The sequence below is a fragment of the Manis javanica genome, chromosome X, assembly GCF_040802235.1.
Source record: "Manis javanica isolate MJ-LG chromosome X, MJ_LKY, whole genome shotgun sequence".
Classification (NCBI taxonomy): domain Eukaryota; kingdom Metazoa; phylum Chordata; class Mammalia; order Pholidota; family Manidae; genus Manis; species Manis javanica.
This window is the reverse complement of record NC_133174.1, coordinates 98,883,836-98,954,960: the sequence shown is the minus strand read 5'-3', so window position 1 is coordinate 98,954,960 and position 71,125 is coordinate 98,883,836. Positions and strand designations below refer to the sequence as shown.

The following is a 71,125-nucleotide window of genomic DNA, read 5'->3' as shown; positions in this document are numbered from 1 at the left end:
AGAGTTGGAGAGACTGCAAATGAGGTGCTGAGATCCTCAATAAGTGAGATACCTGACGGACAGTAGATCACAGTGGGAAGGATTGAAAGAGGGGACCTGTACCACCATCTGGCCCCATGGGTAAGAGAACAGAGAACCTCTACCACTGAATCTTTAGAGAAGTTGCTCAGTAGATGTTAAGTATCTGACCCAAAGTAGTGGTTCAATTAACGTAAAGAAGTGACTCACTCTTTTTAAGCCAACATGATCATAAAACTGCATTCGAAGATCACAGGAAGGAACACTCCTAATGTACTCAGCGTTGGTCAAACCAGTATGTCTGTTTCTAGATGCCTTATTTTGAAGTGAACATTTACAAACTATAGTGCTTCTACATAAGGGTCAAGAAACCACAAAGGACAGATTAGGAATTGGGCATGTATAGTCTAGCAAAAAGGTGGTTGAAGGAGGATATGACATTTGAAGGTTTATTTCTGCTCCATATGGTAAAACTAAAATTAATGCCTGGACGTTACAAAGAGAAGATGGCAAGTCTTTTCAACACAGTTTTTCATTTATTCAATGATGAAATGTGAAATTACCTAGTGTATCCAAGTGGAGGCAGAATGAACACCTATCTGCAAAGGGAGTTAGAAAGGCCACAGTTAGAGAAGATGGAAAAGCAATTGAGTTGTGGGCCACAGATTGTCAAGTTGATTTGTAGACACTGTGAAAGACTATTTCCTACTTCAAAAAGTTGAGCTTGGCTAGAATAGAAGGCCCTCCCTGACTCTTGCCATTGGGGAAGAATGAGTCAGAGAATCTAAAAATAGAAGAAAAACTTGAAAAATGGCTCAAAATGATCACAATAAAAATCCTAAGGGAAGGGAGGAGAGAAGGTGGCAAAATAAAGCAAATAACCTTCTAGGAAACAAATTTTACTGGCTTTCTGGAACTGGTGGGAGGACTCTGCACAGAATTTTCTCTCAGTGGCTGCCTTAAACTAATGCTTGGTATTATTTCAATTATGCAGAAGAAATGAAAATTTGGACTCTAAAAAGCCAGACTGTTTCTTGCTCCACATCAAAAGCACTAGTAGCTCTGAGAAAGGAAATTAGGAAGAGCTGAGACAGCAGTGTTCATGTCTTACCTTTATGAGACTGCATCTAGTGGGAGAGATTGCTGAGAGCTGCTGTCGGGACCTGGAACCCCATGGCCAGAGATCTAGGTTGTGCCAAGAGAAACTAATGCCTGATAGAGGCTGCATAGAGCTCAGAGTGGTAGAAGATGCTCATATGTCTTTAACACCTGTATTTGAAAAAATAGTTGAGCATAAGCTGAAACAGATGGGCAGGGCCAAAAGAGACACGGCCTGGGACAGTCCACAGGAGAAAAGAGAATAATTAGTGACTGTTTAATGTAGAAGCTGATCCTGACTAAATTAGGAATGGGTTATTAGTGGTGTTTACATTTTTTTGTTTGTTTATAATTTGCACTATGTGGCCTTGCTATTCAAAATGTTTCCCATGGACCAAGAGAAGCAGCATCACCTGGGAGCTTGTTAGCAATGCATGATCTCAGGCCCATCCCCAGACCTGCTGAATAATAATCTGCATTTCAATAAGCTTCTGATGTTTCATATACACAGCACAGTTTGGAAAGCACTACTGTACCTGGTTCCTTATTTTTTTTTATTTTGGTATCATTAATGTACAATTACATGAGCAACATTATGGTTACTATACTCTTTCCATTATCAAGTCCCCACCACATACCCCATTTTAGTCACTGTCCATCAGCGTAGTAAGATGCTACAGAATGACTACTTGTCTTCTCTGTATTGTACTGCCTTCCCCATACCTCCTGACACATTATGTGTGCTAATTCTAATGCCCCTTTCCCCCCTTGTCCCTCCCTTCCCACCCATCCTCCCCAATCCCTTTCCCTTTGTTAACTGTTAGTCCATTCTTGGGTTCTGTGAATCTGCGGCTGTTTTGTTCCTTCAGTTTTTTCTTTTGTACCTGGTTTCTTAGCTGAACTTTCACCTAGCAAAATTCTCTCCCTTACTCTTTCCTTTCTCCCACCCTCTGCTTCTCTTGATTTCTCTGATCTTTGCTTCCTTATGAGCTAACAAACAACACTAATCATGCCTGATATCCTTAGGAGTAATTTTCATGATATATCCAGATAAGGAAAAGAAAAGGGTGGCTGGGTACATATTGTAAAGCACAGGTTTGGGGAATAGGAGCCACTGACTTGGTTTCTAAATGCTCTGTGTGAATAACCTTTGTCAAGCTCGTTGAGACCTCTCTGAGCCTCAGTGTCCTCATCTATAAAATAAAGGTCATTATGTTATTGACTCTGCGGTGCTGCTCTGAGGATGGAATGAGGAGCAGGTATGTGAAATGCCTAGCACAGTACCTGACTCACAATAGGTGCCCACTATATGGTAGTTATTATTATTGAAAGCTATCAGTTTTAAAGTGAAATTGGAAGTGATAAAGAACTAGTGTTATGACCCTCTGCAGTTTTCCAAAGTCTGTGAAGGTCCCTTAGACAGCATCCATGAAAGCCCCATTTACCTCATCCAGTTCAGCTTCGTTGGCTTCAGCTTCGTTGGCTCCAGCTCCAGCTCGCAGTCAAGCTAGAGTATTTCTTACTCCACTGCAGTGTCTTCCTGTTTTTGCTGAATTACCAAGACTTCCTACTTTTTCCTTGCAAATGTCCTGTACTTGTAGTACATTAAAGCTTTAAAAGAACATATTTTCTGGGCTGGCCTGGATATGTAACTACCATTTGTAACAATTTTTTTTCTCCTATGGAAAAACACATGTCACCTTCCAAATGACTCCACAATGAACTTGGAAATCTCAGTCCATATACAAGTTGGAGGCTGCCTGTATGTCAACATATGGAGTGATGACAAAGAGTTAGATAAACTGAGTCCAGTATCCCAGAGGTGGCTACAAGGTAAATGAGAATGTTCCAAGGAGTGGGAAGTAGGGCAAATAGATCAATCTGAGTGTTCAGTATCAAGATTTAAGAAGATAATACAGGAAGGGAGATACATTTTGGAAGGATATTAAAAAACAGCAACAACAACAACACAAACCATTTTTCTACTCTATTAAGTCAGGGACCCCTAATCAGTAGCTTGGGATCTACAAACAATATCGAGGCCTTACAAGCTATCTTTGCAAGATGATTACCCTCCTGCCCTGCTCTCTGCAGTCTGCTTGGATTCTTAAATCAGAGGAAGACAGAAAGCAGCCACCCCATCCCCCAATCCTCCTTACCCTGTGCCCTGCCAGCCAGCCCCCAGATTCAGTCAGCTTCCCTCTGCACTTACCCTCCTTCTTTCCAAAGGAGATCAAAGCTTCAGGAAAGCAGAACACAGCTTTTCATTACAAAAAAGAAGAGGATTCCTGAATTGGATAAAATGAGATAATTAGTGAGAACAGGGTTCCCAGGATGAAGAAGGGTGGAAAGCTAGAAACCAAGACCATGGAAAAAGCAAAGGACCTTTGTGCCTCTCACTGAAGCCTTTAGCACAGAGTAATTCTTATTATCCAAAGTAACTCTTATATCCAGAGTAATTCTGGGTTAATAGGACAGTGAGCTAGCCATGTCTGATACCCACAATTAAAAAAAAGCCCATTAAAAATATATATGAAACTTTGCAAAAACATTTAAAGTTGCACTATGGTAAGGACTCTGGGGAAAAAGTGACCACTGAGTGCTAGTGGGGAAGGAGTTTCTGCTGGCTCTTGAGGGATGTGGGGTTGTGCTGAGAAGCATGCTTGTGCCCTACATACACTCTACCCTCTGATCCAAAACAATGAAACTGCCCAAGAAAGATGAGCAAAGGTTTTGATTCACTTCTACCACCTGTCTTCAGCTTAGCAATTTAGAATCTGCACTGATCACAAAACCAGAGACTACCCCTTAGTACACAGAAAATATTTTTTGAGGCAACCAGGATTCTGCTCCATGTCTTCCATAGTCAACTGCTCTATTTTTCTATATGATTTTTCAGTCTACAACTTGAGCACCCCACATGGCTGGAGATGGTGGTAGTGATGGTTGGGCCAGTGGTTATTATAAGGAAAGGCTCTGAACACAAGCATGCTTGGAGATATCATATATGAAACAACGTAACAGGACAAACCACAGAGTCAGACCACCCAGAAGAACAAAAACAGAAGATCTCATCTCAGTCCAGAAGAACCTAAAAATAATAAAAGCAGTACCAACGACACTATTAACAACCACAATTTACTGTGCACTTACTATGTGCCAGGCACTATCTTAAGTGCTGTATATGCATTATCTCATTTATGGCTCATAGCAAACACAAGTTGTCATTCAAGTTTGTTTGAAAAGGTCAGGAAATAATGATACACACCATGAATTGAGCTCTTACTATGTGCTATGCACTAAGCATTTTATAACCACTATCTCATTTAGGCGAATGCCCAAAAGGCACTAGAAAATGGGTTCAGCCTTTCCAACCCATTCTTCAAAGCTCAGTTGAGGCATTACTTCTTCCAACAAGCCTTCTTTAACCCTTCCAGTTTTGGTTAGGTATGCCCACTCTGTGTTCCTTCCTTCACTGTAGATATTAGGATACAATAGTATATAATCTCCATGAAACAATTCTATGATGAGAAAGGCTGAGATAAAGTTTGCTCTTGGCTAGAAGAATTTTGAGGCTTCTTTATATCATCCTGTACCAGCAATTTTCTAAAATAATATTGTATTACTTTTATAATAAAAATATTTAAGATAAGTAAAACATACCAATTTTTTGATAAATGATGAAACTAGAAAGTTCCTCTCCTTCACTCCTCCCCCCACCAACACCTAATCACACCCACTCCTTAGAGATAACCACTGTGGACAGTTTAGGAGGAATCCTTCCACAGGGGGATGTATTTTAATTTAAGCAAGAGAAAAAAGTATCAATTCAGAACAGAGTAAATCCCCATTGTAACAGAAGGATGGAAAACTAAACTATTGTAAAATAAATCAGTATTTTGAAAAGATCTAGAAAAACTAGAGATTAATGAGTACCAATGGTTTATACTACTACTACTTTAAAAAATCATTATAATGGTAAACATATATTGAGCTCTATGGAGACAAGTAAAGTGGCCCTCGATTGAGACTAAGAAACCTGACTCAGGTGGTCATTCACACATGCTTCTATACAAATCTGTCTCATTCATACACAACCATATTCAAACACCCCCCTACATCCACATGCAGAATATCTACATATAAAGAAAGCTCTATATAAAAATATGCTCACAATCACAATGACTCAAATATTCTATATACATAAGATCTCTTGTTTTCTTATTAACTCTAGCTTGTTAAAATATGTTCTTAATTAATGTTCTCTTAACACTTGCATATAGATTTCACCTTATTTTTGCTTATAAAAAACTGGAACCACTCCAAAACTACTAAAACAAATATCTGAATTCAGCAAAGTTGCAGGATACAAAATTAATACACAGAAATCTATTGAACTCCTTTACACCAACAATGAACTAGCAGAAAAAGAAATTAGGAAAACAATTCCATTCACAATTGCATCAAAAAGAGTAAAATACCTAGGGATAAACCTAACCAAGGAAGTGAAAGACCTATACGCTGAAAACTACAAGACACTTAAGAGAAATGAAAGAGGACACTAACAAATGGAAACTCATCCCATGCTCTTGGCTAGGAAGAACTAATCTCATCAAAATGGCCCTCCTGCCCAAAGCAATCTATAGATTCAATGCAATCCCTATCAAATTACCAATAACATTCTTCAACGAACTGTAACAAACAGTTCATAAACTCATATGGAACCACCAAAGACCCTGAATAGCCAAAGCAATCCTGAGAAGGAAGAATAAAGTGGGGGCAATCTCGCTTCCCAACTACAAGCTCTACTACAAAGCCACAGTAATCAAGACAATTTGGTACTGGCACAAGAACAGACCCACAGACCAGTGAAACAGGATGGAGAGTCCAGATATTAACCCAAACATATATGGTCAATTAATATACGATAAAGAAGCCATGGACATACATGGGGAAATGACAGCATCTTAAACAGCTGGTGTTGGCAAAACTGGACAGCTACATGTAAGAGAATGAAACCAGATCATTGTCTGACGCCATACACAAAAGTAAATTCAAAATGGATCAAAGACCTTAATGTAAGCCATGAAACCATAAAACTCTTAGAAAAAAACATAGGCAAAAATCTCTTGGACATAAACATGAATGACTTCTTCATGGATATATCTCCCCGGGAAAGGGAAACAAAAGCAAAAATGAACAAGTGGGACTATGTCAAGCTGAAAAGCTTCTGTACAGCAAAGGACACCACCAATAAAACAAAAAGGCATCCAACAGTATGAGAGAATATATTCATAAATGACAGATCTGATAAAGGGTTGACATCCAAAATATATAAAGAGCTCATGCACCTCAACAAACAAAAAATAAATAATCCAATAAAAAAATGGTCAGAGGAGCTGAACAGACAGTTCTCCGAAGAAGAAATTCAGATGGCCAACAGGCACATGAAAAGATGCTCCACTTGCTAGTCATCAGAGAAATGCAAATTAAAACCACAATGAGATATCACCTCACACCAGTAAGGATCGCCACCATCCAAAAGACAAACAACAACAAATGTTGGCGAGGTTGTGGAGAAAGGGGAACCCTCCTACACTGCTGGTGGGAATGTAAATTAGTTCAACCATTGTGGAAAGCCATATGAAGGTTCCTCAAAAAACTAACAATAGAAATACCATTTGACCCAGGAATTCCACTTCTAGGAATTTACCCTAAGAATGCAGGAGCCCAGTTTGAAAAAGACATATACACCCCTATGTTTATCATAGCATTATTTACAATAACCAAGAAATGGAAGCAACCTAAGTGTCCATCAGTAGATGAATGGATAAAGAAGATGTGGTACATATACACAATGGAATATTATTCAGTCATAAGAAGAAAACAAATCCTACCATTTGTGACAACAAGGATGAAGCTAGAGGGTATTATGCTCAGTGAAATAAGCCAGGCGGAGAAAGACAAGTACCAAATGATTTTATTCATATGTGGAGTATAAGAATAAAAAAAAAAATGAAGGAACAAAATGGCAGCAGTATCACAGAAGCCAAAAATGGACTAACAGTTACCAAAGGGAAAGGGACTGGGGAGGATGGGTGGGAAGGGAGGGATAAGGTGGAGGGGGGAGAAAGGAGGCATTATGATTAGCATGTATAATGAGGGGGGGCACGGGGAGGACTGTACAACACAGAGAAAGCAAGTAGTGACTCTACAGCATCTTACTACACTGATGGACAGAGATTGTAATGGGATATGTGGGGGGGACTTGGTGATGGGGGGAGTCTAGTAAACATAATGTTCCTCATGTAATTGTAGATTAATGGTACCAAAATTAATAAAATAAAAAAATTAAAATTAAATTAAATTAAAAAATGCAAGGCCATCTCACAGGCATGCTATGAAGAATAAATGGAAATGGTTGTAAAGCCCCTAGCACAGGGCCTTGTTTAGAGTAAAGGTTCATTCATGTTAGCCATTGTTATTAATATTATAAGATGGTTGGTCTAGGACATGGCTTCTTAAAAATTCAGAGAATAAATAAAATTCAGAGGATAAAGAAACTTCAATGGAAGAGTATTACATCTTTATTTTCACCAACCTCTAACTCAACTTTAGATTTCCTCCAATTACCAATGCAAAGAACAGATGACAGTGATATTAGTGATACCTGTGACTTTGGCAATGGTAGAAATCAGGTTTTATCACATCACTGTTATCACAGATGTCATTAAATATTTTTACACTTATCATTACCTTGAGGTTACCATAGTTATCAGAGCTGTATCTAAATCTTGTTATTTACTACATTAATAATATGCATTTATGTAACTATCTCATAATTTTCTATTTTTAATATTTTGATAATTGCATAACATTATAATGGGTTTCTTTATAATCCTACATATTTTATTTTATGTATCTAAAAATATTGTTCTGAGAAGGGAATGGGCTTCACTATAATGTCAAAGGGGTCCTTTACACAAAAAAGGTTAAAAACCCCTGATGTACAAGGTTTTAAACCCTTGCCAGCTATAATAATCTACAAATCAGCGATGAACAATTGTGGAAAGTTTCAGTAAGGATAATCTGCTTTCCCTAGTGAAGAAAGGTTAACAAAATTGGACTAGATGGTGGGGAATTGGGCTTGCTTAAAACCCTGTTGTGTATCTTAACTTGAACCTAACTAGACTATAAGTGCTTAGAGGGCAGCAATCTATTCTCCAGATATGCTGGAGATATGTGTATACACAGATATGTGTAACCTCTCCGTGACTCAGTTTTCTCATCTCAAGTGAGGTGGTATCTAACTTACAGGGTTGTGGTGATAATTAAATTGAATGATGTTATGTAAAACACTTAGCACAGTGTCTGGCACATGGTAGGTAATAAAAATTCAGCTGTTATAATGTTATTATGACAGATTTGTCCATTTTCTTCCTGGCTCTCTCCACAGTACAAATTAAAGTCTAAATATATTAGTCAGTAAATCACTGATTGCACTTATTTTTTGAATATGCAGTCTTCCTAAAATGTAAATGTTTGATAAACCCATCGTTGAAAGGTCACCTAATGATTAAAAGGCACAAGCTTTTAAGTAGGATTGAAAACTGTGGGTTCAAATCCAAGTGCCACTACTTACTACTTAGGTGACCTGTGAGTTTTATTAACTTTCTCAAACCCATTTTGTCACTGGAATCATAATACCTACTTCATAGGGTTGTTGGGAGGATTAAATGAGATAACATATGTAAAGTGCCTGGCACATAGCAGATACTCAATAAATGACATCTACTTTTTTTCTTAATAATTGCTAAATGCATGGCAAACTTGTGAAGTGAGAGGATTCCCTTACTGTTTCACATGAGGTCCCCTAAGACCTGGTCTCCCCAAATCCCTTTCTAGTCTCTTGACTCTCACTGTTCCATCTCTCATCATATTCTGTAATAACACTGACCTGCTTTGTAATCCACACCTGGCCCCCAGCATCCATGCTGTCCTCACCTCCCAGCCTCTGTTGTCTACTCTCCCCACTTAGACTGCCCTTCTCTGCTTCCAGAGCTGACTCTTCCTCCACACTCCTGCAGCTTGTGCTCTCCCCCGGCCACACACACATCAGGCTTCCATCATCACTTCCCACTTGTGCTATTTTTGTCTGGTTATGCATCTATTTTGCTGCCAGACCATGAGTACTTTGGGGGCTTGGGCTGTGTCTTATTTACTTCTGAATTTCCACTAACACCATATTGGCACAGGCAAGTGCAGGGTAAGTGACTGTTAAATGACTCCATCTGAGAAAGTGGCACCCTTCGTATTCTCTTTCTGCTCCACCCAGAAAGCCACCAACTTGGTCTGGAAGTGGGTCCCCCTATGATTGCTGGATTTATTCAAGAGCACTTTGCTGGTTAGAGTCTCTCCATCCCATACAATATATATGAGCCAAGCAAGGCTTCACAGACAGGAGCCCAGGTGGCCCTGCCCAGTCAGCCTTCCACAGAGGTATGCTATATGTCAGTGTAAGCTGGACTTGTATGCACACACACAACAGACTTTTGAACTCTATCTCTGGACTCTCTAGATTTTTCTATATCCAAGTTATATTTGCTCTTGATCAGCCTGGATAGAGTATGCAAAGCTGCACTGAATATTAACAATACTGCTTGAGAGCAAGAACTACCACAAGGGAAATGTCAAGGGGACAAAATCTTGAATTTAATGGTGCCAAATGCAAAAAAGGAAATACTTCCACCAGGGCCTTATCCCAAGGTTATGCACAAAGATAAGAGGACTCAAGCAAGTATAGAAGCAAAAGGCCCCAGGAGTTCTCAAAACACAACTTAAATATTTATGGAGAAAATATATTTTGTTATAATGTTTAACATAAAATAATTATAAACAAGGGGAAAAATCATAAGCACTGTAATTAAAAAACAATTCAGTAGGCTATAAGTCTACCCAATGCATATGAAATTTCTTATTCTACTACCTCCTCTGGTTTTTACCCAAGAACATAAAAAAAAAAGAATGAAAAAGAAAAAAAGGGAAAATTAACACATCCAAAGGAGTGGCTTTTGAGAGAACAAACTGAATCCTCAGCAGTCTGTGAGAACATAGGGACGATACTTTCATGAATTTCTGCTGGTCTGGTCGATGACCTCCAAATGCCTTTTTCATCTCTGATCTTAGGATCCTGTTAGGAGCCAGGGATACAGTTTGTTTCTGGTTTTCTGACCCCTCCAGGAGAGAGAATACTGCCCTCCTTCCATTTTCACAAAATGGAGGACCCCATGTAAGACCCAAGGGCTTTGGGAAGAATAGTTGGCCACACTTAACTCCTAATCACAGGCCTGGTGTCTGTGGCACTGGAATGCCACATCAATGGGAATTTCACATCTATGGAAGCCCAGGCTACAGGGACTCAGGCAAGTGAGCTCCACTAGAAAGATGGTGGCTCTGGCCCTGACTGATGTCCAGATGTACAGCATGGCCATGGAGCCCTCTCCCTGTGAGGAATCGGCTTCCTCTTTCCTTCTTCTCTTAGAACCAGTGCAGTGTGGATTCCAGTAGGGGGCACATCTAGCGTTTTTCAAAGATCTAACTCTGTGACCTAGGAAGGGAATCGTTGCTGTCTGAAACGCAAGATGGCAGTATATACTGGTTTACTGCAAGGTCCTCCGACTTGAGAATGAAGGGGGGGGAGTGCTGACTAAAACTAAAATCCACTTGAGTTTTATGCAAAAACTGAACATTATGAATATTTCTGTTTTTTTTCAGGAATAATAATTACTGAATATTATATAGTCAAGTATTCCAAGTCTCCAATTCCTGAGACACCCTGGGAATCTACCACTTGCCCACCCCGCATATCCCTACATCTCGCAAAGCTGGAGTATGACCCAAGGCACCAGAGCGCCTTGCTCTCCACAGACGTGCCTTTTCATCTACCCTTCCAGAGTCACCTTCTCCCTAGAGCCAAGAATCCCTCAGCCCGAAGTTTCAGAACACCCCCATCGCCAATGGACACCCAGTCAGTGAAGCTCTTGAAAGGGTAAAGATAGAGATCACCTAAGGTGGCAGGTGGTGATCAAAAAAGGGGGCAACAACTTTGAGAAGATAAATGAAGTGAGTAGACATTTCAGAACTAAGAAGGAGGGGCAGCGGCAGTGAGGGAAGCACGGGCGGGGTGAGGGTGGGGAATAAATAAGACAAATGAAGGGGGAAAGACGAGGTAAGTAAGGAAATACAGAAAAGGAGGAAACGAAATAAGGAAAGGAAGTAAAGAAAGAGAAAAAAAGAAAAGGAAAAATGAGAGAAAGAGTTCCCACTTTCTCTGTGGAAGAAATAAGCGCTGAGAGAAAGCAGGCGGTGGGGAAGTGCCCGGATTAAGAAGGGCGGTTGGAGAGGGAGAAGGAGCACGGCAGAGCAGAGCCTGTCAGGGAGCCGGCATTCCCTAAGCCCTGACAGAGAGGGCCTAAGATGGGGCTGGGGAAGCGAGGGGAGCGCGAGTGAGGAGGAAGAGATAAGTGAAGTGACAAGAAAGGAACAAAAACCTGAGGCAAATTTGGGCGCGCATCTGTGAGTTTTGTTTAAGGCATTTATTGGGGAGTTCTGGTGTGTGCCTGGCACTCCCAGACTTGGCAGGGGCAACCGCTCGGGCTTCGCGCACCCCAAAACAGGCTTGCGGTTTCAGGCTGTCAAGACGCGTTTTCGAATACGGCGTCTCTCCTGTAGGGGGATCCCTCTGCAAAAAGAGGCGCATCTGCCCTCCCGCGAGCTCGAGACTGGGGTGGCGCTGTGGCTCCGGCCGGCTCCTCACAGATTTCGGGCGTATAAGCCCCTGGCGGCGAGAAAGCGCGAGCTCAGGCGCCGGGCGCGCTGAGGGGGTCAGCCGGGACCGGCTCCGGTGAGCGCGGTGAAGGGTGCGAGCGGCCGTGAGGGTGCGGGCGCAGGGGCAAGGCGGGCGCCAGGGCTTGGGGGCAGGACGGAGCTGGCGGCGGGGCCGGCGCCCGCGGGGCAAGCGCTCTCCGTCGGCCCCCCGGGGGTAAATTTACGTGCTGTCACAGCCTCGCTCATTCGCTCGCCGCTCCTGCCACCGCTCCACCGGCACAGCCCAGGGGAGCCCGAGATCGGGAGAGCCAGCGAGCCGGCGAGGGAGTCAGTAAGGAGGGAGGGAGCGAGGGGGCGCCCCGGCTCTCTCTACCCTGCCGCCCGCCCTTCCTGCTGCCACAGGTCCGCCCCGGCACCGCTCACACTTGGGAAACTTAGGACTGCTCTGGGGCCGCGTGCGGCACCTCTGGGGGGCGGCCCAGCCTCTAGAGGAGGGGGAGAAGGAGGAGGCAGAGGAGGAAGTGAGCCCGAAGGATCGGCCCGGAGCTGTTTGTCCAACTGTTTCTATTTGCACCCCGAGCAGCACAGCCAGAAGGGGGCCGAGCCCGGGTGGCTGGCTTTAGGTGCTAATTTCCAACTCTTCTCACAGCTTGTCTCTTCTAGGCACCCTGGAGTCCCCTCAGGCCGGTCCGGTGGGCTTGCACCTGCCAGCAACCCCTGAGCTCTCAGACCAGGGGGCCCCGGAGCCCGAGCCTAAGAAGATGGCCAACTCCAAGGCCGACTGCCGCTCACCTGTCGGCCTCGACGGCTGTAACTGCTGCCTGGCCCTGGCCAACCGCAGCGAGCTCCAGCGAGAAAACAGCGGGGAGAACAGCGCTCTGGATCCCCCTTCGGTGAGCAACTTTCGACAGCTGCAGGAGAAGCTAATCTATGAGAACCTCAACACTGACAAGCTGAACAGAATAATGCGTCAGGATTCACTAGAGCCAGTGCTGAGCGACCCCTGCTATCTGATCAAGGAGGGCATCTGCAACCGCAAAATCGACCAGACCATGCTCTCCATTCTGCTCTTCTTCCACAGGTGGGTAGCTGGGCATACGGGTGAGCATGCTCTCCCTGTTCCAAACAGCTTCTGTTGGACCATCACCTCCGTGGGACAGAAGGGGCAACCAGGAGGTTCAGGAGGACCACAGGGGAGGCCGGGCTCACAGACTGCCATGACAGGACCCGAGGCTACCTGGAGTCCTGTGGCATTGGGGTTGGGTGGGGATGGGGCATGTGCTGACAGGCGAGAGCCCCGTTTTGGAGGGTGTCTGCAGAGGTTTTCCTAGGGAGATGCTGGAGCTGAGAAGGTGGACAGAGTCTTGGATGGTTTGGGGGTAGCTGGTGGCACCCCTTCTTCAAATGCATACATTTCCACAGCCACTTTGGTGATTCTGCCATGGGATGTTCTTGGGATCTGAGATCCACCCTTCTCAAAAGCCCATCTCTAAACACGCAAATTCAGATTGGAACTCCAAGGGCTTTTAAATTACTGAGTGGCTCTGACCTACAGTGAGGGCAAGCAAAATGTCAAGACAAATTAAGCTGCTGCTGGGATGGGGGAGGATGGGGAATAAAAAAAATAGAAACCTGTGGGAATTTCTTGAGAGTCTGGATGGGAGGACCCCCACACACACACCTCCTCCCTGAATCACAGCCTTCAATTTCCAATGATGGCTAACAGCAACCCCAGAAAGCATCCTAGGACAGGAGGGTGGATGAATCCATGTCATCGCAGGTGTGTGTTGGAGCGTGGGTCAGACTTTCTAGAAATCCATCTGAACAGCAAGGAAGGGAGAAGGAGGGAAGAAACACAATGGGAAAATCCAAGGTGGCTGCTGTCCTCCAGTCTCAGACACTCTGGTAAGAGCCAGTCTTGGGAAGGGAAAGGAAGCAATTTCCAAGCACGGGGGAGGCAACTTCAGAAACCCAGCCATGAGTTTCGTGGTGTTAGAGCCATTCGGGCAGGGCATCAGTCTGTGTGTGTGTGTGTGTGGTCAGGGGGGTAGATTTTATTCTTTCTCAACAATGCAAATTATGCAAGAGAAAAAGAACCCTGCTGAAGGGAGATCTAGATTGTAGTACAAGTATGGCTCTACCTCACTGTGTGAGCCTGAGTTAGTTGCCTAACCTCTCTGATCTCTAAGTTTCTTTCTAGTTCTGCAATTCTGGGTTGTTGGCAGGTGGGGTGCTGAGACAAGGTAATAGGAAATTTTGAACACCACAGAATATGTGAATAATTGGATGGCTTTTCAGTGAAGCACAAGTAGGGAATTTTCAAAGTAATTGAGATATGCAGGAAATACAGTCACAGCACTGAGACCAGGTTTGCCACCTCAACTCTAGAAGTTCTGAGAGGGGACAAGCAGGACTACCAACTTTATTAGCATTATTCTAACAAGTTGTATTTCTCAGGCATTTTTCCACACCATCAAAGCCCTTTCTCATATATTATTTCACTCTAGGCATCAATTTATCTCACGTTCTCAAAGACAGCACGTTGCTACTGAGCAGGTTTTGAGGGAATCTTCATTTCTGGTGAAAGATTGCTGCAAGTGTATTCAGACCACAGATGCTGCAACCCTGCGGAGTGAAAGCCTTAACAGGCTCTTAACAATCCCCCTTGGCTCAGTAGGAAAGTGGTGGCTGGAAAGGCGTGACAAGACATTTGGAAAGAGCTTCTTTAGCATTTGCACATTCAACTGGGACAGAAACTGCCCCTAAATGGCCTTGAGGCCCTGTGAGGTGAGATTGCCTCCTCAGCTCTGATTCCTAGGTTTAGAGCCTAGGACGGTCAGACATAGGTGAGTGAGATGTGAGGCTGAAAGCTGGCGATCAGTGTTCACATGCACTAGACCTTGGGAGGCTTTCTGGTTGTCTGGGTTTCTTGATGGGAGGACCTCCTTTGTCGCCTACTCCATTGATACCTGTTTATTGACGCTTGGTTCTCTCTAAAGCCTGGAAATGCTATGGGGGCGGGGGGTGTTAACATTGGTGGAGGGAGAAGGACAAATTGTTGAGAAGGTGTACCTGAGCACTCTGCCTCCTGGGATCAGAGCAACTCAGCATCCTAAACAGCTGAGCAGTGAACTAGCAAGCCCTTGGTCTCCCATGAGGCTGGGGAGTGACAGGGTTCTTGCAGGACAAAGCATTCTCTCATTTTCCTTTACAACTAGGACCTTAGAGATTGAGAGTTCTGAGTTTGATTTAGTTTTTGCCCAGAGTGACATACTCATTAGCAAAGTAGGAGACCATTATTGCTGGTCGTGGGACTTCTTCTCAGTGTCTGAGCTGGACAGCCTTCTCTTTCTTCTTTTATTCCCTGGATTTCTATCTTCATAAGTCAGCCATCATTTTTTACTTTAATTCCATTTAGTGATTTGCTATTTCAAATTCCTGCTTGGATATTATTTTCCTTTAATTTGTCTGCTTTCAAGACTGCCTCTTCTTCCAAGAAGGAGCTCTCCCCATGCCTCTGCCTGCAGCCCACTCCCCTGCTGTAAGCCTTCCTATATTCTTGGGAGGAAGGGTGAGGCACATTCTTGATTTCTATCTGATTTGTCTGTTTTGACCTGTCCCTGGCTCTCAGCTTAGCTTATGGTTTCCTTGGAATACAAAACTGTAAGCAATTTGAGGGTAAGATTGTGTTTTACACTCACTTGGTTTTCTCTCTCAGCTTCTACAGTTACACAGCCAGTACTCAGTAAAGGTTTTTTTTGGTTAGATGACTGGTTAATTGTTGGTGTGGCCCTATGTAAAGATTTTACAACTATAACCTAGTCTTATAAAATCCTTATTAAAGTTTAAATGTGATTTTTTCTGTTTGAACCACATGCAGTAACTCTTAATAGCCTGGTAGATAGCCTGATGGACAGTGCTGTGTATGTGCATATATATCTACATACAGGTGCAAATTAGTGGTAATGGACATTCATTTTGTTGGGCCTCTAAACTATTGGTGGGGGGGTCAGATGTGTTTTGAATACTATCTCATCAATCTTGTGTTAAGTAATAACTGTAATAGATTAATAGCTAACATTTATTGAGCATTTAAAATATGTAAGCATATCTGCATAATCTCATTTAATATTTACACCAACTGAATGAAATGGGTACTGTTATCACCCTTCTTCATTTTCTAATGAAGGAAGTGGAGGCTTGGGGAAATTAAATTATTTGTCTCGTGCCTCACAATGAAGGACAGAGCCAAAAACTTCACCGAAGATCAGTCAGGCACTAAGGAATTGTCTATGAAGAAAGAATTGTTAAGCACAGGTACTGTTAGCCCAGAAACTAACCAAATGGTTAAAATGTCCTTAGTAGGTAGGTGACCAACCCTCCCACTCAGGTACACAGGACTTTCAGGGCTCAAACTGGGACAGTCCCAGGGAAAGTGGAATGGTTGGCCACCCTTGTATTAGAGGACTCCACCTTATAATTCAAATATGCTTCCAAAACTGGAGAACTAAGGAGACAGTTAGAATATACTGGTCAAACAGTAAAGTTTCTAATTTAAATGTAGCCTGCAAAAAACTTGCAAAGTTGAAATTGGACAAGTCTTAAGTAAAGCATAGCAAGCTGGAACTGAACTTTTGCCATATTTTGTTGTTCTTGTTGTAACCTCAGATTTATTTATAAGATTCTACCCAAAACTTCTTAATCAGCTATATTCTGCCTTCAGCCCCTAAGCACATCTGCCCCATCTGGTCTGAGATACTCTTGAGTCTGAGTTCCCTTCCAGCTCTAAAAGTCCTAAGAGTCTACCTTTAAGCTGGCAATAACTGGTTCCCACACTTAAATGCTCAGAAAATAATAATAGCAAATATTTCTTTTTTTGTTATTTTGTTATACCCATGGTTGTGGTTTATTACAGCGAGAGGCTACAGATTTCAGTCAGTGAGGGGCAGAGATGCATGAACAGAGTCCAGAAAAGTTGCACCTGGAGCTTGCTTCTGTTTTCTCCTCATGGAGCTGTGGAAAGTGCTATCATTCCTTGGAAAATAGTGTGTGACAATAATAGCAAAGATTTCTAATTGCTTTATGTGTGCTAATTCATATTAGCCTTCCCTGTTGAGTTGATATATAGTAGGAAGGGGAAAAATATAGATTCAGAAATCAGGTTTCCAAGAAAATTTGCATAAAAATTATTTGTGTTTCTTTAAGTGAGTCTTAGAACTAATGATTTCATAAATGCACATTCCTGGACTTGACTTCTGAGGACGTAGCCACTTATACAGTGATCTGAGGGGTGAAACTACTCTCTCACTTGCCTGTTGTATTGTCTAAATTCATACTCTAAGATTCAGTTCTCTGTCCATGTACCATTGAAAACTCCTCTCCAATAGCACCAGTGGTATGTGGACCACACCATGAGAAACCCTGAATTAGAGATTGCAACCTTTTGTCAACTAATTTGCCATTTGATTTTGAGGATAGAGGGCTTTGCTGTAAAAAGGTTTTGGGTTTCTATGTGGTTAAGCCTGTCATTCTTTGCCTTTGTGATTTTTACTTTTGGTGTCAAGCTTCAAAAGTCCTTCCCTAGCCCAAGGTAATTTAAAATAACTATTTCCTGAGTGCCTAGTGGTCTGACAAAGAGTAGGCACTCTTGCATTAAGGTACATTCCCTGTTAAAAACACAAATACATTTGCAAACTTAACATTCATGGTTTGGATACTTCATGAGAACCTCGACATATATGAAATTCTAACTTTTTGCTGAGGCACAAATGTGAATTCCATGTGCTAAGAGGCTTTTCCTAGTAAGTGACCCTAGTGCTCTATCAGCACCTACTACACACACACACACACACACACACACGTGTATTTTATGTATGTATATAAAATAAATATTTAAAATATATATACATTTGATATATAAACATAAATGTATGTGTATATGCACATACATATATGTGTGCAGATGTATATGCATGTATTACATATATAACTTTATTGGAGTGAAATGTATATAACATAAAACTTGCCTTTTTAACCGTTTTTGAGTGTACAGTTCAGTGACATTAGGTACATTTACAGTGTTGTGCAACCATCACACTATCCATTTCCAGAGCTTTGTGATTATCCCAAACAGACACTCTGCACCTATTAAACAATAACTTTCCCATTCTCCCCCCTCCTCAGCCCCTGGTTAACCTCTATTCTATTTTCTGTGTCTGTGAATTTGCCTACTCTAGATATTTCATATGAGCATAATCGTATAATATGTGGCCTTTTGTGTCTAGCTTCTTTCACTTAGCATAATATTCTCTAGGTTCATCCATATTGTCACATGTAACAGTATTTCATTCCTTTTTATAACTGAACAATATTCCATTATGTTCCATGATTTATCACATTTTGTTTATCCATTCATCTGTCCATGGACATTTGGGTTGTTTCCACCTCTTGGCTATGGTGAAAAATGCTGCTGTGGACACTGGTATCCAGGTATCTTTTTGAGTCCCTGCTTTCAGTTCTTTTGGATTTCTACCTAAGCGTGGATTTGCCAAGCACCTACTTTTCCATGCAATTCTGTGGGCCTCTACTCATAGTCAGTCCATACATATGTTGTAATTCTCATGAAATGAGCAAATAGCTGTTTCTTTGGGAAGAACACCCCCTCCCTAAGTCTCACTCAGCTGCTATTCCTAGTGATCTACACTGAAAAGAAAGCGAAGAAGTTTAACGAAGTGATTGAAATAGAAATTTTATGGGGAAACGATATGCTTGGGGATGCTCATGAATTAGGGCCTGGCAGAAGTTTTAGTGTGTCTCTTTCATGAATGGCCAGGGTCTGTTGTACCTTTTAAAAGAGTAACATATGACACCATTACTTGTCATTGACTACTTTGTGTGGACTTGTATCTTAGATCTTCTTTCAGGGTGGCAGCTTACTGGGAATAGAGTTGTATGGGAATGGAACATGGGAAAGCCAAGTCTGGAGAGGAGAGGTAGAGAAACAAGGTGGGAGCCCGTGAGAGGCCCTCTCCAGTCTGGGGCTCTGGGTAGCATGAGAACTTGAAAGGTCTGGATGGAAGGTTCATACTCTTATAGAAAGACAGCAAAAACAGAGTATGAATTTCACCTACTCCTCCAGGAGTGGACCCATGTGAGCCCACACCTCAGAAAATAACCCTTTCCAGAGTGACCTGACTTTCCCTCCTTTCCTGAAGAGGTTAACACTCCTGCTTATATTTGCATTTCCAGATAAACTAACAGGCTCTCAATTCCAGGTAGAGTGTTGGCTCCTTTCCAGAACAGGTCCTGAAGGCCAGGGAGTCTGTAAATGGAGATGGATGTGTCTGGCCAAGGCTGCCAGGGTCTGCAGTTCCCCAAGTGACAGAGCCCAGCAGAGCACTTGCCCCCACCTCGTGGGCTGGTAGAAAGGAATGAGGTCGGCCATGTCTGCACCTGGCGGTGGTCACTGCGCTGTTTGCTCATCACGATTCTGCTCCTCCCTGAACTTTCTCCTCTTATGTAAGGCAACCCTCGAGATAACTACAAAGCCCTAATCTGTCATGGCTGGCTGGGTTTACATAACAAAGTGGTTGGTGTTGTGCTTGAGCTCCTGACAAGCCAACATGCTGAGTGGGAATGGGAGCTCAGGCCCATTTGGTGGGGCACTATGTGTGCTCAGTGCACTCAAGGAAGGGCATTCCATAGCCACAGGGGTAAAAAAGACAGAATATCCCTTTTAGATGAAGAGAGCAATAATGGCCCAGGACATGTTGTGCTATCCCAGTGCCCACAATAATGGGACAAGGGTTAAGGCTACACTGTGGGGCCCCACAGCTTTGGCAAAGCATGCCCTCCATAGAAGCCCATGGGCTAATGAGAGCCTCATGAAAGCCAGAAGGCTCAATCCCAGCCTCAAAGCAGGTGAGTCAGGGCAGGAATAATGGCTTATGGAGGCCACTGTCTGCAATGCCAAAATCCAGCCCATTAAGGAGTCAGCATCAGGAGAAGATGGGGGTCTGTGAGAGCAGAAAGCAAGCTTTTCCAAGTGCTAATCCAGGCAGTAGGGAATGTTATCTGTGGGCAGAACAAATTCACTTGTACCTTCTAGTGGGAAATCTCTGCCACAAAGTAGCTGTTGCCCTTTTGCAAACAGTGTAAGAGGTGTGAGATCCCAGCCACCATTAGAGACTGATTAAGGGGCTTCGCATTGTGCAGACACTAGCCTAGGGGAAACAAGAGCTGGAAGCAGGCTTGGTCAGTGATGCCCAGGCACGCTATCGGTCTTCCTCTCCTGGGAGCCACTTTCCTCAAATAGGCACAGCCTGAAATCAGGCTCCTGCCTGTGGACAAAGCCCCATGGGACCTTTCCCATCCTTCCTCGAAGGAAGAATTTACTCACAAAATAGTCTTGGGTATTCAATCCACTTGCTCCTGTCTTTTCTTCTGGGGAGATGGAGAGCAGCTGCTCACAGCTTAGGGGTCTGGCCAGGTCTCCCACTCTGAGCTGCCTAGGCCAGTGATTGGCCATAGCTATCCTGAGAAAGAAGGGGATAAGTGAGGGGAAGGGAAAGGTTTCCAATGGCTCTTTCCTGGTTTACCCTTCATCCCCCTTTACACACCTTCCTTAGCCTCACCCCCAGACTAGGCTGGGCCTAGGCCAGCCTGAGGGCCCTGACTCATATGGCACAGAGTGCCTTATGTAACAGCCAGGTGACTGAAGCCTCAAGCTTCTGCTTGCTCAGTGGCAGGTCTCTGTGGGGCCAGGCATTCAAGAAACCTGCTGGAGGGCTAAGGCAAGCTCAACATACTTCCAAAGGAAAAGCCTGCTCTCCCTGGTGTCAGGCAGGCAGTCTGCTCCGTGGCAAGCGCCAGGCTGCAAAGGTGACCTGCCTGAGCCCTCACCCTCAGCAACAAATGTAAGCAGGCAGGTGAGTTGCTTGGGCTTCATGTGGTTTGGAGCCTTTTTCATGGGGAGGGCAGCTTCTGCTATCACCTGAAAGTGCACTGCTAAAAAGACAGCCCGGCACATCTGGAGGGGCCCCAGAACAGATCTCAGAAGTCCTCCTTCCTTTTATATTTGCTTGTTGGTTCAGGGACTGTTCTGGGGACCCCAGGCAGAAGGTTTACTGGAAGCTGGAGGAGCTATTTATAGAAAGACCCTCAAAAAGCCAATTCCTACCTATTCTCCATAAAGTCTCAAAGTCCCTAGGCTAGCCTGAATTCACAACAATTCTAAGCTGTCTTCCTGGCCTAGTCAGAAAATTATATTACTGGCTTGGTGCCACTGAGCCCCCAGCAAAATCGGGCTTGGTGGATTCGCTGATATCTATCCCTAAAAAGCTCATTTGACTATCTACAGCACAGAATAGCCCCATCAAGTTAACATTCCACTGGCTCAAAGTTTCTGACTAAACCAACCAATAGGTCCTCTTCTCCTCTTCCCTTGTCTTTGCCCTGGCCTGTCCTACTGTGTCGCCAGCAGGTAAACGACTCACAGGCTGAGGGTAGTTGAGGATACTTCTCTCCAGCCTGAGAGAAAGGAAGAAACAGGGAAACAAAGTCCAAAACATGGTATAGGAATTACCAGAAGGCATGGTGTATCCAAAGCTGAGCCAGAATCCAGTCACTATTGGGAGCCCGAGGTGGAGGTGCAGAACTTCCTTTCCTTGAGACTCCATCTAGGCTTTGAGCCCCTTGCTTCTCTTTATCCCCTCTGCCCTTTCAGTTCACTGTCAGTTGCAGGAAGAAAGGAAACTAAGAAAGAATAAGACAAAGCCCTCCTCAGTTTTAAGGCAACATACTCTGCCTGCCCAGGCGAACAGAAAATGAATGATGGCAGCCTTGTACCGAGCAACCAAGCACTTCAGTTAATCAATCCATCCTTTATTGGCCTAGCCTACTATTTATGGAGCAGTGCAGGGGATTTAGTGAATGCCTACCTTGCTAAGCACTGTAGAGGGCATGGGAGGTGGCAGAGGCTAGGACCAGGCCTGGGTTGCTAAGAGTGTAGTTGGAGGAGTGAAGCAATGGTGGCCAAGGCCTGCAGGGAAGAAGGCACTGCCACTGGAGTTACCACGGGCCAGGCTGGAGCTCCTTCTCCTTGAGGGAAAGGCCTCAAGCTTACTGTGCCCTGCTCCAGTCTGCAGGTCCAGAGCTTGGAGGGTGCCAAGCAAACTAGGGAGGGAGATCCTCTTTATGGCGGCGGTTTCCAGCAGAGCTCAAAGAACGGGTTGGCTTTGGTATGGTGGGAAGCAGCCATAGGGCTTGCTGGTTGGGAGAGGGGAGGGAATCCTTGCCAGTTAAGTGGGGATTATGGGTAGGAAGGGGCCGGCTTGAGGTGGAGACAGCAAAGAGCACTCCATTCTTCCTGGGCTGGAACCCAGAAGCTTTAGGAATGAAAGCCTCACTCTGGCCCTCCTCTCATTGCCCCTCTCTCACACTGGGCAAGTTGGCCCCCTGTAACCTCTCCTCAGGGACCTGGGCAAGCCCTGGATAGGTGGAGGCCTCCAGGGCCTGAGAACAGGAAAGCACCTCTCCTTTATGCCTGGAGAAAACTTAATGGACCCAGGAGGGTTGAGCTTGGGAGCGCAGCAGGGGAGCCTCAGGGGGCTTCATATCTGTGCACCCTCTGGCCTTGGTCTCCACAAGGCCCTTTTGAGGTGGGGAACAGACCCAGGGGGTGTTGTTAAAGTGCTGCCATGAGAATAGATATACCATTTGCCCAAGTCTCCCAGGAAAACAGTTGCTGGCAACCCCACAGGTGTCATTTTAGCCTTATTTGCGCCTTGGTTAAACCCTTCTTTCCCAGATGCTCTACCAAAGAGGCCCTGGGGTAAGGCTGAGGAAGGAGGGAAGCGTCGAGCCGACAGGCAAAGAGAGGGAGCTCGGGTAGCACAGGAACCTGTCTCAGGTCACCTGGGGAAGGATCAGCACTCCACCCTCACTTTCTGAGACTGCCCTCCAGCTGGTGTCCTGCTTACCTACGCCCCCACCCTTTCCCATTGGTGCTCCAGAGAGTTCACATTTAAGTTCACAAACAGATTCAGTCAACACAAATACTTCTTGCATACTTTCTATGTGCCAGGCTAGTGTTAGGCACTGGGAAGAGAATGGGAAACAGAAAAGGACTGGTCACAGCCATCATGGAATAGTCAGTAGAGTGGGAGAGATGGTCATTAACCAAACAGTCACACTAATGAATGTATAATTACAAAATGAGTAAGTGCCAAGAAGGAAAAGCACTAAACTCTTCTATCAGGGAATATAAAAAAGGATCAGACAAGGCTTCCTGAGGAAGTGGTACTTGAGCTAAAGAAATGAATCTCTAATGCTGAAATTCTAATTATCAAACCCAGGTCAGAAGAGACAATTTTACACAGAGATCTTTCTAAGGAACTCATGAAGTCGTACCATTAGGCAATTAACTGCTCACAGCCTTGGAAATATCTTTAGGCCATGAGTGGCTGGCAGGTCCGAAAGGGGAGGACTGATAACGTTCTGACAAGGGGAAGAGATGAGTTTTGAAGCCCATGGGGCAGCTAGTACTTAATGTCATCCTTTGCTAAAAATAGTCCATGACAGTATGGAAATGTGTAAAGGCTGGTCCTGAGGCCCAGTGATAAAGTGGGTATAGCCTGTGGGGAGGAAAATTTGTTTTTGTTAATTATTTACTATAAAGAAAAAAGAAAGGGGAGGGTCCTCTGGGCTTTCTTTTCCCTCTGTGGGCCTCCTTCTGAGTTATGAATGCTTCTCATTGTACAGCGGCAGCGGGGCACAGAGCTTCAGGCTACATCCCTTTCTGGAGCCCAGGGTGTAAATTTTCTGGGCTGCAAATGTCAGATATTTGTCCAGGCTGAAAAATAGCTTCAATGCAGAAAAGAAGGGAGGCTACACCTCTGAGAAGGGCAAATAAATTGATCAAGGGGCTCCAAGGAGCTTTCATTTGAGAGAGGTGGCCCCACCACAATGACAAGGCAGGTGATAGCTGAGAGTTCAATGTGATCCAAAGGAATCTGATTGTAAAGGGTCCAGATAAGGCCAACGAGCCAACAGGAGGTAAACCTGGGACTCAAGGAGCTGTGGGGCCAGGCTGAAAGAATTAAGATAATTGATCTAAGAGGAGTGTAAGGGTGGGGTGGAGGGTGGTAGAGAGAGAGCTGGTGAGCGAGCAAGAGACTGATCTTCAAATATAAGAAAAGTCACAACTCAGAGATGGTGACTGGTTGTTTCCAAACCACACTAGGAACAGAAGAAGAGGAAACAGGCCACTACTGTAGCATGAAGAATTGAGATTAGATAGCAGAAAAAATTTCCTGGCTACAAGCATTCAGAGAAGCTAGATGAAATTACCATGGGATGTTATATTAATTTATAAATATGGGGAAGGTAGCGACAGTAGCAGTAGAGAACTGGATTAAAGTATGAGAGGGCTGGTTATAAGAACATGAACTGGAGGGGATGGACAGACGGGGAAAGCAAAGGAGTCAGAAGCAGGTGTTTATAAGGAAAAGGAAGTGCACGTGTGATAGGTGACTGTGTTTTCATGAAAATACTTTCATAATTAAAATGTCTATGAATTTACATTGTAGGCCAGTCACTAAAATTAGCATATACTCTCTTGGGACTGGAATGGTGTGGGGGAATGGACTGAGGAGCTGTTAGGGTCCCTTCCCACATCCTTCAGCCTTCTCATCTCCTGGCCAAAGTAGTCTCAGTGGGGCACCCATCTTTCTCAGGCTAACAGTTTTTCAGGAGTACCCTTGTTCTGGGGGCATTGGAATAAGACTGCCCACCCCAACTTGTGTGGGAGGATGATTTCTCCTGAGCCCACAACTAAGATTAGACACAGGGGATACAGTGGCAACCAGCCAACCAGGTAGGATTCCTGCAGCAGGAAACTTAGAGTCTGGTGGTGGAGACAGATATCACATAATCATTATACAAATAACCATAGCGTTACAACTGGTCATAATGAAGGAAAGGTGCAGGAAGCCACAAGAACACAAGGGGGCTTCCCCCAGGATTAGAAAACCTCCAACAAGGAAAGTCACCTTGCTAAAACCTTGGGCACTGCATGTACCCCCCTTTCTGAGAGATTTTTGCCCCAGATCAGTAGCAAGGACAGGCAAAATGAACCCAGACGCTGCTAATGCTGTAATATGTGAACTTTGAAGCTCTTCTGGCCCTCGGAGAGGAGCAAGGAAATTTTCTTAGTCAAGATCAAGCAGCCTTGATTTAGGCAGAGTGATTCTCTAAGGGCCATAATGGTCTATCAGCTGAAAATCAGAATCAGGAAGACGTTGAAGAGTTCATCACTTGCCAGATGAACAAGATGAAGGTCAATAAAGAGAATAAAGAACTAATGCTCTGAAACTTATACTTGAAACTGGCCCCAGAAATGACTATGTCTCTAAAATGCTGTGTCTTCACTCTTCTACAGAAGGCTTTGCTAGGATATTCTAGTAATAGCTGCAAGGTGTGCCCAGGGCTGTTGAGTCCTGGGAAGCCAGGATCCTAGAGAGGCAGGGCCTCACTCTGCTGTTCCCTGTCCCTCTTCCAGCTGGATGGGAAGTGCTGGCCCTTGTGGGAAGCTGGAATGGCATTCTCCACTCTTGAAAGACCCTGGAGGGGCCACCGAGGAGCAGAGAAGGACACTAGCCACCATGTGCTCATGAAACACAGTGGCTTCATGTCTGATAGACTACCATTGACAGACTCTGTGACCTTGGCAGGTGAATTCCCTGGACCTCGGTTTCTTCATCTAGAAAATGGGGCAAGTGCATCAGGGAAGGTTAAGTGAGAGGATGCTCCCAGGAAGCACTTAGTAAGGGAAGCCTTCATTATACCAGGCAAGTCATATGTGGAAACAGAACAAAACCTTCTCTGACTTGCCCTGCCTCCCTCTCTCACCAGACCCCACCTCACAGACCCTTCCCCTTGCTCCCTCAGTTACACACTCTGTCCTGCCCAGAGCCAGCTAACTCCTGAAACCCAGTCTGGCACACTTTCTCCCTGTCAAGGCTTACTCTCTGAACCTTCTTCATTCACACTCTGGTATAAATGACTGAGAAGACTTCTGGGTTTCCTCCTGCTGAGGGCGGGTGTGGGGTGAGGGGGTTGCCAGCTTTGAAATTTTTACCAGAGATCAAAGCTCACAGAAGCACAAGGGCACCCTACTAGCATTGCTGGCAAATGGCGAAGGATTTCAGAGGGCAGTGGGGTTGGAGACTGCCTCTGCAAGGCCCTGAGCTTCCCCTTTCCCAGGCTTGGCAGCCAGCTCCTTCTGCCTCCACATGCATCTTAGATGGATACACAGAGGCTCAGAACTGGTAGGGCTTTGGCGACCATTCAGTCTGACCCCCTCTGTTACAGATGGGAAAACTGAGGCCTAGAAAGGGGTGGGTACCTGCCCCAAACCAAGCAGCCAATTAGTGACCAGCTGAAAAGAGAAACCATGTCTCCTGATTCTCTGATCCAATGGTCTTCCGACTTCTCATCTTTAGATGGCTGTGCACATCCCATCCCAGTAGGTACACAACATCTCCAAGCCAGGAGACCGGCTCTGGGTCCACCTGATGCCAAACTGGTGGGGTTTTTTTTATTTGATTTAATTGACTGGTGGTTTGGGTGTTGTGGAGTCCCAGCCCTGGAATCCTGTTTTGGCTCAGGCTGGAGCTGCATACCACAGCCACAGTCATGCAATGGGGACAGAAAGGCCTGCTATTCGGGTTGGAAAAGAAATCAGTTGCTGAAACATTGGTCTTTTTGAAAGTTCCAACCACAGGGGCTGGCTGGCAGAGCCACTGTCTGGGCTCCCCTGGAGGATCCAGCCCTCCCCTTCAGTCTGGGAGTTAGTTTAGGAAGCTGGCTTGGCCTCAGCAGAAGATCCGGAGGGCAGCCCTCTCCCCAGGAGCTCCAGCCTTCCCTCAGAGCCTGGCAGCCCCAGAAGGCACTCAGGGCAGGGCACTTCCTTCTGCCTCCACAGCTGAGCCATCCCAGGCTACCTAGGAGGCTCCCTGAGCACTTTTTCTTCTGAATTTGGCAAAGAGTTTCCAGTTGCTCCCGGACGGCAGCTACAGAGAGAGAGCTAGGGATCAAGAGAGCAACTGAGGGAGAGAGAGAAGAGAGAAGGGAACCAACCACAGCCAGGCAATCAAGGCTTCCCTGGACAGCAGTGAGATGAAAGGGGAAAGGCTGGAGGAGCCCCAGCTTGGGGAGGACCCTGAACTCGTGGAGGAAGCACAGTTCCTGGAGGAGCTACAGCTCGAGATGTTAGAAAGTGGGTCAGATTTGGATCCTGAAGATCTGGGTTTGAGTGCTAACTTTGCCACCAATCTGATGCTTGAGCTTGAGTAAGTAACTCCCTGCCCTTCATACAAAATGGGGGAGAGAGAGACGAGATGGTCTCTTCCAACTCAGATATTCTGGACAACTTGTGTGTGGATAGAAGATATTCCAGTTATTCTGGAAGACTCTAGAATTTTGTATGTGAATGAGATGCATGGGCACTTGAATAAGTCATTGAACCCCTGGATGTTAGAATGGTGAAGGGAGCAGAAGGAGTGCACATGAACAAGAAAAAGGGAAGGAGAAGGTGGTAAATGTGCAAAGAGTCATGACCCCAAGAGGGGGTCCAGGCTGAATCAAATGTTAGGGTAAATTTTCAAAATTCAAGGGTGATGGGCTTATAATAAGTTAGTAATGAGAACCAGGATGTTTGGGGGTGTGGTCAATGCAAAGCTGCTAATAAGCCCCTCCACGAAATGTCTGCCAGTGGCCCCTTCAGCTCCCAGACTCAGGTACTCAACCCAGAATGCATTTCTTGAGTTCTTCATGTGTGTCTTTGAGGAAATTTTCAATTGACTTAGGGAGATTTTCAGGTCTTAGATGTTCACATCCAGATCTAAAAGAGAGCTCAAGAAGAGAGCCTAGACTAGTCCCCTGTCTTAGAAACCTGCTTTCTTGGTAAACCCTGATTTCCATGACTCAATGCAGGACCCTTTGAGAATTTGACCCCTGCTGTACACAGCTACTCTGCCTGCACAAATGCATAGATGAGCTACCAGAAACCAATCTGCTTGGTGAGTGTTGCTGTTTGGTACATTTGATTGCATTCAGATTCCTTCAAAGTTGGTCATCCCTCACTGGGTTATATGGTGAGAGTCTGTAAGCCAGAATAGGTGACATTTCACTAACCAAAGAGCTCCTTGCCAGGCCAGACATGAGAGCTGAGGACTCCCTATATCATCTCCAGTGTCCTCTGCCCGCCATCTCCCCCCACCCCCACAGCGTCTCTCCACTTCTGGGGAAGCTGCTGTGGGATAGTGAGAAGAAGAGGAACCGCCCACACCTGCACAGACACCTGCCCATTACCCTGGTGTCCTCACCCTCACCCCCCCACACGCTCTGCTTCCCCGCTGCTAGCCCTTCTTCTTCTTGGTTCAGTCCATTCAACAATCATTTCTTGTCACTCAGCTAATCAATCATAGATTTTCTAAGATTGGAAGTGTTCTCAGAATTCCTGCAGGGAATAGAGCTGCACCATATAGAGCCCTTACAGTCCTCCCTGGCACCCTTGGGGCTGCTGGAAGGGAAGAAAAGGGAGAAAGGAAGGAGAGAGTTGAGGGGAGGGGAGTAGAGGCCAGGGAGAAGGTGAATTTGAGAGAGGGAAGGGGAAGAGGAGAGAGTTTAGAAGAGGACAAAAAGAGAGGAAGTCGATTGCCCCCACCACCCTCACCAAATACAGGTTACACTTCCAAACAAACAAGGTCACAAATAAAAATCTACATGTCCCTTTTAAAATTTGTAGGGTTTAGATCCTCACCTGTCTTGCTTTCCTCACCAGAGGTTCTTCAAGCATGGCTTCACTGAACCAGAAGGCATCTCCCTGTGGGTGGTGGAAGTTAGGGGAACTCTGTCCCCCAGGAACAGAGTGGGTGGAGCTCCCAACCACAGAGCAGTTCTGCTTTACTGAGGACTTTGTATCCAGAGACCCTGAGAGAATCCAGGTTAGATTCAGGGGGAGGGTAGAGATGGAGGATGATTATCTGTTTAGCAACAACAGAAGCTGTAGGCCACTGAAGGACCTTAACTCTCCAGCCTGAACGGGCATCTCTTCTAAAGTATCCCCAGGGAGTAGACATGCTGCCTCGGCTTTATGGCAACTACACACAGGCCAGTTCCTTTCTCCGCTAGCACAGATTGTTAGACAGTCCAATATTGGCACACATCTTTTTGGCCTGCAGAATGCTTTGGCCCCTCCTCTTGTGTTCCTGCTGCTGGCAGCAGGCTCGAGGAGTGGGGTTCGCTAGCTTCCCAGGGAAAACCATGTTCCCAGCTAGAGGCACCACGTGCTCCCGGCTCCCCAGAAGGAGGTTGCTAGGACCAGGGGCCGGCAGACTACTGATGTGGGCTTGGGGCACTCCAGCTGATGCAGTCCCTGGGGCCAAGGCTGAAGAAGTCCACTCACAGAGGGCACTGCCTGAGTTAAGTGAGGTCTAGTGTGGAATGTTCAGCAGGGGAAATAGCTCGAGGGAAGAAGCACTTGACTGAGAATAAGGGCCCTGTGTTCTGTTGCAAACTCCAGTCTGGACTGGAGCTGGCACCTGAAAGGAGGAAAATTATAAGGGCCAGGGCCTTGGCCTGAGAGGAGGGCATGAAGGAGGCAGGCTCAGGATGGTATCCTGCCATCAGGCAGCCTAAAGCCCTGCCAGCTGTACATTGGAGCAGGAAATAAAGCCATGCTTGTTGGTAGTGGGGACCATCTGTGTGCTCTATACAGAGAGCACTGTTTCCCCAAGTGTGGTCAACATATGCAAGTGGTGTGCAAGATGATTTTAGGTGGTATGTGGACTAACTCTGTTTTTCTATTTTTATAGCTATTTATTTATTTAACACAAATGGGGGTGTTGTCTAACACAGACACCTTATGGTTTCAAAAATACTTCTAAGATAGAGACATTTTAAAAAGTGAATCTGCTTAAAGTTATTTTAGAGAAAATATTGGGAAAAAAAACTGGTGGTACTCAGATGGGGCCAAAATCTTGACAGTGGGAGGCAAATCACTGGATTGGGGGCCATGCTACCACACCATGTTAGCAGAGGAGAGCCAAAGGAGCCAGGGGATAGTATGAGCCATAGTGTAAGGTTTGAGATCATCTTGTCTATGTACACCTAGCTTGAAGGCCCCCTCTGACAGCCCTATTGCAAATGTAAGAACACCCAGCTATTTTTATATTCCTGGTGTCCTGCTCTGCCCCATGACACTCAACACTCCAGATTAGCAGCAACCCTTTCCCTTGCTCCAGTGCACTGTCTCCCCCACACTCCAGTACACATGGAGTGACTACTGCTGGCAAGTTGTTGGGGCTGTCCTCACCAGCTTCCACTGATTTCTTCTCAGCATTGTTCATGGGCATATTCAACTTAAAAGCAAGGAGATATTTCCGGGAAGTAAGTCAAAGAGGTTACAATCTTTCTGTGAATGCACAAAGCTACAGTAGAAAGACAGGAAATAGGGCACTGCGGCAATTTCGTACGAGCTTGTGCCGATTTCCTGACAGATTCAGACAAGATTTGTTGGGAAATTTGTCTAAAATCAAACTGTACAAGAGGCTTCCCTCTTTTGCCAGCAGTTTGTGGTGGGCTCTGTGTATGTGAGCTTGGTCCACTTCCTCCTTCCGTTGCCCTTAGATATGGAACATGGTTTAGCCCTGCTTCCTCCCCGCACTCACCTGGTGGATTATGAGGGTAAGGCCCAGAGGAAATGGAAAAATAATAAAGGTTGGGGGTCTGGTCTCCTGCCTTCTGACTGGGTTGTAGTTCAGGAGCCTAGTGTGTCTTTCCTATGTTGTCTGGTCTCTGGAGCTGTCTTTACATAAGTCACCAACTGACCTTCAAACACCTCTAATAAAGGAAACACCACAATATCCTTTGGTCATACATTCCAGTGCTTAACACCCTCTGCTTTCCAAGACTGTTCCTCCTAACTTCTATTCTCCATCAGGCTTAAACACCACTCAGTATGCCAAAATGGTAGTTCTTATGTCCCATGACAACCCACTTTTCTTAATGAACTAAATCTCTAAAAAAAAATTGACTTTGAACCAGCTTGGATTTCTCCATGCTTTAGACAATCTCCATATTCTCCACCAGAGATTTCATTCTGTCCTCTGTAACAGCTGAAAGTGTAGCAGACACACCTTTGCCCTTAGCCAGTTACCTCAATCTCTCCTCTGACCCGTGGCACACATTTGCAAAATGGCAGGTTAGGAAAGGAGCAAAATTAACTGGACCCCAGTGAACCTAATTGCCTGCCCAAATGCCCTGAGCTTAGCGATCCCACTGGAGACTAGAGCAGTGTAGAGTTGCATTAGTAGCCCATGGCCATGGAATAGAGAAGGAAGATGACCTTATAGTTCCTATGTGCTTCTTTCCTATTTAGAGCATCGAGGACCATGCTTGTTTCTTAATGATACTAAATTGTGTGCTAATGATTCATTGCAGCCTCTGTCCAGCTGTCCTACCCACATTGCCCCATTCTTGTATTAGGTAAAGTCACATTTTGATGATTTCAATATTCATTATCCATCCACTTTGTGGGTTATTTATAGCAGTCACTAAATCCCAGGTTATGCCTCATCCCTATCACCACCTCAGCTTCTAGCTAGTCTCTGGGTGTTTAGGCATGCAGGGTGACTTTGACACCAGTTCTAGTTGAGCATAAATAAAGAAAGTTCTTGAAAAAATAAGTTATCCACTCACACACAGATTCCAAATGCAATCATAGTTGAATCTCACATGGTTGGGGTAACACCAGACATGTGGCATGGATAATCCCAAATAAAAGGTAATAAGGAAAAAAATCATGTATTGCTAGTCTTGAAATTGCACTGTGGCTATAATTTTTTTTCAGTAGCTCTGCCTTGCTAATTATTTGGGCTGATATGAAAATGAGCTTGCATCCTGGAGTCTACAGAAACTAGGAGGAGAAACTGAGGGTAGGGACAAGCTAAGCTGAGACCAAGGATTGTCACAGAGACACTTCACAAAATGGGAAAGCCACCCAGAAGTACTTGGGAGTTGGCTTTCAGACATACAGAAGTGTTTTCTCTGTGTCTTTGGAATGTTCATATGGTTGTTTCTGCCACGGATTTATCCAGGAAGATCTAAGGGGCTTGTCCACTGGTCCCTAGCTTGACTTGGGGAGACACAGGGCCAGGGGTTGACTAGAAATCATGGTTCCCTTCTCTGTCTTCACTATAGCCTGTGGCTGTGTCCCTGTGCCTGGTTTGGTCGTCTGGCCTGTGCAAGTCTGAAGGAGGTGCAATTCATCTGAGGAAAATCATGTCTGAGACAGGAAGGGGCATGGCAGCCTCTTTAGCCAAGGATTTATGTATCTGTCACAGGAGGGAAGTGTGAGCTGAGAAACGACTCCCAGAAGTGCTAGAATTGGAAGAGGCAGTACGGCTACCTTTCATAGTCAGTAGTGTATTCATTCAGAATCTGTGCTTCCTCAGGACGCCAGCATGCTGGTCCTTCCTCCCTTCCTCAAGCCCATCCTCCCTCCTCGCTTCACTCTGGGACAGGCACACACTTAAGAAAACAGAGCAGAGCTGTCCAGGTGCACCCTGCCAGGGGAAAAGCTATAGGTGGAGGAAGGAGAACAGAGGCTTGTGCCGCTTCCTGTCCAGCAGTTAGAGGCGGGCCTCAGACCCTTGCTGCTGATGCCATGTTGTCATGGTTATGGCACTGTGGCAATCTGGGTGGATAGAGTTCCTCCAGTCCTGGCAGCCCACAGAGACCAGGGGGCTCCATTCATTCGGACTCTACCTAGACTTAATTCTTGCTGTCTTTGTGAATTGATTTTTGCATTTTTGCCTGCTGTGCTATCTCGATTATGAGCCCTTTGCTGAGCCTGGGACACATCTTTGCTCCACATCCCTTCCCTTGCTGTGAGGCTGCTAGACCCACTCCCTTGGCAACTCCATCAGGCTCCTTGGTGTCTTTGGGGAATCTAAGCTGGACAGCAGTGCTCCATCTTTAGGGCACTAGCTGTCCTGATGGCTTCTAACCTCTCCAGTGCAAAGGGAGTGCAGCTGCTAAGTCCACCCCAGCTGTCTTTGGGAGTGCCCACTGCACTCAGCTCTGTGCCTAGCACTGGTGGAGACTGACTCCTAGCCTTCAGGTGCAGCTCTTTGTGCATTCCTTCCTTATTCTTTGTCTCCAGGGCAGGGGCTTGGCCAAGAGAGCAAATTCCCCCACCCATGGACAAAGAACTAATGACTGCCTTTGTGCTGCTCTTCTGAGAAAGCAAAGGGTGGGACAGGACAGGCCTGAAGTCTAATAGGAAATGTGAATGACACCCCAGTTCCAGACCTTGTCCCTCACCAGCACATGCTGCATTAAGTGAGAGGAGATGCATATGAATTCTGGGGCAATGTCTTAAGTCTGGGGAGGAGAGTCTTGTAAACCTAGCCAAATCTGAAACATTTTGATCTGGGGTAGAGGAAGCAGGCACATCTCTTGGAAAATGGTGCAGTGGGTTAGGATTTGATTTTGACACTCACTTTTCTCCCCCATTCTCTCTCAAACTATCCCCTGCTGCCCAAGACTCTCAACTACAGAGTGATGATAGCTCATGTTCCAGAACTTTCCTGATCTCCCAACCTCTTAATCATCCTCCTTGGGAAGGCTTGTTTTCTGCTACTGCTCATGTGATACAATGAATTCAGCTAAGGTGTGGCTGAATTCAGAGCCGGTAGTAGCTGAATGTGCTTCTGCCTCCCAGGTAACAATTCTTTCTCAACCTGGACCTTCAAAAAGAGGAAGCGAAGTGAGAACTGCGGGCTCAGCTGAAGAAGAGTGGAGCTGCCCTTTCGGGGCAAGGTTCCTCTGACTGTTAGCCCCTCAGATCATACCAAGCAAGCAGCCACCCTCTCCATCCATGTGTAAGGCCATCCCTGAAGATGTGGTTGGCTTTACAGAGGGGACTGGGAGGGTGCTGGCTGTGCCTTCCCCACTCTGGTGGAAGCCCAGATGCAAGGTAGTGGGTGTCAGGGGACAGGCAGCAGCTTAGCCTGCAGATCAAGTAGCTGAATTCCACCTAGGACTCTGTATACTCCTGTCACCAGCCAGGCAGGCAGTTTTGGAAGATGCAGGAAAGAAACTGGAAATCTCCCCTCTTATGTGTACCTCCATTGACTTTTCCAATGTCTGAGAAAGCAAGAACAAGGCAATTACTTGTAATAGCAAAACCATTCTTGCTAAAAGGGAGGAGCTCTAACCACTTACAGAGCAAGGGTTACAGTCCTTCCGAGGGGTCTGTTGCAAAGCTATTTTTGGCTCATTTGTTCTTCTTCCCTCTTTGAGTTCTGTTCCTCTCCAGGCCCCTCAGGAGCCCCCCTCTCCACCTCCTTCCCTGTCCTGTGCTCACACAGGCTTATGCAGGGGAAGTAACCCTTAGCCAAGTGATTCTTTCATCCAACACGTTTTTTGTGATGGTCCCACTGCTCCCTTCCAGAAGAACAGGGACAAACACCGTCTGGGCAGATGTAAGGGCCTCTTCCTCTCCACCCAAGCACACCGAAATTCCAAACACTCTTGTTTCCTTAGTTTCCTTCAAGCACAAATGGCTTTTGCTGCTGATCCTCTGCTCTGGGTTACCCATTTCCTGCTCAGCCCTGGCACAGCCAATGTGTCTCTGTAGAAGCTACCTAGGGGTAATTTGAGAAGGAGCTCTAGGCCACCACATGTGGAAAAGGAATCAGGGGAAGACGCATGTGGAATAAGAATCTCCTAGAGAAAGATGCTAGGCTTTTTGCAATGGGTCTGAATAGTACAGAAATACCAGCACCAGATGTTTCTAGGATGCCAGCATCATTTGCTCTAAGGTGATTTTTGAAATTATTATTATTATTATTATATTCTCCCCATTGCAGTGACTCTAATGAAATGCCTGACACTGTTCCATCTGCCTCAGAGAGTCAGCAACCACCTGTGTGCTGGCTGTGAAAGTCTTGGGCACACATACTCCTATGCAGCCTGGATCCTTCAACTTGTACCTGCAGTCTCTGATGTGTTTCTGCCTAGTCAGTCAGCTGGGCCCTGTGGCTGAGCCTGTTTGGGTGGGGAGGGTGGGAAAATGGAGCAAGTGCTCCAAGAGGGAGCTATTCTGTTCTCCCACCCCCCTGGCTCTCTAGCTTGCTTTCCTAGTTCTGTCGCCACTTCTGGGCTTCAATCCTGGCCAGGCCCAATAGCCCCTGCCTGGAGTGCTGGGCCTGAAGCTGAGCTCGCCCACGCCTCCACCGCTCCACCTGTGCTCAACCCCTAGGCTAGTGATGGATTTCTGTCTGCCTGGCCACCGAGCCCACCTAAAGATGTCTGACCAATTCCTTCTGGCTTTTTCCTCCTCACCATTCCAAAGATGCTCATTCATGATGGGGCCACAGGTTGGAAAGAGCTGCTCCAGCAGATTCACTCTTGGGAGCAACTCCCTCCCCCTGAAAGCTAAGTGTCAAAGCAGGAACACTGCTCACATTCATTTGGTCTGGCCTTTGTTTTACCCATTTCTAGAGTCACATCTTTCACAGGCCTTCCAGCAGTGCTTACCAAAGCTGTAACCCCATTCCAGCATAGTGCAGGCCTAGGGCCCTGGACAAAGCTGCTCTGTGGACAAAAGGTATCGCACCCAACTCTATCTGCTTTTCTGTAGCATTCGCTCACCCCCTTCTCTATGCCTAGTACCCCTTTCTCTACAGTGCTCGGGCTAAGGCTGCTCCCGGATGCCTGCAGCACTGGGTGCCAGGCAAGAGCTCCTGCTCTCCACTCCCGCTTTCCCAGTGCGCTCTTTTGGAGCCCTAGGGACCCACCTGAGTGATCTCAAGGGCAAGCAGAGGGCCAAGCCAGTGGGGCTACACACCCCTCTCCCCACTCCAACTAGAGGAGCTCTGCTTTAATCTGTTTTATAAATTGGATTTTCCATATGAGACTCTGAAAGAAAAGGTCCACATTTTTTTTTAAATCACTAATCTAGGCTTTTATCTCTCCCCGCCCAAATTAACCCATTCCTTCTTCGTCCTCTTTCCTCTGGCTCTGAACTCTGCTAGGGGGCAGTGGGGGTAACACTAATCAAATAACAATCCCTACTGATGTGTTAGCTGGCTACAGGCTGGTGGGCAATGCCAGCACCTTCACCCAGTGCAGAGGATGAGGAGAGCCCACGAGTTGGCCCTCTGCTCCTTGCATCATGTGGCTGCCTCCCCACCCATCATCAATAATAATCCCTTGAATTTGCATAGTACTTGACAATTTCCAAAGCACTTTCACAGACTTTATCTTATTTGATCCTTTAGAAAGCCTGTGAAGGCCGCCAGGGCAGGGGCTGTTATTTACATTTTACAGACTTGGGAGACTCTCGAGACCATTTAATCACTGGCCTCTCTGAAGAGCTTGCTAAAGGGAGCTAGTCAGTATGAGCTGAAGAGCTGGTTGAAAAGAAGGAGAGTTGGAACAAGGGTTATAAAAGGAATGAATGACGGGGGAGGGAGATGAGACAAAAGGGAACAGCAGAGCCCACAGTGCCTCTAATCCATTTGGAAGTAGTATGGAAGTTTGGGAAGGGCCAACCTGAGGAGGCAGGGAGATTTCCCCTGCTCTGTGGTGGTGACTGGTCAGGCTTCTGAACCAGCCATTGTCCCCACCTTGTCTCATCCCATTTTAAAAATCTGGTAGCTCAGCTCCCTTAAGGCTTAGGAAACAGTATGTCAAGTCCTAGAACTGGGAAGGCCATAGACATCATGTAGCACCATGCTCCCCTCACTTTATAAGCAAGGAAGCAGAAGCCTAGAGACAGAAAAGTCTTGCCCAAGGTCACACAGAGAAGCAAAGGCAGAGCTGGGTTGATACTAAGATCCCCAGCTTGTGGGCCAGAATACTTTCCTCTATGACCCACTGAGACCTGTGTGTGTGTGTGAGAGAGAGAGAGTAGGGGTATGTGTAGAAGGGCTGTGTACAGTGCCCGAAGCCTGTCTGGTGAACTGATGTGGCCTGGACTTTGTACCCATGTGCAATGGCTGGGGGTTAAAGCCATTTATAGGGCCTGGGGTATGATAGGGTGTGAGAAAGACAAGGTTCAGGGTTTCTCTCTCAAGGGGATTCACCCATATAAACTGCTCCAGGTAATTAAGATCCCAAAAGAATTGGCAGCTGCTTGCTGAACAAATTAGACTCTGCCTTTATGGGCATGTTCTGTGCTGGAGATCAGAGGGCCCTCCCTGATGTTTGGTTCATTAGTCATTGTTCCCTGTCAGAGCAAGCACTCAGAAAATTGGATGTCTGGCAACAGTCTGCATTCAGAAATTCAATAGTAGGAGCAGCAACGGCAACAGGCGAGTGTCTGGGACAGTGCTCCATGCACAGTAGGTGCTTGGAAAATGCTTATTAGCTAACTAATGAACTAAGTAAAGAAAGCCCTTAGTCCTCCGTGCTATTCAAAATGAAACAGTGTCAATAACAGATCCGATGGCTTTTCAGCTAAGCCATATTTGAACTTTTTACTGGGCGGGCAGGTGGGACTTGGCTAAAAACTCAATGGACCCTAAAATCCTTGTGCCAATGGCACCATGTAGATCATGGTGCCCACCACTTGGATCTTAGATCTAACAGACTCACTGCTCTAAGTTTGCCTGTGACTTCCTTCTAGTCAAATCCAAAAGTCTTTTCCAAATTCTAGAATTCTTTGGCCAGAAGAGAGTAAGTCTGGCTGGGGACAAGAAGAGGGCCCAGAGTATGTGTGGTGAGGGGGAGGGGAACAGGCTTCAAGAGGACATCAGGGTAGGTGGGCTTTAAAATCAACTTTTCCTTCTTAGCTATCTTGCCACAGGACAGGCCTGCCAGGTGAATTTGGATAGGCACTTTACTATTGTTCTTGAATGTCAGGGAAAATTTTTGTTTTTGTTTTTTTTCTTATGTTCTTAGTTCAAAATACCCATGATTCCTTGCAAAGGTCAGCTAGCATAGCAGGACTGAGAAAGTCTTAGCAGCTTTTGGCAGTCACTAAAGGTTACTGCTGGTGTCTTGTCTATAGGCCAAGGGAGTGAACTCTATGAGGGATTTCAAATGTCCTTGATGGACTTTTCCACCATGCTAAGAACCATTAGAAAAAGTAATTCTCTAATCCACCTAGCTATCCAGTCAGTCCTGCAAATCCTATCCACCAAGGAAGAAAGCATTAGAATTTCTTGAATCAGACTCCTTATGCCTTTGTTGAGAAGAAGGATGTGTGTAAGTGTGTGTATGTGTGTAACTGTGTACATGTATCAGGCCTTGAGTATGTGGAGGGGAATTGGGTAGTAATCTGATGTACATAAAAAAAAGGTTTAAATTGTATGGAAAAATGTATGGTAAATGTATGTGTGCATGTGGCAGCAGGGAGAAATACCTGTTTGTGAAGGAACAGCTGAGAAGAGAGCATCTGGAAGGACCGGTGTTCTTGTGTATATGACACATGTTTCTAACTCCATCTGAGTCTATTCCTGTACAAGGTACTTGAGAGTCAGGGTGAGGAAAGGCATATATGAAAGAGGTATGTGTGCCCGCGAGTGTGATGTGTGTGTGTGTGTGTGTGTGTGTCTGGGGAGGGCTTGTGAGGGTGTGTATGTCTGGACTATCTTCAAGTCTTAGGTTTGCCTCTTCCATTTTTTCCACTCGCAGGTCTCCTTAAAATCTCTGCCGCTGCTTCCTCCTCCTTAGGAAGATATTTCCTACCATGTTTCCTCTCTTCCCGCCCCCGCAGTGCCTCGTGGTCTCTGTCATCCCCCCTCCACTGCTCCCTCCTCCAGGCTGCCTGCGGTCTCTACCAACAAGTGGGCATGACCCCACCGTTGAGAAAGGCAGCACTCAATGACTGGGAAACAATCTCCAAGCCAATGAAATGTCTGCCTGAAGATTGTTCTTGGATCAGTGGGAATCTTGTGGGTCACCCTTGGACAGATTAACATCATTAAGAAATGTAATATAGATATTCAATCCTAGAATTTTGGTGAATTAATTAAAGCCTTGTTTTTAGTTCTGTTGAGAAGAAAAATCATTTATTATCTTTAGTCTGACCCTGTGCCTTCAAGAGAATTCTTATTCTGTGAAAATAAGGGCTGAGGTAGGCAATTCACACACACTTGTGAAATCTAATCAGATTATCTCACCAGTGACTATAACTGTAATAAACTAAAGTGACCTCAGTTTAAACAAACAGATGTTTGGGGCTGACAATTGAAGTGCAAACATGACCCTAATTAATAACTTGGTTAAGAGTAAGTAGTTCACTTTTTAGAGATATTAGCTAAATTCTCAGTCTTAGCTATAACCTAGGTCGCCAGGCTGTCTTTGTATTCTTCCTGTTAGAAATTAAAGATTTCTAGCTACTCAGGCTGTTAGGCCACTTATGAAAAAGGAGAGAAGGAAAACAGAGACAGTAGTGATTGGAATGAGTATTTTAGAAAAAGCCTTCTTAAATATTCAGGGTTCCCATTTATAATGTGTCCACCATCAAAATCAGTCCCCTTATATCTTCTCCTAGGTAAGCACATAAACATAGTATATGTTAATACCCATTAATGAACAAACATGATCTCTCATTTCAAATAATTTCCTATCAACTACTGTGGATCCAAAGTAGTCACACAGCTAGATTCAAAGAGACCGCCATTTCTGGAAATGAACCTAGAAAGCAGCCTAATACTCCATTGCCAAAGAGATGTATGAAACAGAGCAGAGGATGCTGGGAAATGGAATGTCCAGCTCCCTGTCTTAATGGCTGCTTGATGTGAGGTACCCACCCTCGTCCCAACTGCTTATTTGTTATTTCATCAAAATGGGACAGGGAGGGGGTGGTTAAGTCAACTGACATGCTGGCTTTGGGTGGCCCTCCTTTCAAGAATAGCTCTTTCTTTGCTGCAGTGGATACATTCAGCTGCAGATTTCCATCATCACTGGATCCACTTGCAGATGAATTCAGAAATTATACTGGCCTCCCCAGTTGTTGTTACTGAGTTGAACAAGCACTATTCAGACCATCCTCTTGGCCATACTACTGTCCTGAGTGCTACAGGAGGAAAGAGGACGGCAGAACAAACCACCAAAGGTTTGCTTCCCACCTTCAGGAGCTTTGGGTCAAGTTGGGGAGATGGAATACACACAGAGAAATCACTCAATAACAATTATAAAGATATATGTTTACAGATGCAAAACAACACATACCAAAATGTCCTATAAAATGATGGACTCTATAAAACAGTAGGTGGAATTTAGTGCCATTTGCAACTGTCTGGAATCTTGGTGCAGAACTTCATGAGTAGAAGGTCAAGAAGGATCTTGATCTGACTGTGGCTTATGTATCACAGCCCTCAGCAAGAACAGAGGGTATGGAAGTGGTTAGAGTAGGTTCCAAAGCATGTGTTTAAGTACTGAAAGTAGTGGACATGATTGTCTCCCAAGCAGAGCTCTTTATTTTAATGGAACTTCTTCCAGACATCTAAGTGACTGTGTCTCAGAAAATAACATGTGCTGTTTCCACTGGCCATAGGGGAAGGTTGGTGGCTTCTAGCAGTGGAGGGGTGACCATGTCAGAGATGGCAGGGCCAGCTCAGCTTCAGCTCTAGTCCATGGCTTGAACACAGACCCGGTTGATTAAATTTTGGTCTTAACAGGCCACAGTCAGCCTTGTGGACCTTGGCAGCTCCTTGCAATCTGGCCCCAGAGCTTGCTGAAAGTTGAGAAAGATATCCATGATTTGTCTGTCACCTTCTCAAGGCCGGTGGGTACCCCCACCCACCCACTTCCTCCTTTGTGTTCACAATTGGAGTATTACATCTGGGCTGGGAAGGAGCCAGGTGGGTTCTGAATCACAAAGGAGTGGTAAAGGCCACATACCTGGGTCTGTCCCCACATCAACCCCTGCCACCAACCAGTGGAAAAACTAGAGCTGGGCTTCAATGCCCTTCTGGAGCTTGAGCTCTCAATAGGAATACTCTAGAAAGGGTGAAGGCAGGGAAGAGCAGGGATCCCCAACCTAACTCAGGCTTGTCATTGAACCCCAGATGTGACAACCAGCAGTGTGAACAGACATGTCTGCTGATAGGCGAAAGGGGTCTAGAATGCTCACAGCCCACATCACTTTCATGGCCGCCCTCAGCTCATCAGGCTACACTGTCCACTTCAGCTCAGAGCTGGGTCTACAGCTTCTGGGTCCCAAAATTCCCACATGGACCTCAGGTTGCTGTATTTCCTCCCAACCATGGCCAGAACCCAGAAGTCTCTGGGATAGTGGCCTAACTTTTAATGCCAGCTGTTCTGCTAACCAGCAGAAACTGGGCCTCAGTTTCCCTATACATAAGATGAAATGGCTGGACTAGATGATCCCTAAGGTGCCTTCTGTCTCTGATGCTCTGTGAGTCTGAGTGTCCTTCCTTTTTTCATGAGGCAAATACTTTTCCTAGGGTGGCAGAGAGACAAGTGACATTTGAGGACATTCCATTTGGAAACTAGTCCAAAGTTCCCAGGCTGTGTTTGATTTTATGTTGTGTTGGCTTCTTCCCAAATGGTTTCTCCCATTGCCAAGGGCCAACAGCCACTCTGGTTTGGGGCGAGGGCATGGTGGGGCAGTGGGGCAGTGATTCAAGGTCACCCTGAGGTGCTCCATGCAGCTTGGCCATCTTCCCCTCTGGCTGCAGAGGAAGCTCAGTAGCTCCTGCTTGAGCTGCCATCTTCCACTGGGCAGGACCCCCACATCTCAGGGTCAGTCTTTTGTGGTAAGGATGCAGACAGGTCCTCTTGGAGACCCCTGCTGGGCTCCGTGGGGACAGATGGGTGTAGGGTGGGTGCTGTGCTTGGGGCTCCTGGGGAGCAGAGACTTCTGGGGACCATGTGAAGAGCCCTTGTCAGCCACTGGACCAGATCGTTTCCCTCAGGAATCTGGGAAACTTGGGCCTGACTGACTGATGGAGGCTCTGTGGGGGCTGGTCAAACTGGAGGTGTTTTGTCCTTAGGCTGTAAATAAGCCTGGGGAAAGGAGGGGAGCAGGGGCTGTGCCACACTGCATGCTCGGGTTCCTCCAAGGGACCCTGGAGGCCTTCAGACTGGCTCCTCATTTCATGAGGGAGGGAGGAGACAGGCTTCCACTAGCCACAGGACTAGGGCTTGGAGGGAGGGTTTGTTATTCTATGTGATCATGTGACCCTGGGACTCCCCCTATTTCCCAGTGCTTTCCGGGGAAACACTGGTGAACATTGATGATGTGCCACCCAGAAGGCAGTGTTAGCCACAACAAGCAAGCACAGCCTCTCAGACAAACACAAACACACAGCTGCTCTCTCTCTCACACACACACACATGCATACACACACACTCAACATGCCGAGACCTCACTGCACACCCATCCCAGGCTCTCAAGTGTGGCTCTGTGACACTGACTTGCTATGAAGACACCCAGTGGCCCTGCCCACATCTCCTGTTGGTACAGCTACACTTTGCCCAGGTGTGAGGGAGGGATAAGGTTCCTTGGAAGGGGAGGGGCATTTTCTAAAGCTTAAAAAAAAAGGAAAGGAAGAAAGAAAGAAAACAAAGCAAGGCTGAAGTCCTCCCCCAGGCAGGCTCGTGCTCCGGGTGTGCTTTCACAGGCCAGAAACTACAGAACTGGGAGTACTGCCAAGTGCTTTATCAAAGGAAACAGCCCGCCCAACAGCTGGAGATGGGCTCCTGCCAGCTGTGTGTGCCTCTCGGTCTCTCCTCCTTTTCTCTCCCCTTCTCCTATCGCCATCCATCCATCTCCTGCAGCCTTGCACTTTGCACTGGGAGAGCCCATTGTCAGACTTCCTTGGACCACAGAGAGTATCCTTGATGCTGAGTAACAGCAGATCGCAGCTCTAGCTGGAGTCAGGGAGGCTGTCTTTGCAAGGGGATGTGCAGCCTAGAAGCGGGCCTCCTGGCACTGGGCAAGGCGCTGCTGGGTGGCAGACGCTTCTGTCCCTCTGTAGCCTCTTCCACACCCATGGTGGGAGGCGGGGTGCCTGGCTAGGCTGTGTGTGTTGGCGGCTACAGGGTGTTTTCCAGCAACCTCAGCAACTTTACCTTCCATATTCATTAATTAGTTAATTACTTGGATTCATTTCTCTAAGCCTTGGGCTTCCCAGGGACAAGGAGACGTGCCTGTGGAAGAGAGCACTGAAGAAGGGTGTTCTCCCTTTTCTGGGGGTGGGGGACCTACTGGCAGATGCTAGGGACAGAGAGGGCAAGGGCAACTTCCTGTGGCTTCACCCTTTCTCCCATCCCTCACCCATTTCAGGCTCCTGGTTTGCAGCTGAAGCGCCCAGCACAGCCCTGAAAGGCTGCTCTGAGCTGCATTTGTAGAAGCAACTTAGTGGAGAATGGTGCCAGTGGGATTGCCGAGCTCTGAGAGTGGAGTTGAGGCAGCATCCCTGTCCCTGGGGAGCCCCAGGGGCTTCATTCTGTTCCCTGACTGTGCACAGCCTGCACCTTTCACCCCAGTTGATCCCTGGTATGACTCAAGGCAAATCTAACATCTCCCCTTGCTAGCCTGGCCACGTCTCAAGGGCAAGGTCCCTGCTGGGTTCGTCTCTATACCCCCAGTGCCTGCCATGTGCTGGGGCATAAGTAATGTCTGGTGACATGGCCCCTGGGAAAACTACATTACAGCTTGGGTTGTACCTAGTGGGAGACAGCAACTTGGTCTGTGGGTATTCCCCAAGGTCTCTACGTTGTGCTTGTCTGTTCTTTGGCAGTTTTACTGAGAATACTGGTGTGATGGCAGGGACCATGCCAGGGGCTATGCCACTTACCACAAGGTGTGAGGCTGCGAACTTACATAATCTTAGCTCCTGGCCTCTGGTGGGCATTCTGCTGCCCATTCTCCCTCTTTCCCACCATCATTGACCATTTCTCCCACCACTGTGGTTCTTCTAAAGCCAGGCTCTTGGGTCTTCCCTCTTACTCCTCTCTTCTTCCTTCCCTGAGGCTTTTTTTTCATATGCTTAGTCACAAGGGCCCTGTAGTGTGCAGGCTTTGGAGTTGGTCAGACCTTGATTTGACCACTCAGTCTATCTGGTGGGACTTGAGCAAGTTATTTCACCTCTCTGAGCCTCGGATTTCTCCCTCTGTAAACTGAAAATGAAACAAATAATATTGACCCCATACGGTTTGGGGAGGGTTAGTTGAGATAATATATATACTGTATATAAAATGCTTTGAACTGTGTTTGGTACAAAGTACTCAACGAATGTTATTACTGCTGTCGTGTGTGTGTGTGTGTGTGTGTGTGTGTGTGTGTGTGTGCTGAACACATCTATCATGCATAGCTGGGCTGATAGGACTGATTCTGTGCTAAACTCTAAGACAAAACAGAGGTCCTGACCAGGACACTCAGAAGACACTTTGGCAGTTCCCTTTATTCAGCCCTAGCACCACAATCCTGGGTGGAACAAGATGTGGAAGTCAGGAGCCTGAGGCACAGTTCACCTCCTTATCCCTGATTCAGTCCCTCCCAAGCAGGGCTTCCCCTCAGGGGAAGGCTAAGACAGGCTGGCTCCTGGGCACAGATGGGGGCAAATGTTTTCTGGAAGATGTTTCACCTTCCCCACAATTTCTCTGGACTCTGGCTTCCCTCATTTGGGATCTTTGTCTCATCTGTCCACCCCACCCTGTGCTCTAACACACCTGCCCTTGCCACATCTTCCCCATTGTGTTGTCAACTCTGAATGTATCTGAAAGGACCAGGGCAGAACTTGAAAGAACCATTTCCGTCACAGTCAGTTGATGGCCATCTCCCTGAGGATGTGTATGACTGTATGTGTGTGTAAGGGGAGCAGGTAGAGCCTGCAGCTTTGGAGTACCAGTTTGTCTACATGTTTAAATCCTGTGGAATCAAGATTACTCATTCCTAGTCCAAATACTGATGGTTCAACTTTCCATCGCAGTGGCCTCTGAGAGCCGGACAGTGAGAAGGATGCTGACGTGGGCATGTATATGATTTGTTATCTAGGTCCACACGAATGGGGGTTTGTGGGGCTTGCCCCCTCCGGTTCCCTCACAGGGGCACTTCCGCTGGTTGGCACCAGCAGCATGTCAGCTGCAGGGAGCAAATGGTATGAGGGAAGAGAATCCAGGTCTTCTTTGGCTACGGCTGATTCCTTATTTCCTCTCCTTTCCCAGTTTGGGAGCATTTGTTACTGTCTGAAGGGCTGGGCAGTGCCAAGACCACAATAAACAGCTTGTCCAGTACACACAAGCTCTTTGGACCCTGAAATGTCAGCTGGCCAACTGGCTCACAGCTAGACCCCGCTGCGTGCCGTTTGCATCCGGCCCTGACAATGCCGCTCAGCACTTGTGGAACCTTGTGTCTTAGCAACAAGCCTGGGAGTGGGGACCCCACAGTGGCCTGGCCCTAGCTCTGGGATGCCAAGCTTAGGGGCCACACTTAGGGCCCCTAGTTTGAAAAAAAAAAGGGTGCCATAAGGACCCAGCTCTGCAGATCTCAGACTAGCAAAATGGCCTGCCTTCCCTCTCTCCTACCCAGGCATGGCCCCATGGGGAGCAGATGACCAGACTCCCTATGCCCCATATGGCTGAACTGCTGAGGGGTGTCAGGCAGAAACATCTAGCCCAGTGAATGCTAGTAGGGTGCATGGCATCCATCTCTAGAGGTTGCAGACAGAGCACAAAGGGCAAGAGAGGAGAGGGAGAGGCAGCAGGGTCTGCCTGGCAAGAGTGCCAGGCCAGGATCCAGGAAACCTGGGCTTTGCTCCCAGCCCCTGCTACCCACTCCCTTGGCATCCTTGAGCAAGATCACCCAGAGGGCCGTGCTGGGGGAGCAGGCACAGAGCCAAGATCTTGCCTAGGAGAAGGAGATCTTGCCTTCTCACTTGTCCTAGGCAAGATCTAGTTCATGCATTCAGGAGATGAGAGTGGGATGTTTAACCAGGAAAACTACCTGTTTGCTTTTTAAATGCCTTGGCTACATCTCCACCAGCAGAGGAACCAAGCGTAGCACCCGCAGTACCCAGGGGACAGATCAGAAAAGAGAGAAATGCTTCCTCCAAAATGTCCTGTCCTTTGCCTTGCTTGGGAGGCCAGTGGGCAAGGATCCTTACTGCAAGGACTGAGGGCAGAGGGCACAGTTGTCCCTTAGCCGTGGCAGGCCCCACAATTGTCCTCACATCCTCCTCTTGTGACCACCCTGGGCAACTTCTCTGGGATGCCATGTTTGCCCCTGGTCCTAGGAGTTTGTATGGAAGAGGCATCTCCTGACTCACCACCCTAGGCACCTATACTTCAATACCCTAGTGTCCAGAGACCCATACCATGACACACACTTAACTCTCAGGACCTGCCTTCATATCTCATCCCTGAGTTTCCTCTGCCCACTGGCAACAAGTCTATTTCGTCTAGCCCTACATAGTCAGTGGGGAGCACAAGAGGTACCATAGTCTTCAATCGGACAAAATACAGTTGACAGAAGCTACCAGTGTCTGACACAGAGTAGGTGCTAAATATATATTTGTCAAATGAATCCAGGCTGGAATAAATTCACAATACCTTCATATAAAGGACTGTATCTAATGATAGAAATTGCAGGCTTTGTGGTAGGACCAGTTTAGGGGCAGAAGGAATAAGCCTGTTTGTGACCATGTAAGTAACAGCATGGGTGCAGCCATCCTCTGTGTGCATGGAGGGAAGGTAGGATACACCCACTGGGGTGGGGGAAGGATGTCTGGGAAACAGGCCAACATCCACTCCAGTCTGACACTTCCCAGCACAGGAAGGCCCCATGGTGTTGTCTAATTGGCTTTCTAGCTGCTCTCTTCCTTAGTGAAGGCCCAGTACAGCGAAGCTGGGGTAGGGCTGAGCTTCCAGAATTTCTGCTGGAGCTCTGGGCAGCTTCTGGTTACTCCCAACTAGGTGCCAGTTGCCAGACAGAGCCTTAGATCTGATAAGCGTCACATGAGGGTGCCAGGAGGGCCTTGCTGGGGTCCCACAAGTCATTCATGCCTCACTGTGCTCCCTCTCCCCTATTGGTTTGGGGGCTCTGTGGGCTGGGAGCTGACCTTTGCAGCATTGCTTGCCAGATTACTGTGTTGTCTGTTTCTTCACAGAAGGGTGGGTGAGAAAGAGTGGCCAGAAGAAAAAAACAAACAGAGGAAAGGTCTCTGGGCCTGTTGACGTTATAAGTGTTATTGATTTTATAAGATTTTTCCATTGGGAGAACAGTGAACTGACCTCGTTTTGCATCTGGCTCTGACTTTGACGCCACTGTCTAGGCCATGAACTGAGAATTCAAGAAGCTATGTCTTTATCTCAACACATACTTGATAGTCACCACTCTCAGCAAGGCCAGGCTGGGGCCTCCCAGGGTGGGAGGTGGGAGGATGTGGGTGGTTACAGGCCTCTTGGCTCCTTCCACCTTTCCCCAAGGACGGTGTATGACCCTGAGCTCAAGCACTTTCAGATCTTACTGGACCTGGACGGCAAGGGAGAGGGGATTTTCAAGCAAGAAGGACCTTAGACCTAAAGCTCAGACAGGAAGAGGGTGGTTGAAAGAGCACTGAACTAGGAGTTGACAACTGGCTTGCATCCCAGCTGGGCCACTAATTAGCTGTTTGATTTGAAGCAAATGACTTCCCCTATCCTGGTCTCAGTTTTCTCATCTGTTAAATGACAGGTAGAACTAAATGATCCCTGAGGTCCCTTCAGCTCTAAAATCCAGCATGTTTGTGAAAAATACAGGAGTTAGGAAGGAGGAGAATATAAAGAAGAAAGGAAGGAGCAAGAATGGAACTTTCTAATACAGTACAGAAGGTGATGGTAGCTGCTGGGCTAAGGCCTTACCTAAAGGGCAAGGGAGCAGAGTAAAGAAACAGCAGCTCCAGAACCAAACAGACCTGGATGGACTATTGGATCTGTTCCTGCCTGGTTGTGAAACCCTAGGCAAGTCATTTGCTCTATCCAAATTTCAGATTCCTCAGCCATAAAAGGAAGGAATTGAACTAGTTGATCCTCAAGGTTCCTGCCATCTCTCTGAATATATGGAAAATTTAACACAACTAAAAGGCCAGCAGACCCAGGCCCAGACTAAGTAGGCCAAAGGGGAGAATTGCACGTTCAAGGAGGAAGCCAGCTGGTGTGGGTCAGACACGTTTGCCAGGAAACAAGAAGGCTGGCGTTCCCAGAGTGATAGTAGACCCAGGAGGAAGGAGAGGAAGAAGAAGGTGAAGGACAAGGCGAGGCAAGGTCATTTCACAGGAGTGATTGGAAGGGATACCAGACGTGTTCTTGATGAGAGGGGCTTGGTTGGTAAGTTCTGGTAAGGAGCCACTGCCAGGCACAGAGGTCTACGCTGAGTTCCAGACCAGATGTTGAGGGTGGCAGAGAGTGTTACAGAAGACTGACCAAAGGGTAAGCCCCGCTGGAAGGTGGGGAGTTGGAATGCTTTCAAATTGGCAGACCTCCATGGAGGAGAGCATGGTTGGGCCCATCACTAAGTATTTGATACTCGTGGATTTTATACATCACTCACCCTGCCCAAAACCAGAGATAAGTGTGGACACTGAGGCCCTGAGAGGGTATCCAGCCTACCTGGGGTCACATTGGCAATTTCATGGCAAGACCAGGAGCAAAAGTTGGTCTCTCTCCTGATTTAGAGCCTAATATTCTTGTATGAGTCCTCCCCCATCTTTTGAATGCTCTTAAACAAATCCGTGATTGGACTTGTTGACCTCTTAGGGGAAAAAAATGGAGTGAAGAAAAACCAATTCCAGGTAACAGAGGCTCTCAGGGCCTTGGGAGGCCAAACCATGCTAGAGAGTGCCTGGTGGGCCCTTCAGCTGCATGGCCCATGCTTGGGGCAGGGGCAGTGAGCCAGGGGTGAAAAGTGTGTGTTCCAGAGGTGACGAGGTCCTCAAATCCCATCTCCAGCTGTATGACCTTAGGCTGGTCACAACCTACCTGAGTTTCTGTTTCCTCATCTGTCATCTGTACAAAAAAGAAAATTCTTTTTCTGTAGGGTTGTTGTGAGGAATAAATGCAATAGTACACAAAATGTGCCTGGCTGTTGTGAGGAATAAATGCAATAGTATACAAAATGTGCCTGGCATGGTGCCTGGCACATGATAATTCTCAGTAAGTAGTGACTGTCATTACCATTACCCTCATTACCATTTGCTGGCTTAACTAATGTCCGAGTTTGGGATCTTCCTGACCAAACTACTGCCCCCCACCAAAGACCTGCCCCTGCACTACCCACTTCCCTCCTTCCTCACTGACAGTCCCTCTGCAGCTTCTGCAGCCAGGACTTGGGCCTCTGAGACCACCTGCATCACCTCCATTACGGGACCAGCTTTTCCCAGTGGCTTCTCCAGAGAGCCTCACCTCCTCCAGACCTGCCTGCCTGCCAGCACAGGGCCCCAGCGGCAGGTGGAAGGAGGAAGACAGGTGGTAGGGGCCAACAAAATGAGGCCATGTATTGCTGTCCTGTCACCAGTTCCCTGGCAGGGCCTAGCAAGGTCACCTTTTGCTTCTAATTTCCTCCTTTGGGGAGAGGAGGGTTGAAACAAAGCCCCAAGGGAGCATTTGGATGAAAGCAAGCATTTCATTTGCCCCCACACTTTGGGAGAAACCCTCCCTCCAGTATTTGCCAGACCAAGGGACATTTCAGCTTAGGGAACCGCCATCACCAAGTACAGGAGCAGAGCTATTAGATCTGTGCTCAGCTGTGTAGGTGTCAATCTCCAGCCCCTAGGAAAAGCTCAGGGGCCCCTAATTCTGGGCAAGGAAACCAGCTTTCCTCAGGAGAAAAGGCTTTTGGGCGCAGCCCTTCAGAGGGAGCTGATTGCTTATGCTGGAAAACTCAGAGGGTGCCCCAAACTGCTCCCAGCCTCTTGTCCCTGAGGGAAGGGTGGGTGGCTAGAGAAACTCGTGGCAGTAGGCCAGGGAGGCCCAAAGTACATTCTAATGTGCAGATCCTAGAGATGTCAGAGCCCAGCCCATTCTTGGGGTTGAAAAGTGAAGAGGAAGATCAGGTGGGCAGGGCCTGGCAAATCTAGAGGTGGAGCAGGCAGTTGCCTATCTGGCATGATTTCAGGGGCCCCAGATCAGAGTGCCTCCAAATCTCCCCCAACACCCATAACATGGTGTGTTTCTTGAGCACACACTGTATGTTTCAAATTGTGTGCAGCCTCTGTAGCAAATTGTCAAGTGCAGTCATTACCCCCACCAGCAGGGTCCCTCCTCTTAAAAGCTTTGTTGAGGAATGGGCTGAGGCCTGGGCTGGGAGAGTGGGGCCATTGGGCACACTGATGGCCCTGGGCAGCCAGAGAGGGAGAGAGCATGGCAAGAGGCACTTGGATGGTAAAGGAAGGCCTGGGGAAGACAGGATGGGTGGTGAGGAGGATAGAGACCTCAGGGTGGGAGATGTTCTTAAAGTGAGGCAGAGGTGCATAGAAGACCAAATCTGGCTAAGGGCCAAGCCCTGGAGAAGAACAGAGGATGGGAGAGAGGAAAGGAGCAGGCTGAAGGCACACTGGCACTTTTTGTACAGAGGGCTCATGTAACCTGAGTGAGTCCTTCAACCATAGCACTGGAAAGGCACAATAATCCCTGATATTTGTCCAGGTCTTGCTCGCTCTCTCTCTCTCTCTCTCTCTCTCTCTCTCTCTCTCTCTCTCTTTCTCTCTCTCTCTCTCACACACACACACACACACACACACACACACACAGAGTCACCTTTAATTTTCCTAACAACCCTGTCAAGGTGGGTAGGGCATGGAGTAATTACTCCCATTTGACAGATGAAGAACTAAGATTCAGAGTGATTAAATGACTTGTTCAGGGTCACACAGACAGTTTAAATGGCAGAGACGGACCAGAGCTTTGATCTTCTGACTCTCAGGGTAGCAAAGGCCAGAACCGGTCTAATGAGCATCCAGAGTAGGGAGGTAACCACCTCCATAGCGTTATCTCAGGAATTCTGGGAAGGACCCCAGCCTCATAAATCTCTTTCCCTCTGCTCACAATACCTGACATTTCACTCTTAAAGATTCATTCTTTTGTATTAAAACTGTGGCCCCTGTTAAAATGTGAAAGGGTGCTGGAGGAAACTAGGGGGGCATGGGAGAGTACCTCAGTGCCTCAGAGGAAGGCCTGGGAGGGTTCCTAGGAGAGGGCCCTGGCCTGAGAGTGGGGTCAGGGAGGGGAGGAGGGTGGTAAGAGGGGAGGAGAGGGGAGGCAACACTGGCAAACCTCTGTCTTTTGCATAAGAAGGGGGAGGAGTTGCGTCAGTGTGTGAATGCGGGTGAGAGGGAGGAGGGGGGCAAGTCTGCCCAGAAGCAGGCCTGGAGAGCTCTACTGGGTGACTGCACAGAGTCCTTGGAGGGAGGTTGGAGGGGACTTCCATGTAGCCATTGGGGAGGGAGAGAGGGAGGGCAGCTGGGGCGTCTGGATAAGGAAGCAGGTTGGCCTAAGAAGCTGGAATTGTGGAGAGGGAGGGAGCTATTCAGGGAGCTGGCCTAGAGCCAGGGGCCAGTCCCAAGGGGGTGAACAGAGGCTTGAGAGCTCTGGGCCCCTTTCCAGCTCCTGACCTTGAGTCACCATGCAACTCGGCGCTTTTCCTACCTCAGCCCAGAGACCCACCAAGTCTCTTATCTTGGCTTCCCGTTTTTACAGAAAACTGTGTAAAAGTTGCTCTCCTGACTCCTCCTGATGGACCCTGCCCTTCCTCTAGCCCTTGCCACCCCTCCATCCAGCATCCCGCAAGCCTCCTCTTGGAAGCTCTTGCCTGCTGCCTGCCTTGGGTCCCAGACGCTGCTCCCGCACCAAATGGCCCTGCAGCCTTCACCCAGCCTTTCCTTAGCCTCTCCACTCAGAGGCACAGTTGTAAATAGCTGCATCTGAGGAGATCAAGGCTGGTACTGTTAGAACCAGCAGCAACCTTAGAACTCACTTTTGCCATTCATTCACTCAATGATTCCATTTGTTGAGCTCTTAATATGTGTCAGACATTGTTATAGGCCCTTGGTAAATAGCTTCATGGAGCTCCCAGACCAAATAGGACTAGCATTCATCAAATAGGCACCCAAATAAATGTAAATTTGCAGCCCTGGCCCTCTCATTTTATATTTAGGGGAAACTGGGGCCCAGAATGGTTACAGAACCTTTCCAAGGTTGTTTTGGTAGCCAGGGGCCAACCCAGGCCAGAACCCCGACCTCCTGACCACTATTCCAGTGCTCTTTCCACCATGTTCTGGAAAGAATAAAGCAGGAGTGTAAGGACTTAGTATTTATCCCTCTATGTAGAGCTAGACTTACCTGTAGTCAGAGTAGCACGTGGCCTACTTGGCAGTATTTGAAGACCACTGATAAGCAATATCCCCCTCCCACTGCTGCCACCTCCCTCAGCTTGTTCCCTCCCCACCCCATCCCCACTAATGGCTAAAATGATACTAATGACTGAAATCTGTGGGTTTAAAGCCCCTGTGATCTGAGTGAGGAAAACTTGTTAATCCATTACCTGCCATTTACACAAACACACACATTTCTCTGGTCTTTTAGGATTGGCCCAAAGACCAGGAGACTGAGAGTTCCCCAAGGGGACATTGCTGGGGAGAGCCGAAGGTAGTGAGAGGCCCCATGAAACTCCAGACAGCAGGAGGGCACAGGTCACCTGAGGGAACAGGCAGGAGGAAGGTCCCTGAAAAGGAAGCAGGAAGGTTCTGAAGACAGACTCCTACTTCACCATTTAGCCTGGGGGCCAGCCCTGCACCAACACTGTGATTGGTGATATGTTGTTTCAAAATACATGTTTACATGTGGTTTTTCCTTATGCTGGATTATACTGACTCTTTTGTCCCTTCCCAAGCCTGGTGTCTGAGTGGTTTGTACTTAATTGCAATTACTGAAGGGCCTTCCCTGAATCTAGTCAAGCAGTTGCCCTTAAACAGTCCCCCAGTCCCTGAATTGAAATACAGCTCCATCCCATCGTGGCATGCTAGAGGGGCTTCCCTCTTCCAGAGAGTTGTGATAGCAATCCTTTGGTCAATGGAAAGAACCAGCCCCCACCCAAGTGCTTCCCCACCCTAGTAAGGACCTGTTTCCAACTGGCCTGCAACTGTGATGAAGGGGGTTCAGTAAGAAGGGACATTTGTGCCTAGAATGCAGCCCTGCCTAGAAATCTCCTCAAAACAAAGTGAAATGCCCATCTAGGGACAGCTCAGAGCTTTAGAATCACATACCAGGGATTCACATCTGGCCTCTGCCCCTTGCTAGCTGGGTGACCCTAGGCAAGTCACTTAACCCCTCTGAGCCTCAGTTTCTTCATCCTAAAAAATGGGCCTAATAATAACATGATATGCAGTTCCTACTGTCAACTATCCACTGTTGGCAAGGTTCAAAAGGCTAATGTATATGATGCTCTTGGCACAGTGCCCACTAAGTAATCAATACATGGGAGCTACTGGTATTATTTGGACCAGATGTGGCTTTGAAATCTCCCAGTGATAGGTCAAGACCTAACAGTTGTCCATCCCTGCCCTCTTGTTGAATCAAGGTTTTTATATGGCAAGTTTGCTTAAAGCAAAATGGCCCACCTGCAGGGCCTTCCCTGCGCCGGTGATTCACGGGCAGGATGAGTTCCACCCACCTATTTTAAGTTGGTCTACATTTTCTTTCCCCTAACATGGCTGTGTTTACACAGGGGAGGACAGTCTCAGTCAAAACAAGATGAAAATACACTGCTGGCTGAGAGCCCTAGGCTAACTGGTTTCAGGTCCTCTCCCAGCTGTCAGCGCCTCACAACAGGGCCACAGGGGTGGCAGCCCTGCTCCTCCGTCCCCCGCCTCCCTCCATCGGCCCAGCTCTGCCTGGTATCAGGCAGTGGGCCATCTCCTGGTCAAGCTAGAATGGGGCTCAGGGGCTGAGGTTTTGCCAGAGTTTTACAAGGTCAAGAAGGAGGGGTGCTGAGGGGCAAGGGCTGCCCTGGCCAGCTCTGGTGTGAGTATTGTGTCAGCTGCCAGGGCTGCCTGGTGCACAGGCAGAAAAGGCAACTGCCAACAGACAGTGGCAGGAAAAGGCCAAAGAAAGCTCCCCTAGCAACCTACCCTACTGCCTGACATTTCTCCTGCTGGACTCATTCCTTTGGGTTAACAGGAGAGCCTTGGTGAAAAGAAACTCCCCCCAGGAAGGGAGAATCAACCCATCAACCCCTCACCAGTCACAGGGGCTTCCTGGGGGTTCATTTCTCACCTATAACAACTTCTAAATGAGTAGATAGAAGATGAGGAGATTGTGTTCACCTCTCAAGATGCTTTGATGAGCAAGCAAATGAGATCCTCTGTACAAGGAACATTAAAGATAAATGTCCCCGGTAAGACTTGGGCACAGTGCTTCTCCTCCTGGCCTCTTTAGAACAGTCTGCTTGTGTTTATCCAGAAAAGCAGGAAAAAACAATCTCCTTTGTCATAAATTCTAGTACTCTTAGAGCTGCCTACTCAGGCAATTTAGTTTCTTGATGAGTCCAAGAATATTTGGGTACGTTCTGCCTGGCCCCTGAAAGGCCAAGGCTACCAGTTAGCCAGGACCCATTGTGAAGCCCCACCCAGGCAGCACTCCACCACTCTGTACTTAATCAGCCTGGGCACTTCTCCCAGAAGCACCCCCACTCTTCGAACCATACTGAGCAAGTTGTCATGTTCCTTCCCTGAGAAAAACAAAATAGTTCCTCTTCCAAGAAAGACTTTTCATTTTAAGAGGATGGATCCTCAACACTTCAAACCCAAGGGTGACGTTAATGATAAGTTTCCTTTATCTTGGCAGGTATCAGAGGATTTTTAGTCAGGACGTATTTTTTTTTTGTCTGACTCCCCCCACCACCTCACCCCCTCCCCCTGTCATCATTCCAGTTATGTGGCTGTCACTCGCTCAGAATCAGGCCTGCTAGCCTGATATCCCTCTTTGATGTTGCTGCCAGCTGAGACTTGGCTGCCCTGTTCCTGGGCTTCATCACCCTCCACTGCTCCCTGTGGGTACCCTGTTCCCAACCCTGACCCAGCCCCTCCAGCTAAAGTCCCAGCATTAGTAGAGAACCAGCAGCACACACATGGCTGAATTATCCCTTTTACTGAAGAGGTTAGGCCTTGGTTCCAGGTCATTAGTGGCCACTTACTCAATTAAATTGTGTTTGGATTGGGTTTCCCAAGTATGTTTGATTTTCAGCAGTCTGTCATGTTTTTAGCTGCAGAGTTGCTCTCAGACAATGACTTTCCCCAAATTAAAGTGTTAACAGAAGGTAAGTTCATGAACTTACCTATAGTTCTTCCCCACAGAGACTGGGAGCAAAGTTGTAACACTTATTATCCAAATCTTTTATTTATTTATTAAGCATATATTTGCCACATTGAGACTGTGTGTCAGGCACTGGTCCAGACCCTGGGGGTAGGATGGTGAATAAGATAAGCTCCTGCCCTTGAAGAGCCTGTATTCTCATCTAGGCAGCCAGTAGATGCTCACTTGAGATCTTGTGCACTGCCCACTTCCGGTCATGGTCTTATCTGGCTGTGCCTTCAGTCCTGCTTGAAAGACTAGAGGTCCTGCTGATTACTGACTGCTTGTGCTACTGGAGAGGCTCTCGAGGCCAAAACATTATGCAGTCTACAAAGCACTGCTATGGGGAAGGATTGCTAAGACCCTCAAGAAACTAAATTTAAATGCTCATTCCATTTTAACATCAATTCCTCCAACTACCCCTTCCCCATAAGCAGTTATCTGTAACTTGTGAAATCAGGGAAACAAAAACTGGAACTGGAAAGAAAATTAGAAATGCTAGACTTTGAAAGAGCATTGATAGGCTGCTCAAAATGGTGAGCCATTTTGCCAGCAGGTTTGGGAACTGGGACCCTTACTCATCATGGAGCCTATCACATTCATGTGGCCCTTCTTACTCTCCAAAGAAGACAGTATGTGCATCAAATCTGGATACATAGGCAAATATATATATGTTTGTATAGTTGTCAAGGACATCATCAGTCTGTAAAAAAAAAGTACAATGATATTATCTGTTTCCAGACTTTTCCAGGTGTCCATGAACACATACACCTAGCATGGTGCATACATTGGGGAGGGAAGTATCTTTCCCATTTCATGAATGAGGAGCTGTCAGCACAGGGGGTTTAGAAGCCTTCTAAGCAGTCTCCCAACTGGCTGGTGGCCAAGGTGGAAAAAGAATTCAAGCCCCCTGACATATTTTCTTCCCATATAACCATGCTCATTTAGAATGGGTGCTAGAGCTACATTTCCCAGGGAGCACCTCCCCTGGCATATGCACTGAGCCAATCCCTTTAGATTCTTCTTATCATTACTTTCTGTCAGAGCGCTCAAGACCTGCTCTGTGGGCCAAGCACATTATTGCACAGCCTATGGCTGGACACAAATTGCTGCCCTGTGACATGACATATGCCTCTAGATTATCTCCCAACCATGCTCAGGCTCTGGTGCCCCAAGATGTCCAAGGAGTATCTGTAAAACTCCCTTCTTCTTCTTCTTAACTGCCGACCTAGTAACTGTCTATGCTTGGCCATTCCTCAGTTTCCATATTTACTTTAGCTCTTCTGCAACTCTGTCAACAAACTCCACAGTATTATTAGTTTTAGCAAATAACAGGATGTCAGAACTGTTGACCAGGATTCATTACTTTGTTGTTAGAGTTCTATCCCAGAACATAGGGGCCAGTGTTCCTCTTATTTTTTAAGGTGTATGAGCTTTGGCAAGAAGCCTTTCCCAGCTAGGCCCACCATGCTCAACTCAGTCTGTAGGCCTTTAAGGCTGCTAGTGCCACCAAAGCTCCACTCATAAAGACCAGGCCCTTCTGTCTTTGCTTGGTGGTACAAAGACATCTGTGAATAGATTTTTCAAAAATTCAGTGCAGATACTTTGAATTATCCATGTTTGTGCCTTACCCTTACAGTCTTGCTGTATTGGGTAAAGCAGCTTCAGACTTAACATTCATGTTGTCAAGAACAGTGGGGGATGGGGGTGGTATTTTAGGCTGGCACTATGAATTTCCAGGCTTTTGACCCTAAAGATCTTTCTCTTCCACCCCACCCCCAGCACTGCTTGTCTCAAGGAGTAAGGGAGGAGGTTAAAAGGGTCACTCTGTTGCTGACAGGCAACCAGGAAGTCCAGGCCTTGGGGGAAACATAGCCTTTGTTTATTTAAGCCCCAAACCCAGCAAGCAGTGTAAATTAGACATAAAAATAAAATAAAATACCAAAACACAGGCCGGATGCAGACCACAGAGAGCAGCGAATTCCCCTTCTACTCTGCCTTCCTTGGCAGTTGGGAGGCATTGAGCAGGGGGCAGCCTCCTTGCCAGGGAGACACTCACAAGCAATGGGATGGGGCGAGGATGGTAGGTGCAGGGGAGCCAAGGCTTGGGTCGCGGTGGGGATGAGTGTGTTTGCAGCCAGCAGGCTCCTGAGGGGAGAATGAGCCACATACCTACAGCTGACCTCTGACTGGACCCATGTTTGACCGAGCAGTGACAGCCACAGAGCTGGAGGGGAGCTGGCCTTTGTCGAAGGGAGGCAGGGCTGGTTAATTGACCAAACTGTGCTGTTGAAGAAAAATCAGCTCCTCCTTGTTTTCTCCATCTCCCCGGGTTCATCTCCCTTTCCACCCTGTGATGCCCGCCCCTCATGTCCCTAACCTCCTAGCTAGCAGCTGTGAAGTGTCTTAGAAGCTTCCTCAGAACAGGCAAAATTTGCCAAAGGTTGATTTACAAATCAAAGCAGAATCAGGTTATCCTTTTAATAGCAGCTCTCATCACATTCTGTTCAAATTTTCAGGAGTGAGAGGAAAAGAAGTAGCTGAACAGACATTAGACCTGGAATATGTTGAATCCTAACCCTAATCTCAACCCTAACCCTAATGGCCTGTCATGCAAGTGGGCCTTGGCGACCCTGCCACTATGGGGCATCTCCAGGTAGACCCTGCCTTGGCTCTCACCTTTAGGTCAGTGGTTCCCTGAAGCACTTCCACAGTCAGGCCAGAAGACCTATATCCAAATCACCTGATGAAAATGCCCTTCACAAGTCCAGACCAAATACTAGATTTTCTAGAGCTGGAGTCCAGGGAGTCCATAGTCTTCATAAGCTCCCCTGGGTGATTCTAATATTCTTAGACCCATTTCTTTCCCTCCACAGCCCACCAGCAAGGTTTACCTGCTGTGCGTCCAGTTGTCCTCCTATGCTGATCGGCCCCTGACTACTGAGTTGAAAGTAATACAAAAATGTAGTTCAAACTTAAGTATTTGTAACAGAAAGTGGCAGAATGTGACACTTTCCCAGGGCTTTTTGCATTGGAAAAATGTTTTCCTAATTCCTCGAAGTGTTCAGAACTCCAGGAACCGTCATTAGAACCCAAGAGTATGACTTGGATAGTGGTGTTTGTAGGCACTATAGTAGTCAGGTTAGACAAACAGCTTGAACTGAAAGGAACTCTTTCTCAGTGCCCTTCAGATCACACTTCTCAGGTAGCCAGTCATGTACAGCATCTATGCTGGGACTGGCTCCAGCTAGAACCGTCCTCACGAGGAGCCAGTGGGAATCAGTCCTTAGGTGTTCATATGATTGTGCACAAATGGTGCTTGTTTTGATTTCACTCTCATTTTATCTGTGACTGACATCTTTGAAGACTGTGGACCTGGCATTGCCAGGGCTTCCTGTTCCTGGTGTACAGTGTGAGGCTTCAAACTGGATCTCCCTGTACCCACCGGATGGCTGCTCCAAGCTTCCCCTAAGACCCTGTCACCTCTAGGCCCTGCACAGCACACAACCAGCTCTGGACGTCAGAGAGAGCAGAGGCCATGGCTTTTGACACTTCGGCTTGATCTTGCCATCTTGCCATATCCTGTTGCTTTACTACCCCTTTGGTGTCAGGAGGAAGCTGGCAACAGCAAGAGAGGAGAGAGAGGGAAGGAAGGAGAGAGAGAGGTAGGGAGAGAGAATGTGAGTGAGCCCTTCCCCTTCCTATCTCTGTGAATTAGACTTGGTGAAAGGCTGAGAGAGTGTTTGTATCAATGTGTGTGCACTTCTGTGGTTCTCTCTTTCTGATAAGGTGTGTGTATTCCTAGGCAGCAATTGTCAAACCAGACAGGAGGCCTTCCTTAACCCCTCCCAGCCCTCCTTGGAGCCCCTTGGCACTGTTCCAATGGCGGGGGGCCGCCCAGGGAAGAGCTTGCCTTATTTCTCCCCTTTCTGTCTGTTGTTGGAATAGTGTGTTGTCCCCTGCTCCCTCCTGCCACTTACCCCACCCCAGCCGGGCTGCCTTCTTTCCATCCGGGAAGCCTGAGGTGGGGCAGGGGGTGGCTGGAGAGCCCCTCTTCATGACTCACAGTTCCAGCAGAGAAGATCAAGGAGCTCTTTCAAGTGAGTGTGTGGTGAATAGCTCGACTGTGAGGCAAGCGAGGGCCTTGAGCATACAATGTGAAAGCCCTGGGAGGCTCATAATGCTCCAAGGAGCATTATGGCCCAGGAGCCTGAGTGCCTGAAGAGGCTGGCATTATTACTGTTGTTTTGTTCCCCAGGGAAACCGTACCACTCCAAAGGTCACCCATTCTATAGCAGGGCCCACAATGGAGCCAGGTGCTGCACCTCACAGCCCCTGCCTGCTCCATGGGTCCCTTGTCTGCTGACTCCGCATCTCCAACAAGATCCTCCTGGTTTTTGTCTTCCAAGCATCATCAGTAGCCCCAAGACTTTCACATACCACTCAAAGTAACCCAGGCAACTGCCAGGAAAAATGGCTTGGAATTTCAGCTCTTGGGACTGATCCACAGAGCAGAAAGGATGAGGACAGGCCCTACCAGAGTCTTCCGGGTTCAGATAAACTGGCAGAGGGCTGGTGCAGACAAACATGGAGACTGGCCACATTCTTGCTGCTTGCTGCTTTCTTTCCCAGATGCTGGGAAGGCTACAGTGGGCCAGGATTCCCAGAGGGTGTGCCACAGTCAGGGGGCTGTTTGCCTGGCTAGAGATGCTTGCCATTATGGGAGGGTGAAATGGAACAAGGGTAAGACAGAGGGGCTGGCCAAAGATGGAAGGTCAAGAGGTCAGCAGGTAGAGTTGACCCCCATGCTAAGCATAGACCCTCTTCTTAGTAGAAAGGTTTTGGCAACTCAGTAGACCTGTGCTTTGTTCCCTTGTTTTACAAACCTGGTGGGCAAGGAAAGGAAACAGAGTGAGGTACCCTGGCACTGTCAGACACAATGTCAGAAGCATTAGGTCCCATAGAAACTCCAGGTTGCATGGCTGTTGTGTTATCCCATCTAGATGGGCACAGACAAAATGCTAAGGAATGAAGTGATGCCCAGAAATGGCAGTGGTGTGGCCCTCCTAAACCCCAGACTACTCTCCCGAGAGCTCCTAAGCCCTAAGCTTTTTCCTTAAGCAAACATTTCACTGAGGTCTAACCAGTAGGGAGACTTCTGAACTTGCCACAGGCCTAGGATATTCTGGAAGGAAGCACAATTTTTGACTTGTACTACCAGTTTGTTTATTTGTTTTTAATTTCCCTGAAATGTGCCTTGCACTTTGAATAGGCATTCAATCAATTTTCAATTGAATTGAGTTGAGTTGAGAGTTGAGTTGAGTTGAGTTGAGTGATAATGACAACCAGTGTGGGGAGGTGGGGAGAGAAAGGTGATTCCAATTACTGAGATTAATTGTACCATCTCTCTTTCAGGAATACCTATTTCATTACTTGTATCTGGGTAATGGGGAGGGCAGAAAATGAGAAGAGGGCTTGGAAAAATTATGGAGGTGAATTTTTCCAGCTGCAAGGCATAAGGGGAAGGGAGACAGGCATAAATATTGTTACAAGGTTTGTGAAATTTAAGATCCACTGAGCTCAGCTGCATTCCTGGGTAACAAAGCCAATACTTCCAGTCTTGCTGAAATGCCAGGACAAACTGCCTTCACCCCCCCACAACCCCACAGTAGTTAGCCACCAAATTTGGGGGATGAAGGTGACTTGACGAGCACTTTTTGATTTCTCTGGATAAGGGTGAGTGGAGTGGAATGCCTCGTCAAAGTGGGGTTCAGTTCTGCCTGCTGTCTCTAGTGTCACTCAGAGATTGTGAAGCTCACACAGGACCCTGTCTGGGAGGGAGCTGAAAGGCACAATTCATTGCTCCTGCTGTCGTTCAGTGCCAGGGTTTGGCCCAAATCGGTTGCTAGCACTGTTTTTTCAAGAGTGTCCATCTTCACCAGGATTCCGCTTGGACTCTTGCATCTGCGTCTGTCCCCCTCTGCCCCCCAAAAGTGAGGGTTCTGGGCCTTGGCCATGCAGGGCAAGTCACGTGACCCACAGAGGGCAAGGCGCTTTCTCTGTCACTGTTTTTCCTTCTTGCTCCCCTCCATCTGGACACTGGGGATTTTCCATGAAGCCAAAGTAACCATGTAAGCGGCAGTGGCCTTCCTGTCTATAGTCTTCCACACTGGAGTGGAACCACGGGGGAAGAAAGAAAATAAGAGAGAAGCAAGGACAAATTAAACAATGGCATTTCAGCCTCCTTATTCCCCCAGCCTCTTCAAAAAAAGGGACAAGTAAGTAATTAGAAATAGAGCTTCAGCCGGAAGGGGGCCGCGGTGGAGGAGTGAGGGAGAGGGCTCTTTTTCAGTCGTCCCATTAACTGTGCTAATGCTCCAGTGCTCAATATCCTTTCTGATTTCCTTTCCCAGCTCCTAACCCAGTGTTTGCTTTGTGGCTTGTCCCGCACCTCTCGAATCGTGTCTTTTTCCGCTTCTCCTGACACAAGACCCTGTGTTTTGCTGGCAACATTGCCGACTCTTGGGGTGGAACATTCCCTGTAGAAAATAAGGAAGACTTGCCTATAAATAGTTTCCTTTGGGCTGCGTGGTATACAATGCTTCAAGTGTGACAGAAGGGGAAGTGAGATGTTCCGCCGCATGGCCCCCCCGCAGCCTACCGCACCACCCTGTGTCGGCTCCCCACCCCTCCTCAGTGTGCTGGGGTCCTGCCCACGCATTCTGTCGCCCAGACTGCCCAGTCTCCGGCCCACTGTCCCATGAGAACCCGCAGGCGGAAGGGCTCTTGTCCTAGAGAGTTTGGCTTTCAAAGTGGAACAGACTAGTGGGAATTCTCAGACATTTCCTCCAGCTCAAAGGGAACAAATGGGCTTCCAGGGCCTCCTGAAATGGAAGGAGTTGGCTCCATCTTCATTATGCCATCCTCCATCTAGAAGGTTGCCCCTGAGAGGGGGTTCAGCTGCATCTCTTTAATTGCAGAACCCCACAGCCATAGGGCTAGAACCAAGAGCCAGCAAAGGACCTGGCTCATCAGCTGGGTGCCATTGCTGTGCTGGCTCTCGGTCCAGTCTATGTTGCAAGTCAAAGGATGGAAGAAAGGGAGTTCAGATACATCCACACAAGATTGCTGGGTTGTTTAATCCCCAGGCCACTGCTTTCTGCCTGGGGCCCACCTCCAAAGGTCACAAGGACACTGAGAGCCTCATGGATCACCAGTTTACTCAGGATTCTAAGTTAGGTCAGATCACAGAGACTGTGTAAAGCACAAGATTCCACTCACTGCAGGGTCTGGTGCAGCTGTTCTGGGCAGAGGAATTTTCTGGTGCACTGAGGGTTAAGCCGAAACCGTGTGGGTTCTTTCTACTTCTCTCCTATCCTCCTCCTACCTGCCCTTCGAAAAATCTTTCTGCTGGGACATTTCTGTCCATTGTCTTGTAAAGATCCTGGGATCCAGCCACTGTTTGCTAACAGATGATCCTAAGGCCCCAGGGTGATCACTTCTCACTGGGCAGGCAGCTGGCAAACTACAAGTGTAGAGGGGATGAGAGATTGCCTGAGCGTGGGCTGAACTGGGGGCATCATTTTGAAGTTGTTTTTCTAAACTAAATGCTGATAGGAGCTTGTTTTCTTACTGTTTGCTTCATGTTCCTAAAAGCTGAGCACAGCAGGAATAGGGGGAAAAAAAGAACTCATCAAAGGTGCCTGTTAATGGGGCCTAAGAACTGGAGGTTTGACCAGACTGTGATTATGATTCCATGACTCCGTACCTTTTTTGGGATATGGTATACCCCAGGACTGCATTTTCCATTCTGGGAGCTCCCTGGTTGGGTTACTATTTCCTATTTCCTAGACAGAGAATGCTTTCTTTGGGGATGGCGTGGCTGCCTTTTGAAATGATGTGGGTGAGCACAGCCCTCTTATAAAGCTCTTTTGGACACTTTGAAAATTCTTCTGCTGCCCCAATGCTGCTCTCCTCTGCCATATGTCAGAAATGCCCGCTGAGCTCACAGAGCTCAAAGTCTGACTCTGGGGGCACATCTCCTGCCCCTCTCTCTTTCTTCCTCCTCACCACTTTCCTGGCACCTCAAACCCATCTCCCAGCTGCCTTGACTCACTCATTCAACAAACCTACTCCCTGTCCCACTAGTAAATGTAATAGGACCAAACTTGACCTCTAGATCAGGAAAGACCTGGGCTGGAGTCCCAGCTCTGCAATTTATCAGCTGTGCCACCTTGAGCAAGGTAGCATCTGAGACCCTTAGTTTCTTCTTCTGTGAAGTGATGGTAACAGTTTCTCTACTGCAGGGTTTGTGGTACAACCAGCACAGGGTCTGGCCTATAGTAGATGCTTATCTGTCGGTGGGTCTCAAACTCAGATTATTTGTCATTGAAGTATAATGTACAATTCAAATGCAGCCTTGCTAGCAAACTTAAACTTTTCCTTTCCTTCCCCAAACTACCTGGATTTCTCTGCCTCTGTTTCCATATGAGGAAGTCCCTGTTGAAGGAACCATTTTTTTTCTTCTGTCCTATGCCGTTTGCCTGCTCGTGTTTTTTTCCCTGCCCACCCAGCTTTTTTATCTTTTTTTCATCATCTCCCTTGGAATCTTGGGGTGGGTAGCAATAGTTACTTTAGGAAAAATTAACAAGCCAATGAACAGTCAACTCAGAGACTCTTCTTAGACCTACAAAGTTCTGTGTGGCACAGAGGGCAGATCAATATATCATGGAATTCCAGTATAAATTAAGCTTCTGGTTTAAGGAAGTGTTTTTTTTTCTTGGCTAATATTCTTGATGACCTAAAAATATAGTCTGCACTTTGTTCTGTCTACTGCACATGGGTTAGTGCAAACACCAAGCACAGGGAGTTTGTGAGCTAAAGGTAACATTATCTCCCACCTAAACTGGAGTGAAAAAAAACACCATCCTAAGATAAGGCAGTAGGTATGCTTGCATAGTTCTATTTGTCAGCCCTTTATGAATAGAATGAGAATGGCCCATGTGCACGTGTTACCACTGGTAGGATCCAATAGGAGTCTCATGTCACAATGAAAAAGGTTGTCTGTTCAGTGGCGTAACTGCACTGGCAGCCTGGAGAAAACCAAGGCCTCAAACTGGGCTTAACTGGGCCTTGGCCAGGGTGTCAGTGCCAGGTACCTGGTTAGAAGAAATATCCGAAGGCAAATAATAATTACCTTCTTTGCTGATAAGAGGCCCCAGTACTTTTCCAACAGCATGATTGCATTCGGGTATTTCTTTGGACCACAGCCTGAATCACAAACTGATTCATGGGTACTGGCCCTAACTTCACCCAAACTATTGTGTATGTGGAACCCAATGTTCTCCTTCTGGCCCTGAGTTGGTGTAAATAATACTGCCAGTTGCATCACCTGTCCCTTGTTCTGTCTACCTTAATTCCTTCTGGATGCAATTATGCTTCTTTCCACCAGGTGGCGTCGCTTAGAAAGAGCTGGAGGAAAGGTCCTCAACCCTCCCATGCCCCCCTCCTTTTTTTAAGCTTAAGGCTGAAAAGAATGAAAATATATATTGATGGAAAGATATGTAATTCTTAGCAAGCAACAAACACCTTTTGTCATTGTGACTTGGAATCTGTTCCTGAAGTACTTTCTAACCTTAAGTAAGGTTGGACCCACCACCCTGCAGGTGTTTTCCTGGGATTGTTTATATTTAGCCTTGGTTTATAGTTCTGTTGTCATTTGCTCTTTATAGGAAAGTAACAAAATCTTGTTTTTCAAAATAGGGACACAAGATCCTGGATAATGGTGAATGTATTTTCTTTGCAGAGTAGGGTGTGGAGACCAAAGAGAAAAAGGCTGATATCTTGTATTTACTTTCATGCCCACTCCCTTACTGTCTCCTCCCCACCTCATGTGTTACCCACCTGACCCCCAGCTGCTCCCCTGTATTATGTTCCACTACTCATCTGAGTTTCTGGACACTCTCCTCAATACATGCATATTGGCATGCACAGATTAGCTCAGATCTGTGTCCCATGCGTGCCACAGATCTGTGCATGAGTCAGAACACAGGTACACCCAAAGGATGAGGCGAGTAGATAGGTGCTGGGGTTGGGGGAAGGCTGGCAGGCCAGCTGGCTGAGTGAGGGGACATGCAAATGACAAAGTATGTGTTCAGAAGGGAGGCTTAGGAGGCTGGTGGCGGGAAGAGACAGGGCTCCCAATGGTGCAGGTGGGGGTCCAGAGTGTGTAGTGTGTGCTTGCATTGCAAAGCCATGGGGGCTTGCTGGCTGGCACCTCAAGAAGAGCTTTGAAAACCAGCACCGCTCTCTACTGAATGCTTTCTACCTCCTGTTACATTTGTGGTTCTGATTTCTCTAAGAAGTCAGCTCCAGTTTGGTTTTTACCAATCTCCAGAGCCCTCCCTGGAGACGCCAGTTGGCACAAGAAAGTGCTGAACTGTTTACAGTCCCAGCCTAAGGTTCAGGGAGGGGATGTGGTTTCACTGGACCACAAAGCCAGGCACAGGGTTCATTTGCATGGCCCCTGACGCCATGTGACGCAGCCGGCTCCTCCTATATAAAGAAGCAGGAGCCGAAATATCTCCGAGTCTGGGTTGGACTGGCGGCTGTGGAGTTTGTGACACGCTAGGTGACACCCCTCGAGTCACTTCCATTCAACTCTCGAGTGCCTACCTGGGCTTGGGTCTGATTGGCAGCCTTTGGCCCCTCTTAGCTCAGAGTTCAGCCCGGTGCAGCGCACCAGCAGCCACCCAGCCTGCCCAGACCCGCCCGAATCCCGGCCAGAGCTCCCCGGCAGCCCGAGCCATGAATACCGAAATGTATCAGACCCCCATGGAGGTGGCGGTCTATCAGCTGCACAATTTCAACATCTCTTTCTTCTCTTCCCTGCTTGGAAGGGATGTGGTATCCGTTAAACTGGATAACAGGTAACGACCGGCCACAGCTCCGGAGCCTGGACGCCAGCGGGGGTTGGGCTGGGAGCAGGATCTCCGAGCGAGCCGTGCGCCGCAGGTCCCCGTTCCCCGCGGTGCAGCATCCTGGGAAGGGGCGGGGGTAGGGGACGCAGGGAGGGGGGTCACCGCTGCGCTGGGATCCGCCGTCGGAGCGTCCCTGCGGCCGCTGCGCCGGACGAGCTGCTGCAGCCCGAGGCAGAGGCAGAGGGGCAGTGGGGCAGGGCCGGGCAAGGCTGGGCAGAGGGCTGGCCGCGCGCCGTGCGCAGTTGGGGAGCAGGCCGGAAGCTTCCGAGCCGAGAAGGAATTCCTAGGTAGCTTCAGAGCCCGGTAGGTTTGCCCGGACCTTCAGGACCGGCGCCGGAAAGGGTCTGCGGCTGGGAGCTCCCGGGACCACGCGCCCCCATTGTTCGCGTGTCGCCCAGGCTGGCCGAGCAGGCCACGCTGGCCCGTGCACCCCGGGATCCACGCGCTGCCGCTCCACGCGGAGCTCTGGGCGGCGGTGGGGTGGCGGGGAGCCAGCCTGGGTGGGGAGGTGCGGCTTCCTGCAGGGGCTGGGGAGGGACCTGGGGACAAAGTGCCCCGGAACTCCCTGCCAGGGAGGTAGGAGAAAGGAAAGGCTGGGGCAGATGGAGGACTTTGGCCACAGCTGCCAGGTAGTCAGAGTGGGACCGAGTGTGTAACATGGTCTCTTTGCTTTTTGTCTTGGCAGTGCCTCCGGAGCCAGTGTGGTGGCCCTAGACAACAAGATTGAGCAGGCCATGGTGAGTGGCATCACTGCGTCATTCCCATTCCCAAACCTAAATGCTGCTTATGTAACTCAGGGCAGGACGGAGGGGGTGGGTGCAAAAGCTGTTAGCCAGGAGCCTAAGGAACCCAACAGTCTGCTTCCTGTTCCCTTGGAAGCCATACATAGAGTCCCATCAGAGTGCTACCTTTTAGGGCATTTCCAATCCACCCTTGTTGGATCCCCTCCTTTCCTCTTCCATCTCCTGTCCCAGGGCTTTTCACAGAAGCCTCTGGCTCACTCCTGGGTCCCCGCGCCGGGTAGGAAGCTCAAGCCCTTGGCGTTTGTCTGCATCCCGCATTTGTCAGGGGCCAGAGCTCATTGGATGCAACCTCACTGCAGTGCCTCTGCAGAGCCTGGGCTGGGGTCAGGAGTTGGGAGGATACAGGAAGGAAAGCACCCACCCCTTCTCCCTGTCCTTACTAGATAGAGGTCATACTCCACTGAGCAGCCATAATGGCTGCAGGGACTTAAGGCATCCAGCAGTTAGAAAACACTTAATTGTGCCCTGGAGCCTAAGGACAGTTCCCTGCCCCCAGTATAGTCATCAGATTCAGAGGATGCAGCAATCCCAATGCCTCCCCCAGGGCCAGTGTCCTGCCCAGCCAGGCTACTGTTCAGTATGCTGGGTCATGTGGGGAGGAGAGGACTCCAAAAGAGCTGATTTTACTCTCTTAGTGAAGCTGTGTAAAGCAGACAGACTGTAATGCGGTGCATTGCAGGTGCTCCCTGGGCTCTGGGCCAGCAATAGGGCCTCAGGTGGCAATAGAGATGTATAGCAGACCACCAGCAACCAGCAGAAGTTGCCTCTGAAAGGCTCCATGGCCAGCTTCGGCAGTGAGCAAAAACTTGCATTGGGGAGTCTGTGTAATTCAAAGCTGGGCTCCCAGCACAAGTGTGACCCCAGTCACGCAGCTCTCCTGAGCCATGCTGCAGTGCTTCCGGGAGAGGCACAGGGGAAATGGCTGCAGGGCCAGCATGCTGAGGGGCTGCTGAGGGAATACTGGAGGTTGGTGGCATGAGGGACAGTGCAGGCACTCCAATGGCAGGGCAAATGTGCCACAGAGGGGCCATGATGGCTAAGGAATGGCTTTGTTGTGATTTCCTTGGTGGCAGGATCTGGTGAAAAACCATCTGATGTATGCAGTAAAAGAGGAGGTGGAGGTCCTGAAGGGGCAGATCCGAGAGCTGGTGGAGAAGAACTCCCAGCTGGAGCATGAGAACACCCTCTTGAAGACCCTGGCCAGCCCAGAGCAGCTGGAGAAATTCCAGTCCCGGTTGAGTTCCGAAGAGCCGGTTCCCAAGATCCCACAAGCACCCGAGGCCTCCGGTGGTTCTCCGGTGTAAGTGGCTCTGTCCTCGGGGTGGGCAGAGCCACTAAGTTTGTTCTACCTAGTTCTTCCCAGTTTGTTTTTGGCTCCCCAAGCGTCATCTCACGTGGAGAACTTTACACCTAGTATAGCTGGTGCCAAGAGATGTCCCAAGGATGTGGTCCCCCCGGGCCCACTCCAGTGACAGACCCCTGACAAAGAACAGGTCTCTGGAGGCTGAGTTGCATGGGGCCTCGTCACCCCAAGCCAGTGAGCCTCTAATGCCACTGCGCCCTGAGAGCTCCCAAAGCCTGGGCAACTTCACACAACTGGCAAAGGAGAAAGGTAGTTTGAGAGAGGAAGCCAGGTTGCACCAGAAAGTATAAGGGGTCTGTTTTCATTTCCATCGACATCTTCAACAGCTTCACCTGACAATGACCGTTCTATGAAGCCACTTGTATTTCGAGCAGAGGCAACCTCTCTCTCATCTCTCCTGCCTTCCCAAGGCAGGGCCGGGGACAGGAGGGATTGAGCCAAGTCAGCCTTCTATTGGTTAATATGGTATAATGCATGGCTTGGTGCACAGCCTAGTGTGGGATTACAGCTTTGGGATGACCGCTTGCAAAGTTCTGTTTGGTTAGTATTGGCATAGTTTTTCTATATAGCCATAAAAGCATATATATATACCCATAGGGCTAGATCTATATCTTAGTGTAGTGCTGTATACAAATACACATACACCTACATGTTGAAGAGCCCAACCAGCTTTGGGAGTACTGACTGGTCCCTTACCTCTTAAGGCTAATTCTTTGATCAGTGTTCATTTACCAAGTTGATCCAGTATCACCTTTAGGCTATGTAAGAATAAAGAGTAAAGGCAGGTAGGGAGCCAGCCTCTGAATGCGGCCATGAACACCTTGCTGCTGCTGCATCCCTCGCCCATCTGTCCCCTGAAGACATGTAAGGTCCTCTTTTGAATGCCAACCCCACCATTCACTGGTGCTGACTACATAGAATGGGGTTGAGAGAAGATGGGCTGAGACTTTACATTGTCATTTGAAAACTTTTTTGTTTATGTTTGTGGAAAACTTTCAAGTGAACAGAATGACTAACTTGCTCGTGTCCTCTTGTGAGCAAGGGATGGAGGGGGATGGCTTTGACCCAATGGTGCCTGGGTGGTGTGCTCAGGGAGCTTGTGTCTAGTGGGTTCTGTGGCAGTGTGAACACTTTCCATTTCCTGATACCTTATCTTGATGTGTGTATCCAGGATTTGGATTTTGGTTTTTTAAGTGTAGCTTGAAATTTCAATAAAAGTTGCTCTTTTTTTTCTAAAAATAAGCCTGGTGTCTGAATATAAGTGGAAGTGGGGGGGGGGGTGCCTGCCATGGTTGGGGGCGCTGTTTTGTAACCTGCTGTATATTCCTGAGCACCACCTCAGTGGCAGGCCTACGCTACATCCCCGATCTTGCACAACCATCACAACACCCCCATTGTACCTGTAAGGAAGCTGAGGCTCAGCCAGTTTAAGTGACGTGCCCAAAGTCATACAACTACTATGGCAAATTGGAACTCAACCCACATCCATCCCTGTCTGCCCTGCTCCTGCTTTCATGTGACACAGTGGCCCCTGAGCTGTGTTCTGAGCCCTGCCTCATTCCCCGGGGAGCGCACCACTGCTATGTGAGTGAGCCCACTCAAGCTCAGCTTCCTACAGCATATGGCTGTTCCTTTGTCACTTAAAATTTAACTGAATTCCTTGTTTCCTGAGCCACAAACCTCAAGGACCAAAGGGACTCAGCCCCCTCCCTTGCACCGGTCACTACCCCAATATATTCGAAGTGTTGTGCTTCCTTTGCTGTAAAAATAACATATTTTGGCCTGTTCTTTCCAATCCTCAAAACTCTTCTACAGAACATTGCAAACCCCTACTGACTGGCCTCCCAAATCCCAATTTCCTCACCTGCTCCTAACCTCTCTACTCATTGTCTACACCTGCCAATTTGATCATGGTGTGCATATTTCACAGCTGCTGGAGCAGCTATAAGCTTTGGACCAGGCAGCTGCCCCAACCCAAACCCAACTGTCCCCAGTCCCCACTTACTCCCAAGCCCCTCCCCACATCCGGACAAACTGAGAGGACTTCTCAACTCTTCAGCTTATCTGGAGATGTCCCCCACTGATTTCCAGCCAAGCAAGAACTAACAGAAGAAAAACAGAAAGCCAGAGGATGGTCCAGCAAACACACAGCCCTTTCTGCTTATCCAGCCCTTCCCTGCAAGAAAAGGGAAAATACTTGCCCACAGTCACACTGTGAGAAACAAGAACAACTTTGTTTCCTAGGCAACCCTGACTAAACAGAGACAAACACTGCACCCTCTGAGGCCACAGCAGCTGCTAGACTAGATAAGAGGAACTCTGTGGCTGTTTGCTAGTCACTTAACAGGAGCAGCTCTTTTGTTATTGTTCCACAGAAAACCAAGTAGGGGCGGGGAAAGGCGAAAGAACACATTGCTCCTGGAAAGCCCTTCACAGGCTGTGGGGTTCTGGACCCAGCTGGGGCAGCTAGATCCAAAGCAAGGAAAAGAACAAGAAGCAGGCCTCCCTGCCTGGGCATGCTCCTTCACCCAGGGCTCCCGCTAGCTGTTATCTCACCCGATCCCCTTGGCAGCCCTCCCCACACTTGGACAAGACACTGTTCGGCCACCCCCTCCTCATAAATGCAAAATATTCTGTTTCCTGCTGTTAGAAAAACAGACCCTTAT

At 47.6% G+C, this 71,125-nt stretch overlaps 1 protein-coding gene across 4 annotated transcripts; it reads left to right on the top strand.

Annotated features, from left to right (window-relative positions):
- Window positions 1-11,880: 11,880 nt before the first annotated feature.
- On the top strand, window positions 11,881-69,701 carry TSC22D3 (TSC22 domain family member 3). 4 transcript variants are annotated; one of them, XM_017657238.3, is made up of 4 exons: window positions 11,881-12,019; window positions 12,593-13,024; window positions 66,979-67,030; window positions 68,170-69,701. In XM_017657238.3, exons 2-4 carry the CDS (start codon window positions 12,705-12,707, stop codon window positions 68,398-68,400), a joined length of 603 nt encoding a protein of 200 aa, XP_017512727.1. In that variant the 5' UTR covers window positions 11,881-12,019; window positions 12,593-12,704; the 3' UTR covers window positions 68,401-69,701. The 4 variants fall into 4 exon arrangements, with proteins under 4 accessions (XP_017512727.1, XP_017512728.1, XP_017512729.1 ...); XM_017657239.3 differs by having other exon boundaries at window positions 11,885-12,019; window positions 12,607-13,024; XM_017657240.3 differs by lacking the exons at window positions 11,881-12,019; window positions 12,593-13,024 and adding an exon at window positions 65,891-66,242.
- Window positions 69,702-71,125: the final 1,424 nt, after the last annotated feature.

What these genes read in the sequence shown, in the direction of transcription:
- TSC22D3 (XM_017657238.3), top strand. Translation starts at nt 12,705, where the DNA reads ATGGCCAACTCCAAGGCCGACTGCCGCTCACCTGTCGGCCTCGACGGC. An exon ending in ATTCTGCTCTTCTTCCACAG is followed by an intron (nt 13,025 to 66,978) that starts GTGGGTAGCTGG and finishes TTGTCTTGGCAG; the next exon opens with TGCCTCCGGAGCCAGTGTGG. An exon ending in ACAAGATTGAGCAGGCCATG is followed by an intron (nt 67,031 to 68,169) that starts GTGAGTGGCATC and finishes CCTTGGTGGCAG; the next exon opens with GATCTGGTGAAAAACCATCT.